Source organism: Nothobranchius furzeri, chromosome 3 (genome assembly GCF_043380555.1).
Source record: "Nothobranchius furzeri strain GRZ-AD chromosome 3, NfurGRZ-RIMD1, whole genome shotgun sequence".
In the NCBI taxonomy this organism is placed as follows: domain Eukaryota; kingdom Metazoa; phylum Chordata; class Actinopteri; order Cyprinodontiformes; family Nothobranchiidae; genus Nothobranchius; species Nothobranchius furzeri.
In genome coordinates this window covers 85960877-86021824 of record NC_091743.1, presented here as the reverse complement: position 1 = coordinate 86021824, position 60948 = coordinate 85960877, and the positions used below count along the sequence as shown (strand labels likewise).

At 42.3% G+C, this 60948-nt stretch overlaps 2 protein-coding genes across 2 annotated transcripts in view; one reads left to right on the top strand and one right to left on the bottom strand.

The window, feature by feature from the left end:
• Positions 1-499: 499 nt before the first annotated feature.
• Positions 500-39657, top strand: LOC107384690 (collagen alpha-2(V) chain). The gene is made up of 55 exons (XM_015958064.3): positions 500-722; positions 7567-7785; positions 10777-10998; positions 11646-11662; positions 11743-11775; positions 11883-11915; positions 14513-14566; positions 14680-14772; positions 14860-14934; positions 18170-18214; positions 18334-18387; positions 18461-18514; positions 18589-18642; positions 18731-18784; positions 18866-18919; positions 19023-19067; positions 19160-19213; positions 19290-19334; positions 19694-19747; positions 23299-23397; positions 23478-23522; positions 23611-23709; positions 26064-26117; positions 26206-26313; positions 26410-26463; positions 26546-26644; positions 28002-28055; positions 28141-28239; positions 28415-28468; positions 28540-28593; positions 28673-28726; positions 29690-29743; positions 29828-29872; positions 29952-30050; positions 30127-30234; positions 30334-30387; positions 30472-30525; positions 30722-30775; positions 30885-30938; positions 31028-31135; positions 31246-31299; positions 31391-31444; positions 34769-34930; positions 35006-35113; positions 35187-35294; positions 35421-35474; positions 35749-35856; positions 35948-36001; positions 36102-36209; positions 37939-37992; positions 38065-38172; positions 38255-38600; positions 38684-38874; positions 38952-39194; positions 39283-39657. Exons 1-55 carry the CDS (start codon positions 629-631, stop codon positions 39427-39429), a joined length of 4755 nt encoding a protein of 1584 aa, XP_015813550.3. The 5' UTR covers positions 500-628; the 3' UTR covers positions 39430-39657.
• Positions 39658-60617: 20960 nt separating this feature from the next.
• calcrlb (calcitonin receptor-like b) overlaps positions 60618-60948 on the bottom strand; it is a 13280-nt gene continuing 12949 nt past the window's right edge. Inside the window, exon 13 of the mRNA XM_015958063.3 lies at positions 60618-60948. This exon is cut by the window's right edge and continues 104 nt beyond it. Coding sequence (XP_015813549.2) covers positions 60846-60948 — 103 coding nt within the window. The 3' untranslated portion in view covers positions 60618-60845.

The following is a 60948-nucleotide window of genomic DNA, read 5'->3' as shown; positions in this document are numbered from 1 at the left end:
GAAAATCTCAACCCACCCTTCTTTGAGACACGAAACAAAGAAAAACAATCAGTGTATCAAATTCTGAGATAAAATCACCAAAATGAGATGTCACCAACACCACTGAGTCCTATAATGCGCCGATAAAACTCTTTCATCCTTTCGTCTGGTTTTCCCGTCTCGGGGTCTGATAGCAAACCTAGGGTTTATTAACAGATGATGTCATGTAGTCGTTCTTTGACTTCAAAGGTTCAGAAGCATGCCTTAAACATGCAAAAAGCAAAAAATAGATTGGTATTTTATAGAAGCATCGTCCATCCCTTCCTTTTATCATCAGAGGAAATTTCATGCAGCCTTTAATTAGTCCCATCTTTCAAGGCAACTACAGAAGCCTGAGGAGGAGGCTGGCCTTGAAATAAAAGCAGAAATGATGAGAGAGCAGACGAGAGGGAGAGGGAGGAAGGCTGAAAAGAGCAGGGAGGTCCCGTTGTGGGGGGGATGGGTGGGTGGGTTGTTTCAGTCGCAGTAATTGCTCGTCCAGGAGCCCATTGCACTCAGGGACATTTAAATCCTGCAGCCTGAGTGCTGTAGCTCAGGGCCGGACTCTCTTGAACTTCCTCCTCTGCTTGGGGACGCATGACATGCAGACATGGACCCCTCGATTTGCTCTAGGATTACCGTGTGTCTGGTCCTCACCTTGGCTCAGGTGATCGCCGTGACGTGCCAAGAGGAAACCAGAAGTGGTGAGTGACTGATCCTGAACATGTCTCCTAAATCTGTCCGTTATAAGGGTTTCGGCATTGATTTATGATTATGGAAGAACATCTGTTTTTGTGGGCTTTTATTTTGAAAGAAACGTTTGCACATAAACATTTATGCTTACTGTTTCACCTTTGTGTCTTTATAAATGTAAATGTACTTGTATACATCATTATAACTGAGCATGTATGCTTTCAAACATGGTGGTTTGTAAAGAAAAGTTATAATCACAACTAAAGTTGGTCCGGGGTGGGTTATTACGCTCTAACTCTATACCATCTTCTAGTTAATGGAGCTGCTATAAACTAATGAAAGGTAATTAGCCTACGTGATGTCAGAACACATGTGAATAAAAAACTGTTACATTAAAAGAACACCAACCTTAAGTTATCTGTTGTTTAGGTAAATGGGTTCCTAAAATTTAAATGAAAGATACTCAAAATCTCAAGTTTCATGTTTAGGTTTCTAAAATTAAAAAAGAGTTCCTCCTTTAAAGGCCTTAGCTAACTCTGAGAGCGTGCATGGCCGGCGGGTCTATTTTAGTGCAGAGTTGAGGCTGAATGAAGGGGTTCGACCCAGCAGAGCTATAATGATGTGGCCTTGTGGACGGGATGGACAAAAGCAGACCACTAATTTTGGTCAAACTTGGGGCCAGAGGCAGACGAGACACACCCAAAGTGAGAGGATGCTGGATACGAAATATGCTCTGTTTGCTTTTATCCAACATCACCTCAACTGGAACGTTCATGGTGCAAAGGAAGAGTAAAATCATTATTTAAAGACCTGTGCACCAGATATTTTAGGTCTGAATCCATATTCATGGAGATCGAGGTTGTCTTTTCCTGCTGCAGCCTGTCCACCGTGTCACGTCCAAAATTGCTACTATTTAATGTCATTGTACAAATAACATCATATAATATAAAGTGTTGAGTTCTAATACTGCTTTGGAACATCTCAACCATAAGTTTGTGCTTGGAGATATGTGTACACCTGTTTTGTCATTTCAGGTGTTTTCTGAATTTTCTTTTAAAGATGTATCCTCACATATTTTATTTGTTTATATAAAGCTATAACAAGACACAGACATACATCTACAGGTTAATTAGATTAAAAAAAACTTTTTGTTTTTGGGCGTTCAGTTAATTTTCAGGACAATATACAAAACAAAATGTAGTAAAACACATTTACACTTCCATCACTCAATGATTTTTCATGTTTAAATTTTTTATTTCTGATTAAACAAAGTTTTATCATAATGTGTTAATTTTACCCAGGACAGAGGGGAGCATGATTCTCATTAAAGAAGCTAACAAGATATTATTATTTTGTGGTGTTTGCTTGGCTAACACAAAAAAATCCCTTTCCTCCTTGTTTAGCAGCTAAGCTAAGAGGCTGTTAGCTTCTTTGTTTTAATTATGATGTTAGCGCTTAAGAGACAGGCTAATGAAACACGTGTAGCTAATATAACAGTGAGTTAGATACTGGCAGTATGCTAACAGGCAATGAACAACACTTTTAGTTTGTCTTTTAAAAAACAAATACTGTTGTGGCTAACACGCTACAACTCCACCATCTAGTTAACTTCATAGCCCACAGTGAATCAGGCAGCTGGTTTAACATTTTTTGCTAGGCTAACAGGCTATCAAGAGCAGTCTCCAATTTAGCTTAATTTTGGCACATTGATTTTAATTTAACTTTTAGATAAAGATATATTTATGATAAGGAAAGAATGTTCCAGAATCTCAGATTTTTAAAGACTATTATACTTTTTTCCTGTTTGAATGGTTTTAGTTAGCATCTAGTCATCTTGAAAAAAACAGAAATATACAAAGATATGCAAGTTTCAGAAGAAAAACATATAATATAATATAAAATATAATATAATATAATATAATATAATATAATATAAAGCAGTGAATGTCTTAGCACTATAAGTGTATGGACAGTTCAGCAGAAAGGCGTGATAATTGCTTCTGCTGTTTGTAAACTGAAATCAAATCCGCATTAATTCAGATCTACTGTCAAACAGAGGAAAACTTTTACCCAAATTATTGAACATTTAAGGTCTCAAAGGCTACATTTAGACTTTGGATGTTAATAACAGCAAACAAAGGGGTTTCTGCATGGACCTGCAGCAGGTTTCTCCGGGTGTGGCATCATCGCTCTGACGCCAAACCACAGCTTTTATCCAACATATAATCCAACTGCTGTGGTTTTCCCTGAAATAACTGCAGCTTTTGAAAACTTGCCCGTTTCTTGGGGAGAGGCTCAACCACATAATTAGCAGTTAGCAGCATCTCAAAATGAGCAGATTTAAAAGCCGTTATGGCAGGTGGTTGTGTTGCTTTATGCTTTTGTTTGCACTTTCGTAAGAGTTTGAGGACATATTCCTTGAGGGTTTTTCATGAGGATGAAAATTGGGGTTATTTGAGCAGTGATTAACACGTCTGTTTCATTTTCAAAACCAAACCATGAAGGATGGATGAAAGTGAAGTTTGGCTGTGAGATTTGATTAATGTTCCTGCATAAAGCAACAATCTTCATCATGTAGATGATTGTGTGCACACATTTAAAGACCACAGTCTAGTCACTGACTGGCAGATAAAAAGCCCTGCAGGTTTGGGGTAATGTGCTTCATCAGCCAGGAGGACGGATTGTTTATAATTATAGTTCGCCACTTTTTCATGTTCCTCAGGAGTTTTGGGTCAAAATGTCTGAAAAAATGTAGGATTATGGTTTAACAGTTACACATTCTCAAGATTTTTTATTGTATTTTATGCTTTTACTTTCATTTAAAAAAAACTTGTGGTTGTGTTTAAACTGCGGTCCAATCAACCTCAGTTTGAAAATTTACAGATGAGTTCTGAATGGATGAGTTAATGGCTAGTGATAGAAAACAGGTTTCTACATTTGTGTAAACACAAATTATTATATCAGTTTTACATTACACTCATTAGCATGAGGTGACGGTAGCACAGGAGTTAAGTGCTTGCTCCGTAATCAGAAGGTTGCAGGTTCGAGCTGTCGTTGTGTCCTTGGGCAAGACACTTAACTCACCTTGCCTGCTGGTGGTCGTCGGAGGAACCGTGACGCCTGTGTACGGCAGACTCACCTCTGTCAGTGCGCCCCAGGGCAGCTGTGGCTACAATGTAGCTCATCACCACCAGGGTGTGAATGTGCGTGTGACTGACTGATTTTGTTGTAAAGCGCAATATCAAATACAGGCCATTTACCACAAGGCTGCATTGCACGCTAGTTGCTGTTTCAGTTATTTTAGCTTAGAAAACAAAATAAAAATAAATAAGCTTGTAAATTTTATAAAAATAGCATTTGCATGAGCCAAAATACTTTTATGTCAGGAAGGTGCGAGTGTCTTAAATACAGTCATGGTGCTTTCAAACATTAAATAAATACAAATAACAGTTTAAGATAATTTTGTATTTGAACATAAAGCAGTAAAGTAAAAGCTAAATGAAACAGCGGGAATCGACATTTGGGAAAAAATTAATTTTTTTCATTGTTGTTTTATTGTTGAGGTTGTCCCATTTGTATCCATGAAGGGGCAGAACTGAAACCATTCTCCAGACAAACCACTAGGGGGTGCCTGTAGGTCAATCAGAGTGTATTATTACACTATTTTGTCCATTGATTAGCAGTGTTGTCATTATTTAAAGCTATTAGAGAAAAGCTGGGATTTAAACAAAGCGAAGCTAGGTTTTAAATGCAAACATGGTCACGGAATATCTATGGTATCTTCCCTGATACTCCTCCACCGGAACCGGAAACCCGCAATGTCAGAGGAACTTGTCGCTTGGACGTTAACCCTTGTTATCCAAATTTGCTTTTGCGGCTTTAAAGCACGTTCAAAGGGCTTATATATACAGGTATGGGTTTTTATGTCAAACAACAAAATCTTTGGGATTTTATTTATTCAAATGATCAATTTTTAAAATCAGAACTTAAAAGTAAACATGTACTTATTTGCAGAACGATTTCTAGCTTCACCCTTCAATTTTACATTTCTGTTGGTGTATTTGGTTTGTGTGGCATATTTCATAAATAAAAGTCTTAACCCTCCCACTGTCTTTATGGCTGTGACCGCGTGAGGAAAGTTGACCATTGAGCAGGATTGATGGTTTATCCCTTGTGGTCCACGTGGCAGGGGTGAGGTGGTGCTCACTCCTCACCCCTGCCACATGGACCCAAGGGATAAACCATCAACGCTGCTCAGTGGTCAACTTTCTTCGCGGGGTCACGCCCATTAGAACAGTGGGAGGGTTAATATGTGCATTTGAAGCTTGGACATAAATATTAAACAATCCAGAGGTACTGTGTCAGAATTGATTAATAAGATTTTTTTTCAAAAGGTAAAGAAGGTTTATTTACTCAAGTAACATCCTCCTGAATCAACATTTATGTTGTTTTTCACTAAAGAACCCGAGTAATGTTTCTATAATAACAAAGGTAGGTAGTGCAATCTAGTGGCCAGTAAGAGAAAATGCACAATTCATGTGGTTATTTTTAATGTTTCAGTCGCATTTCAGGTTTTATGTGTTTGTTCAGAATAAATGAGTGCTGTAGTTTATTGGAAAGGTTTATTACCTGTTTTTTTTCAGACGGCGCCTGGCCGAGGCTTTCAGGAAAAGGGAAGTCTACTTGAGATATGGAAGCCAGAGCTGTGTCGAACATGCTTCAACACACCTGATTTTAATCTGCAGGTTATTAACAGACTTCTGTGGGCTGCTGAACAGGTTATTAAACTGTTGAATCAGGTGTGTTGATGCAGGGAAACAAATAAAACAAGCCTGTTAGTGGCTCCCCAGGAAGAGGAAAGGATACTGTATTAAACTAATGGTTAAAATAAAGAGGGTGTGCAGTAAGGAGCACTCAGATGATGTGATTGAGATGACTCTCAGGTACCTCAACACCAAACAGCTAATTTTTAGAATATTTAAATCCACCTTATTATTCGGGGCAAATCATTTTTAAAATCCTCTTGAAAAGTTCAAATAAACTGCTATGACAAACAAAATCTCACCATGCAAAAAATAAAATAAAAAATAATCAACTAGCTAAATCCGGTTTCTCACCGGATGTTACTCTAATCCTCTTATCTACATGAACAGGGCCTCCAAAAGGTACCGTGAACATCTGCTTTTAACTGGTCTATGGGCTAATGAGATCTGATGCCAGCTGCTGTCCCTCGTTGCAAAGATTTCTGCCCAGAGAGACAAGAAGTCCACTCCCTCGATCAAATACAGAACCCAGATTCCTTTCAGCTGTGTTTACGGGGCATGGGGACGGTGTTTCGTGATAATTCTATGTTGAGTTTTTCTTTGACTGATGGGCAAGAGCTTACTAGAGGATTAGCTCACTTCTCTCTGTGTGTGTGTGTGTGTGTGTGTGTGTGTGTGTGTGTGTGTGTGTGTGTGTGTGCGCGTGTGTGTGTGTGTGTGTGTGTGTGTGTGTGTGTGTGTGTGTGTGTGTGTGTGTGTGTGTGTGTGTGTGTGTGTGTTTGTAACCCGATAAGGTGTATTCCTTTGGAAATCACTTCCTTGCTCTGTTTTTATATCCTTTTGTCTTCAGTAAAGATCTGAAGACATGTTATTGGAAGCATTATTGTAACCTCTTTGCAGATTTCTTCTGATTTTCTGTTTTGTCACAGGATCAAATGATAATGTCATTCACTAAGGGAATAAAGCTACTCAAACAAGCCTGATCCTTTTTCGAAAAGTTAAAGTGGGATGGTTTGGTGCTGTTTTGTTGCTTCAGGAGCTAGACCACCTGAAGAAACCATGAATTCTGGTCTCTAAGCAGAACATTCAGAACCTTTGACCTCCCCAAAGGTTCTGAAGGTTCCAAAAACTCTCCCACAGTCATGAGAGAGACTCATTACCACCTAGGGAGTTACAGCTAGGTGTTAAATTTAGGGGTGAATTAGATTTTCACCAAGGACCAGGTTGGTTTCAATAGATTTGCTCTTCATAGAAGTGTCAGATATTTTTCATTTCCTCAGGTTATCCGTGTCTCATATTGGAGTTTATTTGTTGATCTGAACACATTTGAATAATCTGAATTGTGGTAAATACCTTTTCATGGTGCTGGCCACAGATACATTCAATCATTTTGGTGTTCTTTGTATTTTCTCTTCAGATTCAATGCAGCTAATTTTATCTGATCAAACCTCCTGTTGCTGTAATTTTAACTTACTGATTTTATGGTGATCTGCTGATTTTAGTCTGGTTTTTCTGCACCAGCTTTTTGAACATTTTACAGGGTAGCAGAGGAGTTAAGTGCCCGTTTCGTAACCATAGCAGGTTCACATCTTGCTCAGTCTGTTGCAGACATTGGGACCTTGGGCAAGGCACTTGACCCTCCTTCTCTGCTGGTGGTGGGTGGAGGTGGGCAGTCTCGCTTTCTGTCAGCTTGCCCCAAGGCAGCTGCGTCTGCAATAGCTTAGAACCATCAGTGTGTGTGTCTGAGTATATATGTCTATGGTCTGAGTAGGAGAATGACTGTTGTGTTGTAAAGCCCCTTGGGAGGGGGGGGGGGGGGGTCTAGGACTCTAGAAAGGACTATATATATGTATATATATATATATATATATATATATATATATATATATATATATATATATATATATATATATAGTAACGTCCAATTACTCCTACAAAAAAAATAAACACACACACACACACACACACACACACACACACACACACACACACACACACACACACACACACACACAGGCCAATACCATTCTATTTTACACATTTCTTTAAAGTAAATCTTGAATCAACTGAATAACAATCTTTTTTCTTGAAGATATCTGCACAGAAAATGGGAACGTCTACGCCAACAAGGACTTGTGGAACCCGGAGCCATGTCGGGTGTGCATGTGTGATATGGGATCCATCGTGTGTGAGGACATGGTCTGTGAAGACCTTGGTGATTGTCAGAAAACGGTGATCCCAGAGGGGGAATGTTGTCCCGTGTGTCTTGGTGCAGCTTCTACACTTACACCAAGCACGGACCCACAGACAGGTACATTTACTTCTACCTATACACAGAGGTTCACATACTTTACAATTGAGATAGTCAAGTCACGTGGAACTACACAAGGCCACCGTAAAAGCTCAAACATAGTCAAGGGGGTGGTGGAGATAGTGGCAGTTTGTGCCAAAACATCCACAATGTTTGAGCTTTCTTGATGGCCTTAGTGGTCCTTGACAAGTGGGACTGGAACCAGCTTCTGTTGTGCATGTGCGCTTCCTGCCTCTTGGCTTGGGGACACTCACATCCACAGTGGAACCATCATGAATCCCGATGTAGCACTGGTGCGCAAAGGAACGTATGGCAAAGAAAATGGCTGTATGCATCTTTTTTGACAGGCAATGTTTAGTTTGGTTCAAGTTGTTCTTCTTCAAATAGAAAGTCAAGAATTAAAGTAAATAATTTTATAGATAGAAGAGTAAATCCTGGAATCAGGAGGAGGTGGAGGTTTTCCATGCCAGTGGTGTGTCCAGGCCTTTTTAAATGGGGTGGCCCAGGTGGGGGACTTATTTATGCACATGTAGCACCAATGGTCATATTTCTTTTTTTAAGGGTATTAAAGGTATGGTGGAGGATGTTTCTGAATTTCATTAAAGAACCGCCCTCTCCACGTTTTGAAAAAATGTGCATGAGAGAGAACACCCAGTTATCCTCGTGAACGCTCTGTTTATGAGTAGCTGATGGCCTTGCAGCTAACTTCTTCTACACTGTAGCATAACTTGAATAAATTAACAAAGAACAACTTAACTGGATTGAGTAACAATAACGTTTCTATATTATTCTATTCATCTTTATGGCACCTTAAAGTGTGTCTGATAAACAGACATATAGATATATTTTAAATGTTTGTGGATCTGTAGGAAAAACAACCACGAACTAGCAATTTTGTTATATTTTAGAAATAAAGAACTGGTGGGCGAGGTGCATTGTGGGTAGTTATGTTTTTAGTTATTTTGTTCTACTTGGGGGTGTTTGTGCATGTTTATTGTGGGGGATTTGTGTTGTTCTTAGTTATTACTTTGTTCATTGTTGCAAATGTGGTGTTACTTGTTGTGTCAAGTTTGCACCGCTAAGTGAGGCGGTTGGTCAAGGGAATAACCATGCTGTGCCGTTCCACTGTTATTGACAATTTGGTGGTGGTGGTCGTTGTTGTCTTCCTCCTCTTATCCGGGTCCGGGTCGCGGGGCAGCATCCCAACTAGGGAGCTCCAGACCGTCCTCTCCCTGGCCACCTCCACCAGCTCCTCCGGCAGGACCCCAAGGCGTTCCCGGACCAGATTGGAGATGTAACCTCTCCAACGTGTCCTGGGTCGACCCGGGGGCCTTCTGCCGGCAGGACATGCCCGAAACAACTCCCCAGGGAGGCGTCCAGGAGGCATCCTGACCAGATGCCCAAACCACGTCAACTGGCTCCTTTCGATCCGGAGGAGCAGCGGTTCTACTCCGAGTCCCTCCCGAATGTCCGAGCTCCTCACCCCATCTCTAAGGCTGAGCCCGGCCACCCTACGGAGGAAACTCATTTCGGCCGCTTGTATCCGCGATCTCGTTCTTTCGGTCATTACCCAAAGCTCATGACCATAGGTGAGGATTGGGAAGTAGGTCGACCGGTAAATCGAGAGCCTGGCTTTCTGGCTCAGCTCCCTCTTCACCACGACAGATCGGCTCAGCGTCCGCATCACTGCAGACGCCGAAACAATCCGCCTGTCGATCTCCCGACCCCTCCTACCCTCACTCGTGAACAAGACCCCGAGATACTTAAACTCCTCCACTTGAGGTAGGACCTCTCCCCCGACCCAGAGTTGGCAAGCCACCCTTTTCCGGTCGAGAACCATGGTCTCAGATTTGGAGGTGCTGATCCTCATCCCAGCTGCTTCACATTCGGCCGCGAACCTACCCAGCAAGAGCTGAAGGTCAGAGCTGGATGAAGCTAGGAGGACCACATCATCCACAAAAAGCAGAGACGAGATTCTCCTGCCACCAAACTCGACACACTCCACACCACGGCTGCGCCTAGAAATTCTGTCCATAAAGGTAATGAACAGAACCCGTGAGAAAGGGCCACCCTGGCAGAGTCCAACCCTCACCGGGAACAGGTCCGACTTACTACCGGCTATGCGGACCAAACTCACGCTCCTCTGGTAAAGGGACTGAATGGCCCTTAACAGAAAGCCACCCACCCCATACTCCTGGAGCGTCCCCCAAAGGGTGCCCCTGGGGAGTCGGTCATAAGCCTTCTCCAAATCCACAAAAAACATGTGGATTGGTTGGGCAAACTCCCATGCCCCCTCCATCACCCTTGCAAGGGCATAGAGCTGGTCCACAGTTCAACAATTTGGTGGTTCACATAAAAATCTCTGGACTTGACTTTATGCATTCCACTCTCACAGACCGTCAGCAGCTATGGGTGTGTGAGGCATTCAGTGTTGGTGTTAGGTTCCATCTTCACCTGCTAGCCACATAGCGTTCTGAAGCAAATTTAACTTATCTGGGCTAACAGTGTAGGGTAGTGTAAGTTTTCAAGTATTTTATTCTTGATATGGATAATTACTATAAAGAACGTGACGTAGATAATACTCAGAAAAATATGCGTACTTAAGTTAAAAGAAATTCACTTTACTTAAAAATGTTTTGTGGAGGTTAGCAAGCCAAATTGTTGGTGCATCACCGCCACCAACTGGAGTGGACTGGGACTGGGACCAGGATTCTAAACACCGTTTATCTCAATATGAAAACTCAAAACTCATTAGGGTGGCCAATCAGATTTCAAGTGTGGCATGTGCTACCCCAGGCCACTCCCTGGACACACCCCTTTTGCATGCATATCCCAAAGAAGTCCCGCAGATGCAGGGATTGTACATTTGGTTTTTGGTCTGGACACCTCTAAATTCTAATCATTTAATTTTGAAAACCTATATTATTTTCAATTGAAAAACAGTTGTACAATTTTTCTTGTTTAGTAATTAATCTGAAATGTGCGTTGCAGCTGTGGATGATAATGAGAAAAGCTGCGAAGCTGATGGGGAAGTCTACCAACACAACGACATCTGGAAACCCTTGCCATGTCGCGTGTGTGTCTGTGACAACGGTGTTGCTATCTGTGACGAGATTCAGTGTGAAACTTTGGCAAATTGCGAGAAGGTCGTGACCCTTGAGGGAGAGTGCTGCCCCGTGTGTGACAACTTTGCCAGCGCCGGCGGCAGGATAGGTGAGACCACTTTACCTGCTGCAAACCTAAAAAATACAACATCTGGTTGTGTTTTACAGAGGACCTTTCACTGAGAAATCATTTTTATTCATTATTTTTTTTAATGATGAGTTACTCAGATTTTTTCATGCGGGCTGAACATGAAAATAGTCTCCTACATCTATCTCCTGCATTAGCTTTAAAAAAACAGGCGGTGAAAAGATTTGAAAATCCTGACAGATCTATGTCACTTAACATTCACAGACTCACCCAACCTCACTCATGACAAGGAAAGCGGTTGTTGGTTTATTGTCCAGGAATCAGCAGAGTGTGTCTCAGCTAGAATAAGCTAATTGTTAGCATTAGCAACTCCACAACACTGCAAAATCTCCTTCAGGCTTGAGTTATTTGTGACGAGATGTACAAATGTCCTGAAATAAGACTCCAAATCCTGTCGTCTGAAGCTACTTTCTCTTCAAACTGAATTCTCCATGCAGGAAGAGTCGCACCGGAGCTTTTATACCCAGAGTACAACTTACAAAGCCTACTGTAGACCACTGCAAATGCATTAAAAATATGAGTGAAGGGCCCCTTTAAGACTTATTTTGAATATCAGCTTGTTGAAAACTGACTAATGGGTTTCTTTTTTTCCCCTTGTTTTATTCAAGAAATTATGGGTTTCCAGGTAAGCTTTAGATTCACAAACACAAATTTTTTAATTTAAAGTCATCAGTCATATGAAAGACCTATGTGTGTTCTTTAAAGGGAGAGAAGGGTGAACCAGGTGAAATCCCTTATGTAAGTATGAAATATCAATAACACAGGTTTGCATCTTTGTGGTGTCTTGTGATTGCACTTGTATTGTAATGAAGAAATAAACAATGATGCCATTGTTCCCTCCCTAGGTGGTGGGGCTGCCAGGACTTCCAGGACCAGCGGTGGGTAATGAGACGCTGTCTGAAATACAAATGATCTAAGAGGTTTTACCTTCAATTTAAGTATCCTGGGACAAATGTAACCTGCTGGTGGGGAAAAGATCACATGGATGGTTACTTTGGGATGTTAGTCTCTGGATGTCTACGGTGATTTGATGCTGTAAAGGCCAGTTTTACCACGTTTTTTGGCCAAGTATTTAAGGATGAATCAAAGTCTGACTTTCACCACAGGAAGATACAGGTTGGCTTCTTTTTTTCATGTTTTTACACTGACATGCGAACGCCTCCTGGCAGTAAAGAAGAACACAGGTAGGTTTGGCTCAGGGGCGTGTCCAGGGAGTGGCCTGGGGTAGCACATGCCATCCTTAAAATCTGATTGGCCACCCCCAGGTGCCATCCTACTAAGTTCCAGTTTAAATTGACTTTACATTGTCGACAAAAGGCGTGAGTTGTAAACTCCAAAAATAGTGTGTGGTTGCACGCACCTTTAACATTGCCTTCTAGCCCAGGCCTACAGAACATTTCTGTAGTATTAATATTATTGATTATTTTTTCATATTCACATAAATAGTATTTAGAGTCCCACTCAACTCCAGTTGGTGGCAATAATGCAACAAGAAGTGACTTGCTAACTGCTACAAAACTAGAAGATGAATAGAAAAAAAATGGTGATTGCGCAATGTGAAACTCCAAAATTCACTAGAAAGTAAATAAATAGATAGACGATCTGTGTAAATAAATAAATAAGCATAACCATTGGTGCCACCCATGCATAAACAAGTGCCCCACATGGGCCACCCCATTTTAAAAGTCCTGGACACGGCTCTGGTTTGGCTTCCCTTTAAAGGCCAAGGTCACTGAGACACTTTTTAATAATTGTTATTTTTTAAAATATGGTCGTTTACTCTGGGTTACACTACAAATGTGTTAAAAACAAGTGAATTTGGTCTTTAAAATAAATAAATTCCTGTTTTAAATACCTCGGATGTTTTGGGAAGAGTAAATGTGAGTGCTTTGAGGACACAAAGATGCTAAACCCTAAACGCTAAATGGCTTTTATGAATTTGGACCTCATGCTGAAAATTTTTTCCCATCATTACTATTAAGGAAATAATCTGTTACGCTACATTCACTTTTTCTCCTTTCTAGTGAGAGATAGAGTCCACCAAGGCTGCCCTTTGTCTGTTCATAACCCTTATGGACAGGATATCTAGGAGCAGCCAAGGTGTTGAGAGGATCCATTTTGGTGGCCTGAGGATCGGGTCTCTGCTTTTTGCAGATGATGTGGTCCTGTTGGCTTCATCAGAAAGTGGTTTCTGGCTCTCACTGGAGCAGTTCACAGCCGAGTGAGAAGCAGCTGGGACGAGAATAAGCTCCTCTAAATCTGAGACCATGGTCTCAAGTCTGAAAAGGGCAGACTGACTTTTCCAGTTCAGGGATGAGGTCCTGCCCCAAGTAGAAGAATTCAAGTACCTCTGGGTCTTGTTCACGAGTGAGGGAAAGATGGATCGCGAGACTGATAGGCAGATTGGTGCTGCATCTGCAGTGATGTGGACATTGTACCGATCTGTTGTGGTGAAAAGAGGGAGGAGCCTACATTTCAACTCTCACCTATGGTCATGAGCTTTGGGTAGTGACCGAAAGAACGAGATCGCGGACACAAGCCGCCGAAACAAGTTTTCTCTGCAGGGTGCCTGGGCTCTCCCTTAGAGACAAGGTGAGAAGCTCCATCATCCAGGAGGGGCTCGGAGTAGATCTGCTGCTCCTCCACATCGAGAGGAACCAGTTGAGGTGGCTCGGGCATCTAGTTTGGATGCCTCCAGGACGCCTCCCTGGTAATATTTTCTGGGCACGTCCAACTGGGAGGAGACCTAAAGGAAGACCCAGGACACAGTGGAGGGACTATGTCTCTCAGCTGGCCAGGGAACGTCTTGGGATTCCCCTGGAGGAGCTGGCCCAAGTGGCTGGGGAGAGGGAAGTCTGAGCCTCCCTGCTTAGACTACTGCCCCCGCGACCCGACTCCGGATAAGCGTCCGAAAATGGATGGATGGATAACCTGTTACATAATTTTTTTTTTATTTCTACACTTTTATTTTTTATGTTGGCTTAATCATGACAGAAAACCCTATCCCAAATTTGTTCATTCATGCATTTTCCTCTGCTTATCCGGGTCCGGGTCGTGGGGGTAGCATCTCAAGTAGGGCATCCCAGACAGCCTGCTCCCTAGCCCCCTCCATCAGCTCCTACGGTAGGATCCCTAGGCATTCCTGGGCCAAATTGGAGGTATACTTGCTCCAACGTGTCCTGGGTCGACCTGGTGGCCTCCTGCCAGCAGAACATGCCCGATACACCACCCCAGGAAGGCGTCCAGGCCGCAACATGACTAGATGCCCAAACCACCTCAGCTAGCTCCTCTCAATACGCTCTACTCCAAGTCCCTCCTGAATGTCCAAGCTCTTCTTCTCACGACTAAGCCCGGCCACCCTCTGGAGGACTAATTTCAGCTGCTTGAATCCAAAATCGTGTTCTACTCCAAACTGATTCTGTTATTCAGAAGACAACCTTTGAATTCTTCCGCTCATGTTTCATGTTTATATCAGGGCCCTCCAGGAGGTCAAGGACGGACCGGACCAAGAGGTTTTAAGGGCAGACGCGTGAGTGGATCGGCTCTAAAATGAAATGGCTCTGATTTTGGTGCAACACATTTCAGTTTGTTTCCCAAATCTGGGGTTTCTCTAATTTTCACATTTCACTTAATGACCTGTAGGGATTCCAGGGACCTCCAGGGTTTGATGGTGAGCCTGGTGTGCCAGGTAACCCAGGAGAACCAGGACCGCCTGGAGAACATGCTGCTCCTGGGGTGAGCTGTTCTCCACATCAATTTATAACTTTCTGTTTGAGATATGAATCAGTTTAGAAATAAGCTTTGTTTTATTTTGTTTTTAAGGGAAACTTGGCATTACACATGTCTTCAGGGTTCAACGAGAAGTCGAGTGTGTCTAGAATGGTAACAGCAGAAAGGGTGAGTGTTGAGCACATGTATGAGATGCCAATTCTGAAAATAAATGTTGAGGTAATAACTAAATATTCAGCTAAAATGAAGATTCAGATCGCTATAAAACAAAGTATTCTGGGATTCAGTGAAGAGATCCCCTATTTTAAGGTCTTGGAGTCCATTTGAAGGTAAGAGTGAGACCATTCAATCATAGATCATTTACCAATTGGCAGGGAGAACCAAGATGGGAAATTTGATAAATGATCCATGTTTAAAGGGACATTATGGAAGTTTGACAGCCAAAACATGTATAGAAATAATACATTTCTTCTTCATACATTCTCCTGCAATGCCCTGGTCCTGTAGAATGAGCCCTGGCATTTTTACTGTGATTGCCTGTTTTTCTGTAAAATCACAGAAAAAGAGAGATGCTCGGGTCGAGCAGGCTGCTTCATGCGTGTTCACGCTCAGGCATAGCCCGTAGCATTTGCTATCAGTAGCTTTAGCAGCAGAGAGAGAGGCAGTGCCACTTTGTCGCTGTTCCTAACGCCTAGTGACAAAGCTAGCTAAATTTCTGAGGACCCTTAGCTACTTTCTGTAGAACTTTCTTCTAGATATTTCCTGCAAATTAGCAACAAAATAGCCATTTTCGCTCCGAACCGTTCTTTGAAAGTTGTTTCACCTGTCATCAAGGATATAAATGTTACAGATACAAAAGACATCACTGGCGCTTTAGCTCATCCAGTAAGACATCAAACTCTCGTGCAGAAGACCTGGGTTTGATTCTGGATGTGAACATAGTTCATTTAGAGTTTCTTTTTTACATTAATGCTGGGACGTAATTTTGGGGGGGGACGGGTGGGACATGTCCCCCCCACTTTTTCAAAAGGCAGTTTTGGTCCCCTGCACTTTTTTCCGTCCAAAAACAATGTTACGCTCCATTAAATGGATTTGGTTGAGCACTAGGACCGAAACGGAAACCGGTTTACTATTAGACCCGCCCAAAAGCTAATCTATTGGCTCTGCTGATACTTGCTAACGTATTATTGGCTGTTGCTGCTGTCACTCAAGTTGGAAACAGTCAGAACGTGCTCACGTTGTTTTGCTAGTTTGGAGCCGCTAGGGAATACCGGTACTGAGTCACATCGTCAACTAGACGCTGTGTAATATCAGCTCAGCTCAGCTTCCATTACATAACATTTGAATAAGTGTTCATTTGTGAGTCTTTGGTAGTTAGGCACAGCCAGGAGGCAGCATGTCAAGAAAACGAAAAGTGGATATAAGAGACTTCTTTCAAAGTCAAAACGTAAGTTGGAACATGTGACACCCCTGCATTAAGCTCAGACTCACCTCCTCCTTCACAAACATACTCAAAACTAACTTTTACAAACTCATCTCCTCCACATAACTGACTCCTCAGACACAATTTATTCGTATTATTATAATTATTATTATTTTTATTATTACTATTATCATCATAATTATTATTACTAGTAGTAGTAGTAGAAGTGTAACTTCAAAACTTTTATCATTTAACTTTATTGTAAACTTATCTATTGCAATGTATATGTTCACATTAAAAAGCTCTGAAAAATGAACAGTATCATCATCGTCAACAGATTTTTTAGAGCTTAATGTCAAAGATGTACACTTTTCATTAGATTTATCTTATTTTTTCCTTTTATTTTTTGTGTGTTGAAATGCAACAACTGTTTAAACACTTTTAAGGGAAAAAACATATTTAATATGTTTTTATACACTCAAATGTTAGGGTGATGATCATGTGTAAAACATTAGTTCAGCATGTCCTCTAACACAGCAAATGAACAAACGGCCAGATCTCAGGAGGGACCGTTTATGTATAAATAATTTTTATACTTTTGACTAGGCCTGGGAATGTAACAAATTTTGCTGGACGATATTTTGTCCAACAAATTGTTGATGATAAACGATATCATTGTCAACATTATCTAGACCAAAATAACCACTAATATAATGTTAATATATCATAATAATGCAAGTACACCCTTTAAAATGCAACAAATAAACCTTCATTTAACATTGAAATGTCCAGAACCAGAACTTCTAAATGAATAAAAATAACAAACAAAAATTGAATAAAAAAGGAATCTCACTCCCTGTTAGAAAATGTTGCACCAAAAACAACAAAAAAGACCCAAAACAATAAATACAATGGCCTATCCATTGTCAACAGCCAAAACTGCACTTAAATAATGATAATAAATAAAAATAATAATACAGTTGTACATTTTTTAACTTTGATATATATATATGAGGATGGAAAAATTATTGAGATGGGCACGTGACGTGTCAAGGGGTATTTACATAACACCCCCCACCCCAAATCCGCACAAGCCTGCTGTGTCCCCCCCACTTCTGAAATCAAAATTTCGTCCCTGCATTAATGATATATTTTTTTACAGTAAGATGCCCACATTTTTATTTGAGACTCGCTGAATGGCATTGAATTCACAGATAAAAAAGATGTGGGTTCAACTTTCATTTTGGAACAAATTTTCAAGCAAGGGAAGGGAATGATCTGAGCATGCAGGAGGACTGACCCATCTTAAACCTTTGTCGGCTGTGCTGAAGAGAAAGGTACAGAACCAAATTATTTAATTAATTAGCTGCACGTTCTCCTGTCCTCTGTCCTCCGGGCCACACACACACACACACACACACACACACACACACACACACACACACACACACACACACACACACACACGCACGCACACACACAAACGGGACTGTCTCAGCTGTTATTTTCGTTAAGGAGTGTGCACGTACAGCATGCGCGCCTCGTGCACAAGCCTACTATCGAAGCTGCCGTTACACTTTTGGCCTGAGGGGGCAATCGCGAGCATAAAAATTCAAAAGTCCATAAAGTCCCTTTAACCAAAGATTTTGGATAGGGGACCATTTTACAAGTTAGGCTACTTTTCTTTTACAGGCATTTGAATTTTCCTGTTAGCCAAGTGTTTAGTTTAGACATGTTGCCTTTATTGTTCAGATTTACGTAAAATTTTATTCATAATATCCATTTTCACATTATTGTTTTGAATTTTTGTTTTTGTCATTTTATAAAGAAATTAGACAAAATCGTGACAAAAATTTTCACACCAAGGGATTAAAAGTGAAAAAATAAAGCTTCACTTTTGGCCATCATTAAAAAAAAGTTACCTAATGCTGAAAAGCTCATCCAGTTTTATCTACTCACTATGAAATGATGCTGTGACAGGGAGAAGCAGGACCAAGAGGACTTCAAGGCCCCCCGGGCCCCCCAGTAGGTTTTTCCTTTCAACTTTAAACAACATTTAGATTTTTTTTCTTGTAGAATCTGATATAAAAATGTTATAAATTAGAAATGTTTGTATCTGAAAAAAAGGGTCTTATGTGTCACAGGGTGCAACTGGTGGTCAAGGAATTCCTGGAGAGGCTGGAGATCCAGGACCAATGGTAGGATGAACTTTGTCTTATGGGGATTGATACTGAGCTAATCCTGATGAACTTCAATGGAATTGTTTTGTAGGGTGAGCCAGGTCATCGAGGGCCTGATGGACCACCAGGAAAACCAGGACCTGATGTGAGTCAGATTCACAACATGTCATTGGATTTATCAGAGAAAAGTGTTTAAAATCCAAATTGGTCTCTGGCTAGGGAGAACCTGGACCTGCAGGTGCACCAGGAGAAGTAGGATTTCCAGGATCAGTGGTAACTACCATAACATAACCAAAATTAGCTTTTAATTAAATGTGTTAGAAAAGCTGAAGTGAAATGGTGGGATTTGTTTTAAACACAGGGTGCAAGAGGATTCCCGGGGCTCCCAGGTCTTCCAGGACGGAAAGGCCCCAAAGTAAAGCTTCATTTTTAAAGTTCAGCTTTTGATTTATGTAAATTATTGTAACCAAGATTTAAATTCTAACTTCCCCAACAGGGAAGTGTTGGTCTTGATGGACCCAAAGGCGAGCTCGGAGCAGTCGGAACCAAGGTACAAAACAGCTTCCTGGTCCTGGAATTCTTGAGATTGTAGGGAATAGTAGGAAGCCGTTAGATTTTTCCAAATTCAACAAATGTGTTTTTGTGTTTTTTAGGGAACTTCTGGTACTCCGGGTACCATGGGTCCCCCCGGCCCGCTGGTAGGCAACAAGAACAGTGATAAATAATCCCGTTCACAATCCACAGCATCGAGTTCAGCCTCATGGACGCTAAAACCCATCTTCTGTTTCAGGGACCGGCTGGTTTGCAAGGAGAAAGAGGCAGGATTGGACCAACCGGTCCTTTGGTATGAATCAAATTCAACAGTTTGGTTTTTTTGTGTGTCAAAAAGTGACAATTGAAGGTTTGTGCTTCTGTTTCAGGGTAAACGTGGTACACCAGGACATGTTGGCAAACCTGGACCTCTGGTAGGAAAATAATTTACATTTGAAAACACCTCTCAACGTTTGTATTTTTAATCTTTAGAAGTAGTTAGAATAACTTAAAAAAACAGCAAAGAGTAAATTATTTTGGATTATTTCAGCCTCTTTAAAGATTACTTTACAAAGTTCGTCACATTATTTTACTTGCTGTGATGTTTCAGCATCACTTAACCCTCACTTTCCCGGTTCTTCTCCATAGCTCACTGGCGTGCATGCTTTACATGTTTTCCTGCCTGAACACACCTAGTTTATGTTGATGACTCATACACAGGATGTTGCATGCTGCTGAGGATTGACTGAACCAGTCACACTTTACACTCTAAATACTGTTTTTTAAACTGCAGGGTCCCATAGGAATCCCAGGAATGCCTGGATTTCCCGGTAGTCCGGGATTAAAGGTAAAAATAGTTACATGCTATGTCATGACAATGATTTTGACTGTTATCTTTTTTCTTATTTAGATAATAAAGTCAAAATTGTTAGAATTTCACTTTTGTAAATCTAAATTTGAAGGTTTTTCTGTTTTCATATCTAAAATTGTAAATATCCCTCTAATTATGCATTTTACAGTTATTTTTGAATGTTGTAACTATGAAGTGTGTAGCGTGGTTAAGCTACATACTAGGATTTAACACTGTTTGCTATCAGTTTGGTTAGATCCTGAGAAAAGATCAAACAAGTTAACAAATGAAGCTTCCATCATATATCAATATCTAGGATATTAATATATTCGATAGAAGTTCATACACCAACGAGCTTGGTCTATATTTAATCCAGAGATTAATGTTTAATTTAAGATAATTAATTTTTTTTTCATTTCAGAGAAGAGTCAGGTTTTTAAAAAGTTAAGAATTTATTACTAACACTTTTAAAAATGACAATTTGAAATGACAATTTGAAACAGCTTGATATTAAAACTTGTTATTAAAACAAACCTGTGTCTGGATGGAAAGCTAAAGTGGAATGCGAGGTTTGGATGCGTGAATGAATCTCAGAAGGTTTCTTTCAAAGAGAGAAAGCTCAGTGTTATGAAGTAAAGACATGTGAGGTGGTTTACCTTTACCTTAGATTCACCCTCTGCATGGTATGTACACGTACAAATGACCTTCTGTTTACTGATCACACATTACTGATTATCATGACTAATAATTATTATTAATCCAAAGAATAATAAGTCATTTCAGTAATTTAAATACATTTATACTGAACCAAGATGATTATTTATGATTATTGTAATAAACAGTAAAACAGTTGATTAAATTATTATTTTAAAATTATTATTTTAAAATCTTGAAGTGTCCATCATCTTGGGACGGAAAAGCAGCCAGATAAAAATGATGTTATGCAGACTTCACGGCTCCTGATGGGTAATCTGTGGAGCAAAAGTTACGGCACGACCCAGCTCGACCCAGCTGGGAAAGTGTGACCTTTGGGTCACAAATATAAGGCCATTCATGACGCTACAAGTGCAAAGTTGTGATTATTAGGATTTTAAGAGTGATGATTAAAAATCTAAGTTAGCAAGACTCGGGGGTATGGGAGCTGATTTCTGCTACCGGCCAGAGGCACATTATCGCTGATTGACGTGTGTGAGAAGTATCAAAAACTCAGCTGAAAAAAAAAAGTTACGATTTCCAAGGCTGGATTTCACTAAATATGTTTTCAAAAAAGTGTTGCAAAAGAATGTTAAAAATGTATTTTGCTAATTAGACAAACGTGGACTAAATTGTTGATACTCTTCGTTCAATGAAAGAAAAACCTTCAATGGTGTGTGTGTGTGTGTGTGTGTGTGTGTGTGTGTGTGTGTGTGTGTGTGTGTGTGTGTGTGCACGCTCACGCACGCGCTCGTGTACATGCCTGGGCCTACAAGTCGTAAAATGTGGCTTAAGTTCATCATGTTACCATCTCACCAACTGCACCAGTTTTCTTACGACAGTGTCAGAGTTTAATCATCATCATCATCCTCACGCTTTTCTCTACAAATCACAATGTTAGCGTAGAAAATGACAAAAGCAATTCTCAGACCCTGTTTTGTGTGTAAGCTAGCTCAATAAGTGAAATCCCTGGTGTTTATCCCCTCCAGCGATTGAACAGTTTAGTTCATTGTTCAGTGTCCCTGAACTAACTCAGCTGACTCGGCACAAAATGCTAACATAGCTAGCTAATACAGCTAGCACAGCTCTGCTGATCAAAAACAGCATGGGTTGCGTTTTGGATGCTGGTATGCTAGTCCAGCATCGGAGGCTAGTTGGATCCTGGACCAGCATTGTATGCTTATCCAGTGATTCCCCTAGAAATGTTTCCAGCTGTGGCGCGGGTGTGTCATGAGTGCGTTTCGCTGCTGTGCGTTGTTTGTTTATTTATTTAGCAGACGCTTTTATCCAAAGCGACTTACAATTTATAACCTATAGGGCATGTTGTGATCCGTGGGGGCAACCGGAGTACCCGGAGGAAACCCACGCATGCATGGGGAGAACACGCAACTCCACGCAGAAGGGCCGCAGCCAAGTTTCGAACCTGCAACCTTTGTGCTGTGAGGCAACAGTGCTAACCACTGCGCCACCATGTAGCATTGTCCATTGGGGGGGTCGTTGCTCGTGGACCGTTTAGCTGCCATGTGTTGTCTGACCGCGGAGCTCTTTCTTTCCGTGGGACTGTGTGTGAGTGTGTGTGAGGATCTCGTAGGCGTGGGGCTAGATTTTCATCTGTGGCGCAGCACCACGCCTGCGCCTATGTAAGGGAAACACTGTTATCTTTCAAACTGTCTCCCCATGCTATCAGAATCAGAATCAAAATAGGTTTATTGCCATTGTCAGTGAACAAACAATTCACAAACTAGGAACCTGCTTCGGTACTAATGTGCTACATATAACATGAATAATAAGATTAAAAATAGAATGAATAAAATATAATAAAAAAAACTATAATAAAACTTTCAGCTATAAAAAATGGCAGGTAATGGTAACATGGCCGATAACGTGACGTTGTGTCGAGTACAGAAGACGAGCATGGTTGTGTGTTTATAAGCTGTTCACAAGTCTAACGGCGGATGGAAAGAAGCTGTTCTTATGGCGGGAGGTTCTGGTCCGGATGGACCGTAACCTCCTGCCTGAGGGAAGCGTCTCAAAAAGTCTGTGACCCGGGTGCGAAGGGTCAGCTGTTATCCGACCTGCACGCCCCCGAGTTCTGGAGACGTACAGGTCCTGGAGAGATGGAAGGCTGCAGCCAATCACCTTCTCAGCGGAGCACACAATGCGCTGCAGTCTGTTTGTCCCTCACTGTGGCTCCAGCGCACCACACAGCGATGGAGGAGGTGAGGATGGACTCAATGATGGCCGTGTAAAACTGCACCATCATCTGGGCCGGCAGCTTGGCCTTTTTCAACTGCCGCAGAAAGTACATCCTCTGCTGGGCCTTTTTGATCAGGGAGCTGATGGATGGCTCCCACCTAAGGTATCAGACAATGAACGTGGCGTACTCACCGCTACGGATGTCAGTGAAGGAGGCCGTCATACACTGTTGAAGAATCAAACACATCCTTTTTCTAAATAAAGGACTCAAGTGCCTCTATCTGCTCTTGACTCAAAGAAAAGCCTAAATCGTCCAAAGTGGATGCCAAAGCCATTTTAAATGAGCCACCGCCATCTTTGTTGTTTTGCTCAGTTGCATCAACCCCCACCTAACTGATAAAACTGCTCGGGCCTGCTGAGGCTCCAACAGAGCGTGGCTAGGCTGACATGCAGAACAAAATCCTTTAGTTGCTACTGTCTGTCTAGATTTCTAGGATAACAACATACTACTTAATTACCATCACAGGAGTAAATTAATTTGCACAGCTGAAAAAGTTGACCCTATTTGTGGAACTTCTGACCTCCTGAACTTTTTCTAGTTCTTGAGGTTCTACAGGAAAATGTGTTGAACTTGATCCTGAATCTGTTGACTGACGTAGGGTGAAGCAGGACCAACAGGTGGGAGAGGAAGCCAAGGTCAGCAAGGCCCCAGGGGGGATGGCGGACATGCAGGACCACCGGGACCCACAGGGCAGCAGGTGTGCTAATATATATGCTTTTTCTTAGCTTTTTTATAGGCTAAAATTAAATGAATAATTATATATTAAAATGTGAATAGGGTGCTTCCGGGCCCGATGGAGCACCTGGCGCTCGTGGCTCACCTGTAAGTCAGAACATTTGCTTTTCAAGCAAACATCATGCGCTCAATTAAGTTCGGTACTATTTTAACACGTAATGTTCTTATTTTAAAGGGCATTGCAGGTGTTCAGGGTCCACCGGGGTTGGTGGGTCCAGCTGGCCCTCCTGGCCCCCAGGGAACCACGGGAGCAGCAGGACCAAAAGGCCAATTGGTATTTGAATTGAAATAAAAAATTTTGTTTCAGTTTGTGGTGTGTGAGCAGCAATGAAGTAACTTTGAAGGGCAATCCTGTCCCATTACACCTGAAGCAAGATCAGTGTCTGGATCCTCCAGCAATGGCATTTGTGTCTGATCCTGTTTGAGGGTTTCATGGGGTGGATCTTAAGGAGATGAGGGTGTCTGGTGTGAAAAACTGAGGGTTTTATAGAATAGAATAGAATAGAATAGAATAGTCACGTTCAGAACTTGGAAGACCCGTGATGACACCAAACACAGCAAAAGGTTCCATAAAAAGTCTTTATCAAATGTGGCAATACCGAAGAGGGCGAGGCAGGAGACAGAGTTGGAGAGGAGGCGTGGGTCAAAACCAGATCGGGACAAGCAGGTACGGGGAGCAGGCTGGAGACGGGGTAGAAGACAGGCGAGGGTCGTGGTGGCAGGCAGAGCTCAAGGCAGGGGTCAGGCGTGAAAACGAGGTCCGGAGGCTGAGATCAGGCAAGGAGAGAGGCTGGAAGATCTACTGGCAGAGAGCGTTCAATAATCTGGCACTGGTTGGGGAGCAGGCTGGGAGTTAAATAGCAGAGGGAGCAGGTGTGTGAGATGAGCTGATTACAGGAACAGGTGAGATGAATGAAGTTGATGAGGTGCAGGCTGAGGTTGCTGTGGAAACAGGTCATGGCAGCAGAGGCAGAGGAGGATGAAAGACAAGGAGTCATGACAAGAATAGAATATAATTTATTGATTCCACAGTGGACAAATTCACTTGTTACAGCTGCACTGACACTTAAGAGAATAAGATGCATGTATGTACTCATAGGTAGTAAGATATTATTGTAACCTTAGACCACTAAAAACTACAAATAAAACTGAAGAATGTGGGTTCCAGAACTATGCAGCATACTGTAAAGGACTCAGTCATACTAATGTACATCCGGTATTGCACAAGTATTGAACACAAACTGAATATTGCATTGATGTGGCTGCGTACCAGGATAACGCCGGTACCAGTTAAACTGAGGAGTTATACACTCTTACTGCAGAGGGGATGAATGACCTGACCTGCGGTAGAATAATGTTTTACATCTGGGATGTCTCAGTCTGCTGAAGGTCATCTTCCTCAGTATCCTCCCTTAGCTCCATGTTGGCAATGATGTTGTCATATATGAGGTCTGGTTTTTTATCTATAAAGGATGGATGGAATTCTCCCTTCCAGGCCAGGAATAAGACCTGTTCCTGAGTTATGGAAGAAGAAGAAGAAGAAATAATTTCTGTAGCGTCTCTCAAGATGAAAATCACGAGGCACTTCACAAAAGCAAAACCTGTAAAAATATAAAAATGCATTTAGAAAATGTTTAAAAATATATTTAAAATGAGCAAAAATAGGCAATTGTGATTTAAAAAAATGTTAAGAAAGAGAGAGAGTGAACAGGAAAGAGGGAAATCAGTGGATCCTGAGGAAGGTGGAATTGGTGGGGAGAGCAGAATAAAGAGAGAGTGGTGAAGAAGGTCATACAAAAAAAGAAGGATCATGGATCCAAGCAGCTGAAGTGGTCTTTCTCTGTAGGTTGGCTGGGATTGAAGTAGAGCTACTGCTCTTTGTCAATGAAAGCAGTGAGCTGAGGTTCGGGCATCTAAATAGATTGCTTCCTGGTCAACTTCATCTGGAGGTTTTCCAAGCAGAAGGAGGAGACTGTAATGAATAAAGGGCAATTTAAAAAAACTAGTACCATATGCACCTTAATTAATAGCTACAAGACCCTGGGAGAGATTACTAATCTTCTCTATTCTGGCAATGCCTTGGGATCACCCAGGAGAAGGTGGAGAGTGTCTCTGGGGAGAAGGAAGTCTGGGTTTCCCTTGGTGATTTGTTAAAGGGAGACTTTGCAGTTTTGACTTGCTTTTAACACCCTACTGTCCGGTTAGTAGAACCAAAGGTGAAGCTTTTCTCCTCGCTGTGCGTTCGTCTTTTTAACTCCTTGATCTAACAGCTGAAATGTCTCCCAGTCTTCATTAGTGTCTACAGGAGTGATTCATCACTAAATCTAACAAATCAGCTGTGTTCACGATCTAAAACATGCAGGAAATGTGCTGGAAGCAGTCTGCAGTGCTAGCATGTCAGCTCCACTTTATTATGTCCAACAGGAGGTAGCCCGCCACTCTGAAGTTGCAAGTGCGATATTCTGGCCACATAGGGTGATGGGGGTCCTAGTAAAAAGAGTAATTTTAGCACATATTGGGTCCAGAAAATGATTTAAATTTATGAAAAAGTTGAAAAGTACAATTGATTCTTGAAAATAATAGGTGTTTCAATTTCAATTTGTGATTTTACCTTTCTACTCAAAACAGGGTGAAGGTGGAATTCCTGGACTAAAAGGAGAACCTGGCCTCAAAGGAGAGAGAGTAAGGACAAAAATCATCATCAAATAAAAGTTAAGTCTTTGTAGGACTCTATGTTTATGTCTAAAATGAACTGACTGATTGGTGTTAGGGTGAACATGGTCTGCCGGGCCAAATAGGTCCTTTGGGAGAAGATGGAAAGCGTGGACCCAGAGGTGATGCTGGATCCATCGGGCCTCCAGGACCACCAGGAGAGGCAGTGCGTAGCCTGATGATAAAAAATTTCATATATATATATATATATATATATATATATATAACACTTTTCATGTTATTTATTTTAATTTTATTTTAGGGGTCACCAGGAAACAGAGGCTTCCCCGGTGCCGATGGCTTACCAGGCCAGAAGGTCATTTGCAAAAAGTTTTTACCATTAAATTGACTGCAAATCTGTTTGAGTGTTGTTCAATTTTTGATTCATTAATTGAAAGGGTGCTCAAGGAGAAAGAGGGCTGCCAGGATCTCCTGGTGGTAAAGCTTTACCTGGAGACCCAGGACGCAATGGAGAGCCAGGTTTAACAGGAGCACGGGTAAGACAGACACAACTCTGCACACTAAATTGGATATGTTTTGGGAGGTATTTTTATGCCTTTAAGTTTACTAACCTCAGCGTCCCTATGATGCTACCTGAAGCTAGAAAATCTGTGTACAGTATCCGGAAAACTCAACAGTCAAGTTATGGCTCTTTATGGTATTCATTCAAAGTCTGGATATTCCCTGTCCATCCTGGAACATGTGCCCTGTCAATCATTGTTGCTATCCTCTCGTCCAACAATGACATTAGCAGTAGATCAGGCTAGCGTTAGCAGTAGCTCGAGCTAGTGTTGTTCTATGATTAGCATTACCTCTACCGGCATTTATATATAGCAGACACTGAAGTGGGTTGTGAAGGATGTGTTTATGATGTGTTAAAGCAGCTTTTCTCAAACTGGAACGTTTCTACACGCCATTACAACATTACTCACTTGCATAGGAACGCAGGTCGGAGATGGCACAGACTTCTTGGTATGCTACATGAGACGTGTTTGAGTTGTACGAATTGTTAAAGGCGGTGTTAATTTCCTTGACATAATATTTTCATTATTTTGTGACGAATGAATATTTGCAAACTAAAACAAGATTTAAATTTGTGTGTCTGTTAAAGACTAAATTACAACAAATATTGATCGACATTTTGTTGATGAATGAAAGACGACAACGAAAACTGAGGGTAACAAAAATCCAATCAGAAAACGGAATTTTAGTCAAAAGACTAAAACTAAATTCAGATTTTTTTGGTCAAAATTAACATTGGTTAAAGGTTATTGTTGGACTCAAAAACTCTTTAAACTAGGGATGCTACAATACCACTTTTTTCCCAAACCGATACGATACCAGTACTTGGATGTGAGTACTCGCCGATACCGATTACCGACACCGATACTTCTACCACACAAAAAATGCTATGAATTGGAATACAGATTGTATTGTCTTCTCTGCTTTCAACAGGAAAGAACTGTGAGGTAGATAAAAAATAAATTATATGAATAGAAATAATCACAAAACTAAAATATTAGGTGAACAGAAATGACAAGTTACAGTGAAGCCACTTTCAAGCAACTGCATTGGTATCGGTTCCTGGTATCGGTCAACTTTTACCGATACTGATGCTGGTATCAGTATTGGTATCGGCACCGATGCCGATACCAGTATCGGTGCATCCCTACTTTAAACATGTCTCATCTTTAAACTAACGTCATGTTTTCTGGGAAATTCACAAAAACTATTACCACCCATTGAACTTTTGAGAATAAAACAGGAACAAAGGAAACTTTACATAAAAATAAATGTTAGATTCCATGAGTTTTATTTTCCACTTTGACATTAAATGATCCTCTTATACAACAGGGTCTCACTGGACCTATTGGGGCTCAGGGAGCAGAAGGAAGACAAGGACCAATGGTACACATGATTTTTACCCTATACAGACTGAACCGTGATGCGTTTTTCAGATGAAATATTTAATATAGGACTTCATGTGTTTTAGGGCTCAGCAGGAGATGATGGTAAACCAGGCCCAGCTGGTCCCGTTGGGAACAGAGGCGCTGCTGGAACCATGGGCCTACCTGGACCAAAGGGCTTCACAGTCAGTATGAAGAGGGTTTGAGAATGTAGACATTTTTAGAAATGTCTTATTTTAGGATGAAAAATTCAGTCAAATTTAAATTTTCCATTGTTCCAATTTGTTTTACATTCCTAATTTAGATGAAATAATCATAAAAATGCTCGAAAAGATCTTAATCTTTTTTGTTTATTTACAGGGTGATGCTGGGAAGGCTGGAGAGGCTGGGAGTCCCGGAGCTCCAGGTCAAAGGGTGAGCTCTGTTTGAATATCAATCCCATACAAATCTGACCTTTTGTGACATCAGTCAATTTTGTCTTTTAGGGACTAAATGGAAAAGATGGAGAGACAGGTGCTGCTGGGTCAACAGGTCCAGCTGTAAGTATCTGCTGCTATAATCACATTTTATCGATTAAAACTGTTAGAATTAGATTGTTTTATTCTTTTTGCCTTTGAGGGTCCTGCTGGAAAAAGAGGAGAGCAGGGACCTCAAGGAGTGAGCGGTTTCCAGGTAAACTGTTAGTACTTAGAGGCTTCAATTCAAATTAGATTGTTTAAAACTTTATTTTAAAACGTGCGGTTCGAGGGCCACAGTGATTATTAAATATTAAAGATTTTCTTATTTTACGTGGTTTATAATCACTACTTGGTCAGTTCATTGATTTGTTTGATTAACTTTAGTTGAATGTTTGATTTAAATCCTGTGCAGTGCACAGTCCTAAAGGTGTGGAACACTGAAAAACCATTGTTAAAATCCCATTTCTGATTATAATCTGTCACTCTGAGTTTTTCATGCAGGCTGAACATGAAAATAGTCTCCTACAGCTACCTCCTGCATTAGCTTCTGCTAGAAAATAGATGGTGAAACTCTAGGATTAGAAAACCCTGACAGATCTACGTCACACTGTCACTTAACATTCATGAACTCGCCCATCTTGACTCATGGAAGATGGGGAAGGTTGTTATTGGTTTAGCGTCCAGGAAACAGCAGAGGACGTTTCAGCTAGTAGAAGTTAACCATTAGCATTAGCAACTCCACCACACAGCAGAACTCCTCCAGGCTTGTGCTATTAGTTGAGATAATACATCATCATTGCAGAGAAAACAGAGCCAGTGGTAGAGTCGTGTTGCTGTTATCCAATCCGAGGCAAGATGTCCAAATATCAGGAAATAATATTCCAAAACCTGCCGTCTGGAGCTCAGCTCTGATGTGGCTCACTTCTAGTACGTGGAATATGTGCACGGGTGTTTTTTTGTCCCGAGCGTATGATTCACAAGTCATTCATTCCTACTAGAGACCACAGCAAATGTATTGATTAAATGTGCGTTCATCACCTTTAAAGATTTCTCCGCGTGTCTTTGACATTAATTGCAACAGAAAATTGGAATTGCCATTTGAAAAATGAAAAATATTTGTGTGAGCCAGCTTGTTATATTTTATATCTTCAAATAAAAGTTTGGTTGGTGTTTATAGGGTTTACCTGGACCACCAGGCCCACCTGGAGAGGGGGGGAAACCAGGTGATGAGGTGAAATAACAACAATTGATTTGTTTAAAATGAAATTGCATTTATGAGAATGGACATTATTATGTTATTTTTGTGTTATTGCAGGGTCTTGCTGGAGAGGTTGGTGGTGTTGGAACAACAGGTCCAAGAGTAAGTCCACTGATCTGGCTGTTATTCCGGTATCAGTAAAGAACAGCTTCACAGCTTTAGTTACTGGCCGTCCTTCTAGGGAGAAAGAGGTCCACCAGGAGAAAGAGGTGAAACAGGTCCCAACGGGCTACAGGGACCCAAAGGAAGCCCAGGAGCACCAGGAACCGATGGACCAAAGGTACCTCTGGGATTAAAACATAATATAGAATGGGATATTTCCAGTGATAACTCCTGGTAAATGTGACACATCTCAGGGTAACCCAGGTCCTAAGGGTGCAGCTGGAGAGCCAGGTGGTTCAGGACTTCAGGGAGTTGCAGGGGAGAGAGGCACACCAGGACCCTCGGGTCCAAAGGGAGATCCTGTGAGCTGAAGAGCATAATGAGATCCAAGAGACAAATAGCAACATGAGGAACTTTCCTGGGAACGCTGGTTAATTTTCATGTTAATTTTCTTCTCACAGGGTTCTGTTGGCGAGAAAGGAATGGAAGGAAAAGCAGGAGCTGATGGTGCGAGGGTGGGTCTCCTCAAAACTTCCCGAAATAACGATCGAAAGCTCAAAATGTAATTTAACCAATGTTTTTTATATCCTACTATGAAGGGACTTCCTGGTCCCGTTGGACCTGCTGGTCCCAGTGGACCAAACGGAGAAAAGGTGAGCTCAATGTTGACATTTTATGGCTCACTGTATCTTCACAGTAAAATGTGATTATTCAGCATTACATAACTGACTAAAATCTATCAGTAGACTTACAGATCACTGTAAAGATCTCAGAACGAGCAAAAACAAACAGTTGTCTCAAAATAACACATCAAATGTTGTAAAAACTTCTGGACCTTCGTCCCTCCAGGGTGAAACAGGCCCTCCAGGACCAACAGGACGTCGAGGCACAAGAGGAATCCCCGTCAGTTAAACATCTTTATCCATCTACTAACACCCAGCCGACAGAATATTAAAATTCCTCTTAATGTCCTTGCTGACGCGTGAATGACTGTGTGTGGTGACATTGACAGGGTTCTACTGGTGATCCTGGTCCAATAGGAGCTGCTGGGTTTGCTGGACCTCCTGTAAGCGGACACTAAAAGTAAAAACAAAATAAAGCAATTTGTTAGGTGAGAGAGTCATTTCCTGTCTGGTTCTGGTTTACTTTTATCAGGGTTTGGATGGTCAGCCTGGGGTCAAAGGTGAAACGGGAGAGCCTGGCCAGAATGGAGAAGCAGGAGCTCCTGGACCACAGGGGATGGCTGGGAAACCTGGAGAACAGGTATAGAGCACCCTTGTGTTGTCTGAAATGATCATAGAAGAGTGTAATAATCCCAGGTCAGATTAACCAGAGCAAAATGTGATTATTAATGATGGTCGGGGTGTTTGCAGGGGCCTGTTGGTGTGACGGGGCTGAAAGGAGGCAGAGGAACACAAGGTCAAGCTGTGAGTGAGGATCCACATTTACACCAAGTCATCCAGATCCCTTTGATTTTTAATGGAATAAAATCTTATTGGAAATTCCATCTTTATGCAGGGATCTCCTGGTTTTCCTGGTCTTCCTGGAGGAGTTGGTCCTCCTGGGTCAATTGTGAGTTAAAACTCTCAACAGTTTTGAGATTAAGAAATTTTAATCAATAATTTGTTCTCATGGGATTTTAGTACTAATGTTCATAAACTGAAATTCTTCACTCAACATTCAAACAATTTTTGTTTTGTTTTTTTGGTTTTAAAGGGCCATTATGGAAGTTTGGCAGCCAAAACATGTAAATAAATAATAAATGTCTTCTTCATACATTCTCCTGCAATGCCCTGGTCTTGTAGCCTGGCAAGCCAGACTAAATAAATGTATTATTTACTTTGCAAAGCAAGAATTTGGTCTAGTTCACTAGGCTTCTGGTCCTGTAGAATGAGCCCCGGCATTTTTACTGTGATTGCCTGTTTTTCTGTAAAATCACAGAAAAAGAGAGATGCTCGGGTCGAGCAGGCTGCTTCATGCGCGTTCACGCTCAGGCATAGCCCGTAGCGTTTGCTATCCGTAGCTTTAGCAGCAGAGAGAGAGGCAGTGCCACTTTGTCGCTGTTCCTAACGCCTAGTGACAAAGCTAGCTACATTTCTGAGGACCCTTAGCTACTTTCTGTAGAACTTTCTTCTAGATATTTCCTGCAAATTAGCAACTAAATAGCCATTTTCACTCCGAACCGTTCTTTGGTTTGACGTTGTTTCAGCTGTCATCAAGGATATAAAAGTTACAGATACTATGAATGTTACTAGAGTGTAGCTCACCTTGTAAGACGACAGACTCTTGTGCAGAAGACCTGGGTTTGATTCTGAATGTGAACATAGTTTATTTAGAGTTTCTTTTTTACATGAATGGTATTTTTTTTACAGTAAGATGCCCAAATTTCTTTTTGTGAGACTCGCCGAACGGCATTGAATTCACAGATAAAAAGATGTGGGTTCAACTTTCATTTTGGAACAATTTTTCAAGCAAGGGAAGGGAATGATCTGAGCATGCAGGAGGACTGACCCATCATAAACCTTTGTCGGCTGTGCTGAAGAGAAAGGTACAGAATCAAAATATTTAATTAATTAGCTGCGCGTTCTCCTGTCCTCTGCCCTCCGGGACACACACACACACACACACACACACACACACACACACACACACACACACACACACACACACAAGGGACTGTCTCAGCTGTTATTTTCGTTGTGGAGTGTGCACGTACAGCATGTGTGCCTCGTGCACGAGCCTACTATTGAAGCTGCAGTTACGCTTTTGGCCTGACGGGGCAATTGCGAGCATAAAAATTCAAAACTCCGTAAAGTCCCTTTAAGCTATTTTGTGATATTGTAAACAAATTTGATATCAGCTTGTTTTGGCTAGAAATGTTGATAATAAAGGCACACTTGGCAGTTTCTGCTTGCTTTTAGCACCCCCTGGTGTCCATTTAGTAGAACCAAAAGCAAAACCTATCTCCTTGCTGTGCGTTCATCTTTTTAACACCCTAATCTAACAGCTGAAATGTATCCCGACCTTCATTAGTGTCTACAGGAGTGATTATCACTAAATTAAACAAATCAGCTGTGTTCATGATCTAAAACATGCAGGAAACGTGCTGGAAGCAGACTGCGTCAGGCATCTCACTGGACCCCAGCGCTAACTTTTTTAAGTCCAGGAGGTGACAGCCCACCACTTTGAAGTTGAAAGTCTGATATTCTGACCACAAAATGCGGTGGGGTCTGAGTGATTTTTCATAAACCCTGTAAAGGGTCATTTTAGCACATACTGGCAGAAGAAAATTATTTTAAAATATGGAAAGTTGTCTGTGCCTGTCATGGTGGCAACCCCAAACCCACTGGTGGACACTGGCGATTTTGCAAGCTGTCAAGCTGAAGAAAGAGTCCTATCAGGTCTTTTTGGCCTGTGGGACTCCAGAGGCAGCTGATGGGTATCAGCAGTCCAAGCAGAATGCGGCTCAGGTGTTTTTTGCCTCTGCAACCACCTGAGCCATGTTACGCTTCTTTCGCATCTTAGCAGGCTCAAACATGCAGGACTTTCTCAGGCATCCGTGGCATGGTTTAGAAGTTATATCTTAGGCCATACGCACACAGTGATAACAGAGGGTTATCAGTCTGCTCCTCTACCTCCATCTATGGGCGTTCCTCAAGGGGTGATACTGGGCCCAACCTTATTCAAAATCTATATTAATAACATTGTTCATACTGTTGACAATTCTCATTTACATTTATATGCAGATGACACCATTTCATATTCTTGTAGGTCTTCTTTGAACACAGCTTTGCAGCACAACTTTGTCTTCAACATGCTTTCTCCAACCTTCATCTTCATTTAAACACAAGTAAAACAAAGTTCACGATCTTCAACCATAACCTACCTCAATCAACTTTCCACCCTAGTATTGTTTCCCTAGATGGTACAGAACTACAGCTTGTCAGTTCTTATAAATATCTGGGTATCTGGCTTGATAGCACACTTTCATTTGTCATTCATGTTAACTCATTACTTTCTAAAGTCAATTCAAGAACTGAGTTTCTATAGCAACAGGTCATCCTTTACTTGTTCCGCAAAGCAAGCCTTGGTCTAAATGACAATCCTTCCCGTCTTAGATCACGGTGACATCATTTATAGGACTGCTTCCAAAAAACTTCTTCACAAACTCGATGTCATTTATCACTCAGCAACCCGTTTGGTCACTGGTGCCCCTTACACTACTCATCATTGTGATCTGTACTCACTCGTTAACTGGCCATCACTCCATTCCTGCAGGTTGTTACATCGGTATCAGTTCATATACAAATCAATCATCGGCAAAACCCCGTCATATCTTCACTCATTACTCATCACTTCCTACAACCAGCGCGATTTATGTTCCAGTAACTTCATCTTGGTTATTCCCAAAGCTTGCACCTGCTTTGGTTGCTCCTCATTTCAGTTTACTGCTTCCAATGACCGGAATAAGCTGCAAGAATCACTAAAGCTCACTACCTACATTCCATTATCTACCTTCAATAATCCAGTACAATCAATAGTGATCAACGTGCTTCTGAGTACTTAAAGACTGTTTTAAGTCTGTTTTGATTGCTTGTACATATTGTAAATGAGAACAGTCTGTTGTCTTTATGTCTGTTTTAACTTATTTTTATCTTGTATGTTTTAATCTTATCATTTTTCTTTGGTGGAAAGCTAACTGTGTGTCTGTTGCTGCTGCCTTTTGGCCAGATCGTCGTTGTAAATGAGAGAGTTCTCAATCGACTCATCTGGATAAATAAAAGTTAAATAAAAAGAAATTAATTAATTAAAATAAGTCTAACCTTTTACAGTGTGTGTAGTTTAATGCCATTATTTTGCATCAGAAGCTAAAAGGTTTGTGACTCATTGTTCTAGGGTGCTACGGGGGCAGACGGACCTATAGGTGCACCAGGAAAGAAGGGTCCTGCCGGAATACGAGGTGAGAACGGAGCTCTGGGACGTCAAGGTGAGAGTGGACCACCGGGTCCAGCAGGCAGCCCCGGAGAAAAGGGAGAATCTGGAGAGGATGGGCCCCCGGTAAGAAGATGAGGAGGAATTCTTGTTCGGCTGTAGAGATTTCAAGTTTTTAATGTGCTCTTGTTTCAATGCCAGGGTCCCGATGGTCCTCCAGGACCTGCTGGTGCCTCAGGTCAGAGAGGAGTTGTGGGTCAGCCTGGAGTAAGAGGGGAGAGAGGTTTAGAGGGTCTGCTTGGTCCAGCTGTAAGTATCCCTGTTGATGTTTACTGGTCATCTAACAGCGTGCTGGTTTCTACTAAGCTTAGTTGTCCCTCAGGGTCAACCTGGAAAACCTGGAACTTCTGGAGCTCAAGGCTCAAAGGGTCCAGCTGGTGGGGTAGGTTTACCAGGACCCACCGGACCAAGAGGAGACGCTGGACCAGAGGTTTGTCCTGTGTTTAGAAGAGTTCATTGTGATTGGCTCATAAAGACCACTGCTAACTTGGTTTTTTACTGTATTTTTTAAATAAATAAATGATTGATTTTTACTTTCTTTGGAATCATTCTTCAGGGTATTGCTGGAGCAGAGGGAGCTCCTGGTAAAGATGGTCTCGTAGGAGAAAGGGTGAGAGTGAAAATGTTTGGGGTTGTTTTCTGCATTAGCCACTCAACAGCATCTTAAACTCCTCACTGATAGAACAAGGGATCCCCTTTACACATTATTTGACCCTTATGCCCTTTAGAGCCACAGTTAGCAATGCTGCACAGAAAGGTAGAAGACCCCAAGAGGTTTATGTATATCTGTTGCCGGCCTATCAGACATAAGCCAAGAATCTCGGCCTACTTTCAGCTCCTTCTGGTCCTGATCTTTAAAGTGAGTCACTGTGATGTCTTTGTAGGGAGATAAGGGAAACCCAGGTCCAGAGGGGCTGCCAGGTGACCTGGGGTCTCCAGGGAATGAGGGTCCAGTGGGACTAACAGGAGGTCCTGGACAAAGAGGTGAAACTGTAAGTGTCTAACTCCTTATGATAATTTCTTCTATGTAAGCGTATTACACAAAAATTCACCTGTTAAGTGTTGTTGCTGTTGTTTATTTAGGGCACAAGAGGTCCTCTGGGACCCCAAGGACCTTCTGGGGTCCGGGGTAAAGTGGTAAGAGCCTTGTTCACCTCAGAGTGCCAAAAAATAGTGTACAATTAAGAAATAAATGATTTGATTTGTTTAAATATTTTTGTCTCGTAATCTCTTCAAGGGCCCTCAAGGACCCCAGGGAGAGAAAGGTGGTGCTGGAGCCCAAGGAGAGCAGGGTCAGAAGGGTCACAGAGGATTTACAGGACTCCAGGGTCTACCAGGAACAACTGTAAGGAAATTATTTTGAAATACCTGTACCCGGCCTGTATTTATAAAGCACCTTCTAGAGTCCTAGAGCCCCGAAAGGTGCTTTACAACACCGCAATCAGTCACACCTTCACACGATGATGATGTAGGGTTGTCACGGTGTGAAAATTTAACCTCACTGTTATTGTGACCAAAATTACCACGGTTTTCGGTATTATCGCGGTATTTTTTTAAACGTGCTACATTTTCACACAATTAAATAAACCCTGTATGTCAGGAAATATTGTCCTCAGTTTGTGTCTAAATTTTGCCTAAAATGTGTTATTTTATATTTATGTTGTTTATTTGTTTACATATTTCCCCTTTAGTCTTTAAAATACCAATATTTGCCCATAACTTCTTATTTTTTGTCTGTTTGATGTCATAATTTAAAACTATTAGTTCAGATGATACTCAGTACTCAAATAGCCTTCTAATCAGATACTTTTTTACCCTTACTTGAGTAATAAACCCTATATCAGCAAAATATTGTCCTCGGTTTGTGTCCTTCCAGTGAGCTTTGCAGATGTGGGAAAATGTCATCAGGCAGTAATCATTGTTAAATTCTTAATTATTCTCGGAGAGAGACCAACTCTTATCGGCCCCTGGGAGCCCCGTAATGCATAGCGTCATTTCAACATGGCGGTGTCCGCGACATGGTTTATATGCAGGTAGCGGCGCTGCGGCTGCTTTATATAGCGACTCGTTGCATTCTCCCTCAACCCAAATCCTCGGATCACGCATTTTAGCTAAAACGCTAACGTTAGCTTGCCTTGCGTTGACTGTAGAGTTGTGGGTGATGGTCACGCAGATGTGTCATGAGATTTGAAGCGTTGCTGCCTTTCACAGACACTTTTTCTGCACGTGCTGCAAACAGGATAGCCGTCTTCTATCAGATGTCCCTCGGCATTCTTCAAATATCCAAAAAATGCCCGTACTTCCCACTTTGTCTTCTTTGAGGGATAGTAAATGTCCTGAGCGCTGCCGTCTCCTCCTTTGGCCATTATTTCAGCTTTAGCTTCAAGAAAGTTTTGGTTGTAAACAACAAAGTGCGCATGTGCCGCCAGCAACTTCAGCAGATGATACGGTGGCTGGTAAGGGTCACCGCGCCTACACCGCAGCCACGGTAACCCACCAAGATAATATATGTTTTAAAAAACAAGACGGTTATTATTATTGTCAACTTTTTTACCGGGTTTTACCGCTACACCGGTTACCGTGACAACCCTATGATGATGATGAGCTACATTGTAGCTACAGCAGGAGCACACTGACAGAAGCAAGGCTGTCGTACAAGGGAATTGGTGCCGCTGACCACCACCAGCAGGCGAGAAGGGTGAAGGGTTTAACCCAAGGACACAGCGACTGTGGCAGACTGAGTGGGGTGTGAACCTGCAACCCACCAGTTACGAGGCAGGAACGTAACTCCAGCTCCATGACTGGGGAGGCAGTGACTAGGGCACTGACTTGCACGTACAAATATACCATTCAACAGTACACTGGCATGCTAACAGAAGAATGTTTGGGGTCAGGTTACGGAGATGAAGTCTAATCGACTGTGAACATTTTTTTGTGAGCCGTTTCTTTTAAACATGTAACTAAACCCAGAGAAGCTTCTGAACCTAACTTATTGAAAAACTTGCTGATATTATTGTTCTTTAAGGAGACAAATTGTGGTTTTAAATGCTGAAGGTACTTGAATCTTCTTTCAGGGCTCCACGGGAGACCCAGGAGATCGAGGAATAGTTGGGCCAGCTGGACAAAGGGTAAACTCAATGAGACAAACACGTTAGCGATAAAGGTCTGCATGGTAAAGCTCCAGCTGATTTCCTACACAGGGACCTCCAGGGGTCACTGGTCCACCAGGGCAGGGGGGAAATATTGGCCATCCTGGAGCAGCGGGAGCTCCTGGAAGCAGAGGAACCATCGGAGAAATTGGAGCTCAGGTGATGAGAAGAATCACACCTTCAGGGTTTATCCTCCTGTGGTGTTTTAGCTATTTTTATTTATTTATTTTTGCTTTATCAGGGTCCACCTGGAGAAGCTGGACCTCCTGGCCCTCCAGGACCACCAGGACCTCCTACCACAGCAGTGGAGGAGCTTTTTTCAGTTGATTATCAGGAGAACAGTGATGTTCAGGAAGCGGTGGACCTTGGAGAGTACGATGCTGCTGCTGATCTTCCTCCTCCTCCAGAGTTCAATAGAGATGAAGCCCAGCCCAATAAAAACATCCTGCAAGCTGAAACAGGCGTCCGGGCGACTCTAAAGACCCTCAGCGGCCACCTCCACAACCTTCGCAGTCCTGACGGCAGCAAGACGAATCCTGCAAAGACCTGCCAGGACATCAGACAGTGTTACCCTCAGAAGAAGAGTGGTCAGGACCTCTGCTCTGTTCTTGAATGATCTCATGCATATCTCGTGACGTGATGAGATGTTTCACTTCTGCCTCTCATACAGGACAATACTGGTTAGATCCAAACCAAGGAAGCACCAAAGATGCCATCAGAGTCTTCTGCAACATGGAAACCGGAGAAACCTGCATTTCAGCAAATCCGGCCAGCATTCCCCGTAAATCCTGGTGGACCAAACCCAGTCCCAGTCCCAACAAGCCCATCTGGTTTGGAGCAGATATGAACAGTGGATCTAAAGTAAGGACATCGTGTCTAAACCATGTAGAGCATTAGGTTTTATAATGTAAACCTGCTGATTTTCCTCTTTTTATCAGTTCCTCTATGGCAACAAGGAGGAGCAGCCCAACGTGGTGGCCGTTCAGCTGAAGCTCCTGCAGCTTTTATCAAAAGAGTCGCACCAGAACATCACCTACCACTGCAAGAACAGCGTGGCCTTCAAAGACGAGAAAGGCAGCAGCCTGAAGAGGGCTCTGGTCCTCCGAGGCGCCAACGGCCAAGAAATCAGAGCTCAGGGCAACCCCAGGCTGAGATACACCGTCGTGGAGGACGGCTGCTCGGTAAGTCTTCCAAAAAAAATTCCAAATTGGATTTTATTTTTTTTAACTGCGAGATGCTTCATTTGGTTATTTTTCTAAATGTCCACAGAAATCCAACGGAGAATGGAGCAGGATGGTGATTGAGTACAGGACTCAAACCTCCACCAGGCTTCCTGTGGTGGACTTGGCCCCCATGGATGTCCTAAAAGCTGACCAGGAGTTTGGTCTGGACATCGGGCCCGTGTGCTTCTCTTAAACGACACAAGATGGACACGTGTGATGTTCCATGAGAACACTAGAGGGACAGCGATGTTTATTCACCTTATCGGTGTGGAGGCTTGGTCGGACGGTAACCGGAGAGGAGTTATGGTGAATAAAAGCGTAACAGTGACTTATTGATGTACAGAAAGGTGTGGGTGGAGTATGAGTTGATGAATAAATGACTGTAGCTCGTAATTTTAACTGAATAAATAATGAAACTCAAGCTTGAATCTAAATTATTAACTTCCCAGCAGGAAGTCATGTAGTCGTTCAACAGAAAAAACATCAGTTTATCCTTTTATATCTGTAAATGCAACACATTTGTAAATTGCAATTATTTGTTCTTTGTTGACCGTGGATGTGGAATAAAAGAATGACCTTGGAAGCTTTTTCTCCTGCATCAACATGCTTTCATGCTTTTATGCCACTAGGGGGAGACAAAGTTCTTAGTTCAATGAAGATGTGGTCACCTGATGCAACAGGTGGGGAAAAAAAATCATCCAGTGGACAAAACCAGAGAGCTGAAAGTGAGAAAAAAATTTTTATATTTAGTTTATATTACAACAAATTAAATCCACTGACTTTATGAATCCCGCCACTTGGCTCGAGAATATGGGTGTGTGACTGAAGCGAACAAAGAATTTGTTTTAAAAGGAGAGAAAGAGGGAAAGAGAAGGCGTTTTTACAGGAAGAAAATGGGTCAAAGTTCAGGCAGCACATGTTTCTGGGTTGACCTCCCCGCTCCTCTTGCGCTGAAAGACGTGACACTCTCACCGTTTCCTGCAGCCTCAACTTGCTGCACATCTGCGGTGATCATTTTTAGCCGGAGTTTCTATTTTCATTTTGACTACATAAAAATCCAACAGTGAAAGAGCGGCTGAATGAATCTAATCTGCAGTTTTTAAAACACGATATGATTATGAAAGCTGCTGCATTGGAGCTAACTTTGAATTGGATTTTGAAGAAGCAGAGTTTGATTTGTCTAATTTCAAGAGCCAGAAAAAAAAGGCTTTTCTCTTGTTTCCAACATCAAATAAAAATGTAATCAAATTCGTAATTTATTCCTCCTAAGTTTTAAAATTTTTGTTTAGCTGTCTGACCTTGTGCTGTGAGTTAATTTGTTCTCAGAGTGAAATTTTGTGTCTCAAAGAAATAATTGGCCTTTGAGCTTCAGGCCCAGTCCCAACACTCGCACTGCGCCCTACGGTCTTCTGTGAAGTGCACTTGGAGAAAGTGCGCTGTAAGGCTTTGAGTGCGTGGTACAGAAGTGTGCAAATATTTTGTCAAAAGCAAAGTAAATGGTTTATTATACTATTTTACTACTTTTTAAACTGTTTTATTAAAGGGGCATTATGGAAGTTTGACAGCCAAAACATGTGTAGAAATAATAAATGTTCTCCTGCAATGCCCTGGTCCTGTAGAATGAGCCCTGGCATTTTTACTGTGATTGCCTGTTTTTCGGTAAAATCACAGAAAAAGAGAGATGCTCGGGTCGAGCAGGCTGCTTCATGCGCGTTCACGCTCAGGCATCGCCCGTAGCATTTGCTATCCGTAGCTTTAGCAGCAGAGAGGGAGGCAGTGCCACTTTGTCGCTGTTCCTAACGCCTAGTGACAAAGCTAGCTACATTTCTGAGGACCCTTAGCTACTTTCTGTAGAACTTTCTTCTAGATGTTTCCGGCTGCAAATTAGCAACAAAATAGCCATTTTTGCTCCGAACCGTTCTTTGAACGTTTTTTCAGCTGTCATCAAGGATATAAATGTTACAGATGCTGTGAATGTTACTAGAGTGTAGCTCACCTAGTAAGATGTCGGACTCTCGTGCAAAAGACCTGGGTTTGATTCTGGATGTGAACATAGTTTATTTAGAGTTTCTTTATTACATTAATGGTATATTTTTTTACAGTAAGATGCCCAAATTTGTATTTGAGACTCGCCGAACGGCATTGAATTCACAGATAAAAAAGATGTGGGTTCAACTTTCATTTTGGAACAATTTTTCAAGCAAGGGAAGGGAATGATCTGAGCATGCAGGAGGACTGACCCATCATAAACCTTTGTCAGCTGTGCTGAAGAGAAAGGTACAGAACCAAATTATTTAATTAATTAGCTGCGTGTTCTCCTGTCCTCTGTCCCCCCCCCCCCCCCCCCCCCCCCCGCCCACACACACAAGGGACTGTCTCAGCTGTTATTTTCGTTAAGGAGTGTGCACATACAGTATGTGCGCCTCGTGCACGAGCCTACTATTGAAGCTGCCGTTACGCTTTTGGCCTGAGGGGGCAATCGCGAGCAAAAAATTCAAAATTCCGTAAAGTCCCTTTGATTCAATGTAGGATTTTTTGTTTTTGTTGCCATTGTTTTTACCTTCTGAGCCACCATACAACCTGGGTGACCATCCCAGCAAAACTTCAAATTCACACCTACAGATGGCTGCCATAGCTAATTAACTATCAAAACACAAAAAAGGCTCTGTCTTGGTTGGCTTTACTGATCTCGAGCTAAAAATCAAAGTGGTAGCAGCTGAAAGTCCGTTACAATACAGCTTATAATTCATTTTGTGTGAAATCCTCACAAAATTCCCAATATTTGTCATTTTTTTAACTTCTGCTTCAATATTATTTTGACCCCTAAGTGGATTTTAGTCTGTTGCCATGTACCCCCAGATAAGTGGGCAAAAATTTTGCCATTCTCCTAATCTGAGAATAATCTGTTTGCTTTAGCTTAGCATAAACAATGAAAGTGAATGGTAACAGCTAGCATTTCATGTGAAAAATGTCATGAAAGTTACTCAATAACGATCCAGGTTTTTTTCCTTGTGGTCCTCTGGCGTGACTTGCTCCTCGTAAACCAGATATTGATTCATTTTCCTCGCGGGAATTGTTGGAGGAATTGGCAGCACGTTTAATGGAATTCTGTGGAACATTGTGTTGTTGTGTGTTTTCAAAACCACTTGCTACACAAGCAAGCACCCTTTTCCTGAATTCATTTGGATTGTTTTGCTACTGCTACAGTCTGTCTAGATTTCTTGGCTAAAGGAAACCCTGAACTCCACACATCATTGTTGTCATTATTTAACTATTGACGGCGCCATAGTCTCCCCCTCCCCTCAGGTCAAGAGTCTGGGTGTCATCCTCGACAGCTCACTTTCTTTTCAAGCTCACATTGATAACATAATTCGGTCAGCATACTTCCATCTTCGTTCCATAAACCATCTCCGCCCCTCCCTTACCCCTCACACTGCCGGCATTCTCGTCCGCAGCCTCGTCACCTCCCGTCTCGACTATTGCAATTCACTTCTTTATGGTCTCCCCAACAAACTCCTTCATAAATTGCAACTGGTCCAGAATTCAGCAGCCCGTATTATCACCAGAACCCCTTCCTTTCACCACATCACCCCGGTTCTCCAGCAGCTTCACTGGCTCCCAGTTAAATTCAGGTCCATCTTCAAAATTCTCCTCCATACCTTCAAAGCAATCCACAACCTCTCTCCTCCATATATCTCAGACCTTATAAGTATTAACACCCCCTCCCGTTCTCTCAGATCTTCTTCCTCCGTCCATCTTGCTGTTCCTTCTGCCCGTCTCGCTACCATGGGGAGCAGAGCTTTCAGCCGCTCTGCTCCCCGTCTCTGGAACTCACTCCCCCCAGACATCAGGAACATCGACAGTTTTACCCTTTTCAAAACCAAACTCAAAACACACATGTTTAAATCTGCCTATGACCTCTGATTTTATTGAACTGTTTCTCTCTTTGTTTTTCTTCTTTGCATTTTATTGTGGTTTTATTGCTGTTTTAATGTATTTTCTGAACATATTTTCTGTCAAGTGACCTTGGGTGTTCTGAAAGGCGCTTTTAAATAAAATGTATTATTATTATTATCATTATCAGACATCAACTGAAAGAAGTTTTGCATTAAAAGTCCAATGTAGTCAGTCCTCCTACAGGAGGAGGAGCTGTGTCTTGTTTGTGAAAACTGATTTAGATGTTAAAATCCCCTCCTGTTTGTATGCTTGAATTCCTTTGCGTCAAAGTTTGGGCAGAATTCTGCAGTAGCCTCGGTTGGTTCTGCTTAACATCTTTGTGCAAGTTTTGCCCAAGCGAGACCCTGAGATGATTTCGCAGTGACGCCCAGATTCTGCCTGCTGTGTCTCTTGTGCACAGAGGAGCCTCCATGAGATTTCCCAGCTACTCCTTTTCCTTCCTGTGCACCCTGCAACCCAACCTCACAGACGCCCCTCTAAAAACACTTAAAGACTTCATGAGAACAGATCTCACTGATGGCCGGGATTACTCTCACTGGCATGGAACTCCACTGAGCAGGTTCTCATATTATGGGATGGCGTCTCTTAAAGACCTCCTCCCTAAAGATGCAATCTGCTTTGTTTGGATAGTGATGAAAGTTGTATGGATTTCCAGCCTTATCTCTGCCTGTGAAAGAGTTCTCTCTCAATTCTCCTAACAGCTTTTTGTTTCTCTCCTTGTAATTGTCTGATGGAGTTTTTACCTTCAAATCTCATGGTTGTAGCATCTATATTTGAACTTTGTTTATGTCTTCACATGTAAAAACAGACAAAAAAGTACACAAGCTTCTATTTTCTTGGTGGATGTTCTATTTTAACTCCAGAAGTTGCACTTTAAAAACTTAGTGTTTCCTACTCTGAACTGAGAAAGCTCAAAAAATCTACAAAAGCAAAAAAGGAAAACGGATAACTTTGGGATGAAATGGAAGTTTTTGTAATTCTTGCAAAGAGTTGTGACTCAAATAGTCAAAGCATAATGTTAAGGTCAGCAGTTATATCAGAAAGTATCACAAGTAGGCCAGAATTCCTTTTTCAAGCTTTATTCAAACCTGCGTCACATGTAGCAGAATCAGGCATCCATCTTAACTCCTTCCTTCATTTCTTCTCTCTCTTTCACTCACTTACTTCCTAGGCTGCCCCCTAGTGGTGGACACAACACATAAATGAACACAAAATAATAACAATAGGGAGCCTAAAGCCTAGTTCGTGCCTCTGCGTCAGCTCCACGAGGGAGAGACACGCATGGACGGAGATGTTTTGCTCTCTGACTTCTCCGTCTCCTGGGGAGTCTTGAAAAGCAATTCCCTGCCAGGACAACAGAGGGCGTAGTGCTGTTCTATGGTATTCCGTCATGTATCCAGTCTATTGTGTTTACATTGTGTTTTTGTATTCAAGAAACTTTTTAACGTGGACAAAATTGTCCCTCCTTTTCCTCCACCTCTTTATGCGCTCACCACCTCTAAACCCACGTTTTCCGTCATTTCCATCCACAAATAAAATGTTTGCTGTGTGTCTTTTTACTCCTCCAGTCATCCATTTCTACTCTTAGAATATTTTTTGGGCATCCGAAACCTTTGTAGTGTTTTTCTGCACAAACAGAACCAGTGCTAGTGCTAGAGCTAGTGTTCAGCTGGTTCTTTCTAAGAACTAGTTCCTTTTCCACAGACCAAGATGGCTGAATAATCATTCCCTTTCCTTGCAAAGCATGCCGTTCTCAACCTTTGCTTTACAACATATGATCACGTATAAATGTATATAGTGAGTACTCTAACTTAACTAGAACTAGAACCAGCATGGTTGAAAACTTTATTAGAGGTATAGATATTTTTGTAGAAAAATTCCCAGAGTATTTGTCATTGTTTTGGATTGTTGCAATAATAAAGCAATTTGCAGAAAATAAGTACATTTCTCTTATAAAAGCAGCATAAAATTTTTTTTGATGAGGTAGTTGTATTTATAAACTGATTAATAGCTGGTTATCTATGAAAGTCGTGCATTCATAAGGAAGATTTGTAATCAGCTGACAGCTCTAATTAATACACTAAAATAACTACAATGAGAATTCAGAATTATTCAATGGAGATATAACATTTATATCAATTCATGTCTGTCTTTTCACATTTTTTTTAACAATTACACCAATAAAAGATTTATTTTTTTCTTTGGTAACATTTTGCAATAAGGGTCCATTTATTAATGTAAATTGTTAAGCATTAATAAACAATGGACCTATTTACAGCTGGACGTTACACATTACTGTTATTGTTACCTATTAAGTGTCCTTAAGGTTAGGACAAATGGCTACACAGGGGTTAAGCACAAAGTTAAAGAGTTGTTAATACTTTATTTATTATTTATTAATAATTATTAATGCTTAATAAAGCACAGAGTAACGTTAACAATGAGACTCTTATTGTAAAGCGTTAACTTTTATGTTCAGTTTTCCAAAAAGTAATATTGTAAATTTTGGAGAGGTCGTATTCTGAAGGCTTCTGTGATATGAACAAAGAGGAACTCATGAGAAAATAACCTCATGCATCCAAAAATAATAGGTGACTATTACATACAAAACAACCCTCTCACCATCATCATCATCAGCATCACCACACACACACCCCTCCCCCATCAGCTGGAGCCGAAGCTGATCAAAGGGGAAACCGGCCTCTTCAACGTCCCACCTTTTCCCAGATCCTGGGAGGAGTCGTGCCTGCTGGCAGCGAGGAGAACAATGGCAGGAAACTGGGAGAGGAGCGAGGGAGTTCCTGTTGGCAGGACGATGCCGAAGACGAGAGCGATCATGACGAGCTCCAGTCGAGTGGAGGCTGGAACGCCGCTCTGGTTCTGGAGGAACTGAGCTCTTTAAGACTAGAATAAGGCTCATTGTTTCAGATGTTTTCAAGAGCTTTTGTGACACGTGTGTGTGTGTGTGTGTGTGTGTGTGTGTGTGTGTGTGTGTGCGTGTGTGCGTGCGTGCGTGCGTGTGACGTGTGTGTGTGTGCGTGCGTGTGTGCGTGTGACGTGTGTGTGTGTGTGTGTGTGTGTGTGTGTGTGTGTGTGTGTGTGTGTGTGTGTGTGTGTGTGTGTGTGTGGAGAGAGGGGGTTCTGGGGCGTCTTCTGCAAAATGAGTGTGCAAATCAAACAAACCACCTCATGGTCATTGATGACTTTTATTGTTGTCTCAAAGCAATTTAAAGTGGTCATTGGTCATTGAGATCAGTGCTGTTTGACTCTGGAAATCCATCCTGATGGTTTTTAGGAAAAGTACACACAGTATCCTCCCCCACCCATCTAAGAAAACACTTGGGTCAATACCACCTCATTTTCAGCAAAAAGTACATTTACAGGCACGCCTAGCCTGTAGGTGGTAGTAGATCCCCAAATTGTTGGCTTATTTGCCAAAAAACGTTCCTTGGCCGTGGAATAACTAGGCGGTGGACATTCTATTCATCCATCCATTGTCTGAACCTGCTTGTCCACGTAGGGTCGTGGGGGTGTGGTGGGGTGGGGGGTGTGGGGTGTGGTGGGGGGTGGGGGCTGGTGCCTATCTCCAGAGGTCAACGGGCAATCAGGCGGGGTACACCCTGGACAGAGAGCCAGTCCATCACAGGGCAACACAGAGACACACAGGACTAACAACCATGCACACACACACACACACCTAGGGACAATTTAGACAGACCAATTAACCTAACAGTCATGTTTTTGGACTGTGGGAGGAAGCCGGAGTACCCGGAGAGAACCCACGCATGCACAGGGAGAACATGCAAACTCCATGCAGGAAGATCCCAGGCCGGGAAGCAAACCCAGGACCTTCTTGCTGCAAGGCAACAGCTCGAACCACTGCGCCACTGCGCAGCCCGTGGTGGACATTAACCATCCTCAATGTTGTCTCCCTGTGGTCTTCTACAAAAAGCAATAACTGAACTTGTACAAACAAGTGAGTGTAAACACAGGTCGCACATGCGAGCATTTTCGTCATGGACAGTGACCGTGTGAAACCCAAAACCTTGGTCATTTATGTCCGCAGGCAACTGCTGGCAGATCCCCCACTTGGTTGGAGCTTTTTGAAAGAATTGATTTTGATGTTGTTTATCTTCATTTTCATGTGGATGACACTTGCCTGTGTGCTGGATAGGATTTGTGACATTCACACATCGTCTTTGTGCTATTCAATCAAAGCGTTTCCCAAATTCCTCGTAATAGGTTCGTCAAATCTGACGGTTTCCAATCTAACTGCATTTATCTCACTTCTCTCAAAATGGTCAGATTTTATCCTTGCATTCATCAGTTCCTGGAAAACCTCAATAGGGAATTAAAAAAGTTCATTTTTTCTTCGTTATAAATCAAATTACTCAGTTTTCTTTTTTTTGAGACAAAAGTTTTGCGGGTTTAAAGATGTTCATCGCATACCTGCTGCAGGTGTGCAATAAACATCTTTAAACCCATTTGTCTTAAAAAAAGAAAACGGAGTAATTTGACTCAATAGGGAAGTTATCAGGAAGCAGATTCTCAAACCATCTCAGTTGACTTCTTATGATGAAATGGAGCAGCGGCTCCAAGGCCGAGCCATGCAGAGTAGTCTAGCTGCTACTGTCTGATTTCTCCTTGTTAGCATCCCTGATCTCAATCCATCCTGCAGTCACTCCAGAAACGTGAAAAGGTGATTAACAGGCTTCTGCAGCGCCTGATGAGCTGCTGCACAGGTGATTCAAACACTGAATCAAGTGTTTTAGAGCAGAGAAACTACTAAAATGTGCTGGACACCGACACTTCGGGGCCAGGATCGGACGTTCCTGCTTACGAATGAGTCCAAAGTAAAGTTTTGATCAACCCTCAGAAAGAGCATGAGAAATTCTGAACGCTTGGAAGAAAAATAACAAGTGGATCAAGTCTTTTGCGCAGGACTGAGCACGTGGACATTGTTCCATCAAGGTTCTCTGAAGTGGATGGTGAGTCCTGTAGGATGAATTATGTTAGGGATCTTCCTGCCATGCCCTTTGCTGGCTCAGACTCTGGAAATGTGATGCGTACACACGTTCGATCACGATGATCCTCCTAAAACCACAAAGTAGAAACTTGAATGATGACATCAGTTCGAGGAGTTTCTCAGATAATTCGTGACCCTGCAGCGGTTGGAGAGGCCGGCGCAGCGAGCAGGCAGATCTCCTGGTCCACCCTAAACCCTTACATCGTTCGCTCTCCTCCACACCCTCCAGCACAGCCAAGAACTCATTCCATTGTTCTCATGAGTGTGAGATTCCCATGCTGGAGTGGCCAGAGCGCTGTGAGCCAGATATTGAAGAACATGTGTTACCATTGTTTGTTTTATACCAGAAGACTTGTGCTTCACTGGGATTACTGGGAACCGTCGTCTTCGTCTTGAGTCACTCTTCCTCGAAAAGTAAAACCAGAAGTTATTTACTGCTTCCAGTTTTCACATCAGGCCAATGATTCCAGAAGTGAAGCTCCAGCTTCTTGTCACATTCCCAACATTCCATCTCTGCTGCTAATGGGAAGTTCAGGTTCGGAGCATCTTGTGCATCCCCCCCCCACCCCCCAAGTTATGTACTTGGAAAACTGGGAGTTTCCTTATTCTGGGAGGGAAAGTGAACCGACTCATAAACTCAAATGTGACATTTTTATCTAAGATCCAACTTCTTCTCCTTATATTGCTGAGAATTCCAAGGAGTTTTCACGAACGCCCAAGAAATGTAAAGCAAGGAAACTGCATGCGTTGGGTTTTTCTAGTGAATTACTGTAACAAAATAAAGAAGCACAATAACGCAAAAGGAAAACTGATTAAATTAAACTTTAATCAATGCTTTTGAAGGGTTCTTAGAGCCATTCAGTAATAACTATGCATCAGTGACTCAGAGCAAAGACATTTAGAATACCAAACTTCTACCATCCAAAACAGCTCAAAGTCTAAGGTTTTTAAAGCTATTTGAGTCACTACTGAAATAAACCAAGACATTTTTTAAATAATTATTCAGTTTGTCAATTGACTGTTTCTGTCACCACATCTAAATGCGGAGGACAGCTTTGTTAGATACTATCACACAATAGCAGAAATATACTTCATGTCCTCCAGGACTGACAGCTGAGACCAGTGTTGCTACCACTATAAAATGGGTCAGATCCACATTTCACTGCTGTGTTTGCATTATTAGTTTGTGTACTTTTACTCTAGCATTCAGGTTATCTGGTTATTTTAAAGGGGATATTTTATGCAAAACTCCCTTTTGGCATCCATTTGTTCTGCGTCTATAAACGCCTCAACTAATAGCAGCCAATCAGAGGATGGGTAGTTGTGACCAGCAACAGCTACTTCTCTTACAGTTGCCCTTTTTACAAGACACACCGTGCCGGCAAATTGGCGTAATATTACCACAATGGTGTGTCTTATAAACGTGCCATGCCGGTGTCGGTACAAGATCTGCTCGGGTGTAAAATTGGCTCGGGGTCCTTCGACTGCAGATGACGTCAAAGTACGGCAAACCCACTCGGACAAAATACACTACACATCTATACTGGTGGAAAGAAGTTAGCAGTTTCGTTATTAAAATAATGTTTCTTAAGACGTAAGTTTGTGTTTATAATGGTATTTGTAAAATAAAACACTATATTGTATTCATAATGTTGAACTCCTCTTTGAGCACATCCCTTGAAGGATCATAGGCACTAGCAACACCTGTGAAATTGTATTTGCAGGAAAGAAGTGTGTCCCTTTATTGAAGTATTTTGTGTTTAGAGTTTTTGACGTCTTGTCCATGCGTAGTTCAGTTACGCTCATAGCTGCTAGCCAAAACTCTGGAGTTAAAAGTTTTCTGGCTTTACTAAAATACCTGTCTCTACTTATTTGATTGATGGTAGTTTTACTTTCTATAAGACTCCAAATGTAACCATTTGACACGTTTCTAATTCATAATTTGTAATAATGTAATCGGTGATATTAGCATTAGCATTCCTATGGGCTTTTCCATGTATATTAGCATTACGCTAACCACTTGCTGCCAAATTGCAGCCTTTGCGATTAGAAAATCTCCTTTTGTCACATCGCAATTTAATTGCACATGCAGTTAATCGTTCAGCCCTAATATACATGCAGCTCTATGCTAAAAGTGTATTTTCAAAGAGGTAATGATGGATTTCTTTGTAAAAGTTGTCCATCTTTCCCAACAGAAAGATTTGCCTGGACCAACGTATCGTGACAACAACGTAACGTGATTACGTCATTCCGTAAGGTTCATGTTCAGCCAATCAACTACTTTGACGTCATCGGCAGTCGACGGACCCCGAGCCAATTTTGCACCCGAGCAGATCCTGTACCGACACCGGCATGGCGTTGCGCACATTTTATTGCATTTGTTCCGCCTCGCTTGGAAGTAATATTGCGGTTATTGTCTGTCTTATAAACGGCTGTTGAATCATGGCGCAACAGAGGGAGGTGTCATGGTGACATATTGAAAATGAAAGTAAACACGGGCAATAAGTTTTTCTTTTTGAACAAAATCAGCTGAGATGGCATACTGGAGTGCCACAGCGCTCCGTGAGCTGAACTCAGATCATCAGTGAGTGCACAGGGACTGATGGGAACAGACGCCTTTAGGAGCAGCTTGTTTAAAAAAACTTAACGATCGCGGCTTCAATCGAAATAAAATCAAGTTATGTCCAAGATAAACGGAAGTCCGCAGCAGCGCAGAGACCGCCCCCATACCTCCTTTATGCCACCATCGCCGAATCTTTTTAAAAAAGGACACGATTGCGCCTCATTACCGCCACGGTCTGACCACTTATAAACAATTTCTGATGCCACCACGGCGTAGCGGCAAACTGACGCATTGTTTAGTAGAAACGGCTGGTGACAGAGGCTGTTTCTTGTCTGAACTTATGAAACGTCACCAACGTTGGCCCAAGTACTGTTCCAGTCCTAAGTACGTTTCATGGAATGTACTCTCAAAGTTTCCAGATGTGTTCTTGCATCTTCTGCGGACGTGGGCCAGCCAGATATCCCATAATGCAGTGTGTCGCAAAACGTTTGAAAAGTTGTCTGTTATTGTTTGTAATTGTGTGTGTAGTCTGTAAAATTTGCCGTGTGTTTTTGTTATTTCTGACACTTCAAGATGTCGTAAAATGTTATTTAGCTAACCCAGTATCAAAGTAAAACCAGCGTTGCCTTAACTCATTCGCTGCCAGCCATTTCCTGATCAGTAAAGCCCTTCGCTGCCAGCGTTTCTCACCGTTTTTACTGTTTTTTTAAGAATCACTGAACGTTAAGCGCTAGGATGATGTCGACGCCAAAACAAAGAAGACTCACCTCTCACATCAGGAAGAATCCGCGCGTTTCGACCTTTATCCGTTCTTTCATAATCCGTTGTTGAATTGCGATCGCATAAGCTTTGCCTCGCTTTTTTTTCAGCAGCGGCCCAAAAGGATCTTCTAACATTAGGACGGGCAATCCTGGTCCTCGAGGGCCACTATCCCACATGTTTTACTGTTTTCCCTGTTTCAACACACCTGATTTCAATCAACAGGAGATTAGCTGGCTTTTGCAGCTTGATGAGCTGCTGAATCAACTGTGTTGGAACTGGGAAATAACAAAAAGATGGAGGATACCGGCCCTCGAGGACTGGAGTTGCCCACCCCAGAATCTAACACATGAATTTTCTGCTTCCTGATCATGTGACGTGTGGCGTATGCGGATGAAGGTCGGCTTCAGAGCTGAGATGTTTCTTCTCACGGTGCGGGGTCTCGTTCCAACGCCCACACAGTGAAAACATGCAAATCTTTAGTCGTCATTGGCAGTGAATGAGTTAAATAGCTCTGCAAAACATACATTTTGTCAATCAGCCGTTATAGCTGACCGGTGTATTATCACCGGTCGTGAAGCATCACATTTTGGACGCATCCCAGAAGCATAAGTACAGGTTGCTTATATTTCAAGTCTATGCTTCCACAACACCTCAAACTCCACAGTTCAGATTGGGTCAGACAGGAAGGCAAACACAAAAGCAGTGTAAAACATCCAAAAACTTTCAAAATAAAAGTCTACTGCAGATTTCCAGTTGCTTCACCTGTTAAAAAGTCACTTCCTGTGAAACGTCTGTAGCTGAAGAAAACGGAACAGCAAATAAACCCCAGACCTTTTTGGATACACACTGCTGTCTTTCCCTTGCTTTTGAGCTCACACTTGGTTTTGTAATTGTCCTGTGATTTCATGACCTCATGGGACCTGCTGTGTGACACATCTTCTCTCCCATTTTGCATCTGAAGCGCTCCCGGCTGGAAGGGAGCTTGCAGGAAAAATGCGTCTTACGTTACATGTCGCTTATACATCTAGTCGTCATCCAGCAGGTTTTACTGTTTTCCCTGTTTCTTGTGGACAGTGGAGATGTCCACAAGAAGTGGAGATGATTGTGGACTTCAGGAAAGTCACAGCCCCATCTCTCCCCCTCGTCCTGACGGACACCCCCGTCACCACTGTGGACTCCTTCCGCTTCCTCGGAACCACCATCACACATGACCTTAGGTGGGAGCCATCCATCAGCTCCCTGCTCAAAAAGGCCCAGCAGAGGATGTACTTTCTGCGGCAGTTGAAAAAGGCCAAGCTGCCGGCCCAGATGATGGTGCAGTTTTACACGGCCATCATTGAGTCCATCCTCACCTCCTCCATCGCTGTGTGGTGCGCTGGAGCCACAGTGAGGGACAAACATAGACTGCAGCGCATTGTGTGCTCCGCTGAGAAGGTGATTGGCTGCAGCCTTCCATCTCTCCATGACCTGTACGTCTCCAGAACTCGGGGGCGTGCAGGTCGGATAGCAGCTGATCCTTCGCACCCGGGTCACAGACTTTTTGAGCCGCTTCCCTCAGGCAGGAGGTTACGGTCCATCCGGACCAGAACCTCCCGCCATAAGAACAGCTTCTTTCCATCCGCCGTTAGACTTGTGAACAGCTTATAAACACACAACCATGCTCGTCTTCTGTACTCGACACAACGTCACGTTATCGGCCATGTTACCATTACCTGCCATTTTTTATAGCTGAAAGATTTATTCTAGTTTTTTTTATTATATTTTATTCTATTTTTGAATTTTATTATTCATGTTATATGTAGCACATTAGTACCGAAGCAAGTTCCTAGTTTGTGAATTGTTTGTTCACTGACAATGGCAATAAACCTATTCTGATTCTGATTCTAGATATTTCCCTGCTCCAACACACCTTATTTTAATCAGTAGGTGATTAAACATGCTTCTGCAGAGCTCAATTACCTGCTGAATAGGTGATTCACCCATTCAATAGAGCTCCGGACGTCACATGACTCTCAGAGAGTAGACGTCATGTTGGCAGGCAACAAAGGTAAACAAAATGAAGGGAATCGGCTTGGATTTTACTTCGTCGGAGTTTACTTCACACTTTGAAACCGAAGAAATTGTTTTATATAGTCAGAAATTAAATAGACTAAACATCTCCGACCCTTACCGTGCCCCTGGGATACTTTTTAAAAACGCCAGAAGCTGTCAGAGCGGACTTCTTACCGGATCTGGCCAGGGAACGCCTTGGGATTACCCCGGAGGAGCTGGCCCAAGTGGCTGGGGAGAGGGAAGTCTGGGCCTCTCGACTCAGGCTACTGCCCCCGCAACCCGACTCCGGATAAGTGGATGAAAATGGATGGATGGACAAATAACATAGATTTACATGTAAGTAGTTTAAATAGAGTGCTGTGCTGTTTGAATGTATAAACTGAACGCCAAGAGAAATCGCTAGTCTGATTTTTTTCTGTGAATAAAATAAATATGTCAGGCAGGAGCGTCTCAGGATCTGTCTGAGATCTGTCTCGGTGAGACAGATAATAGCAATCTAAAGTGCTTTTTATGTGTGATCTGACAATTGATCAACCATTGCTTAAAAATTAAATACAGCTTAGCCGGTTGATTGCTGTGATCATAAAACACGTAAACGGCAGCAATAAGTAATAAGACGGAAAAAGCCACGCCAAAATAAGTTTAGGAAGCCCACTAAGAATCGTAATAAAAGCATTTAAAATAAATACCATACACAGTTGAGGAAACGTTGGTTTAAGTACCTGATATGAAGCGGTCGCTGCATAAGCGAAAACCTTTACTCTTGGGATCCCAGTTTCATTTTAGCCCGGTCACTAGCGCGTTTTATTACAATGATCCAAGGTTTGCGGCGCTCCGGATCTTGGGGAATCCTGTAGATGGCTCATTCCATATGTCGTCCGCGTCTGTTCTGCATCCTGGGGCACAACAGGAATCTACCATATTTCCCGTTTGATTGAGTTTTCTGACAATAACAAATAGTCCAGCTGCGGGCTTCTGCCTGCCAATATGGCGCCGTTTCGATTTGAACCGTTGCATGCCGGGAGCAGTGACGTCAACTCCCGGAGCTCTATTAGGTGTTTGTTGCAGGGAAACAACTAAAACATACTGGTTAACAACACTCAAGAACCAGGGTTTCCTAACTCTGATGTAAACCCTATTTCCTTTAAACGAGGCCTTTCCGGATGCTGTCTACAATGGGTAAGATCATGTTTATAACTTTTAAAAAGCAACACAATTCAAATGTTTCACTCCAGTGCCAGAGTTGTTTCCCAGACCACGGATCAGGCGGCTGATGAGCAGTTAGGGCGGCCCTGTTTCACAGCCACGTCCGGTGGAAACCGTCCTTGAGAAATTCACAGAAAATCGACCGATTTCTGGAAACCCGCTGGGATCTGGAACATCGGCTGAATGTTTTAGGTTTTGTTGGAGGCAAGCGGAAGTAAATGCAGTAAACAAGTGTTAGTCATGAGGCAGAGGATGTGATTGCAACCAGCACACAAGAGCTGACGGCTCAAGGGCTCAATAGGAGAGTATTCTTAGAAACAGGAAGCCTGCAACTTGTCCACCAGTCTGACTTTGAGAGTAAATGCAGCCTGTGGAAATCATGATACGTAAACACAAACACCGATCCTCACATCTTTGAATTTTCTTCCATTCAAATTTATACACCAGCTGTTATACAGATGTTTAGTAAAGTCATTTATGCTGGAATGGTGTGTGTGTGTGTGTGCGTGCGTGTGTGTGTGTGTGCGTGCGTGTGTGTGTGTGTGTGTTAAATGTTCTACATGATGCTCCATCCAGAAACCGCAGACACCAGACTCCTATGTGGATTGAGATCATGGCTATGAAAGGCATGCGAGAGAATCGTAAAGATCGTTTTTACGTGCCAAACAGTCACGCACGGAGCACATGTGGTTCTGATCAGAGCTCTGAAGGAAGAAGCGGCGCGTCGAGAGGGCAGATGCAGCACTTCTACCTGTTTCCATACATGTTCTGGAACCCACGGCAGACAGCAGCCCGCCCCGTTTCGTCTGGAAACAATATTCATTACAGCGACAAACACTTTTAAGGTCAGAGGTGAAAATTCAACCCTCAACAAGAAAATGGAGTCATAGATTTTCTCCAGTTTGTCAGGAAACGGACCAGAGAACAGAGGGGAAGCTGTGTTCAGATCACTTTTATTATTTACAACATTATTGCTTCAGTAGAAACAAGCACGGGTGAAGGTCCAGAGATTCTAATGCAAAGCCAAATTTAAATCATTTCATTAAAAAAGCTGTTGTAGCTCAACAGAGACTGAATATGAACGTCTACGCTACTCCAGATAGATTTATTCCCTGTTTACGACACCAATGCCTTCCATGGTTAATTTCTAAAAAAAAAAACAAGTCCATTTGTTTGGCTTTCATCCAATTTAGAATGCTCTTATGGTGCGATCGATTTACCTCGGAAGTCGGAACTGGAAATGACATCACACTCGGGTTAACCGTTTTCTGGTTACCGCAGTCGGAGAAGTCAGGATTCCAATATGGCGAGGCACACCTCCCAAGTAGCCACTGTTTGTAGATCCCTCTTAAGAACAGTTTTAAGCTCTACGTGCAACATGCAAACAAAACTTTTAGTATGTACAGCTTAGGGTTGCAAGCACTACATGTAATGTTGGTTTTAAATGTACTCTTATAAGTGTGCTTTGTACAATAAACACATTTCACCCAAAACTTGCTGTTGTTGATACAGAGAGCTGCCATTTTGGATGTCGAGATCGGAGTTCTGAAGTTTTTCTGAGTTTCCGACTGGGAGGTCTGATTTTGGGGGACGTTACATTTGATTTTTCCTACTTGGAAGTTGGGAGTTCCGAGTGTCAAGGACGAATTGAACGCACCATTAAACATGCAATTTTTCTGACTGCTGGAAGAAACCGGAATACCTAGAGAAAACTGACACATGCATGGGGAGAACATGCTAACTCTGCGCAGGAAGGATGTAGCCATGCTTGAACTTGCAACCGTCTTACAACTGCGCCTCCATGCAGCCAAAAAAAATAACCTACCACCACAATGCAGCCACTGGGTAGCAAGAGTCCACATAAGCAACATATCAAAATGCAGAGAAGAACACTGCCAGCTTTGCTAAAGGCTCATTTACATTTTGCTTTGATCCCTTTCACCAACACATTCTCACTCCCAGCGCGTCAAAAACAAACGCGTGGTCAGCCACGCCCCGCGTCAGACCCCTGATGCCAAAACTGCCCTTTTCTGTCACTTATGTGTGAAAATGGGGTTTTTCCCTTTTCTGACTGCAGATCCCAATGCAGCGTTAAGCCTGATGCGTGCTTCTCCGTCTGCGTCAGTGTGGAGACACGCAACGTCCTTGCGGGCCTGCTGGAGAGCTCCGCAAGGACGGAGTCGAGCTCTCTTTTCTAAACATCCGTCAGTCGAAACGGACAACGTAAGCTTGTGATTGGTCAGGACACTGCTGTTGTCTACAGCGCCACCATTGCGCCCTCAAAAACGTAAAGAGAGCCGAGGATAACTAGCGGCAGACACAGAGAAGCTTGAAGAATACCTCGCGAAAAAACTCTAAAAACATGAACGTTTAATTCCCCCGTGACTGGAGGAGTGAAAAGATGCGCAGCAAGAGTTTTATCTGTGGACGGAAATGACAGGAAACGTGGGTTTAAAGGTGGAGGAGGATGCGAGACAAATATGTCCGTGTTAAAAAGTCTCTTATATACAAAAACCACAATATAAACACACTGTCTAGGACCAGATTCATGACAGGATACCACAGAACAGCGCTACGCCCTCTGTTGTCCTGGCGGGGAATTGCTTTGCAACACTCTCCAGGAGACGGAGAAGTATGAGAGCAAAACGCTCCCGTCAATCCGTGCGTGTCTGTCCCTTGCGGAGCTGACGGAGAAGCATGAACCAGGCTTTAAACTGACGCAATGGGATGTCCGCAGCCAGGGCACCAAACAAGCTCATTGTACCTCACCCTAACCTTATCCTCTTATTTAACCTTCCCCTCACCCCTATCCTAACCTTAACCATCTTGCTAGTGAACACGTTAGTGATGTGTCGGTCGCTCTAAAAGCCGGCTCTATGAAGTGAACGGAGGGAGCCGCCTCGTCATTGGTCGGGTTTGGATCGAGCCAACGCGAGGGGGAGGTTTCAACTACCAAGGTGGAGGTTAAAAGCAGAGGGTATTTGTAACCTCCCCCTTGCCAGATGGTATGTTCTAACGTTCCCCTTGGGCGGCAAATACGAAATTTCACAGTCAGAATGCATGGGAAACAAACGCTTGATCACAGTGAGAGTAATATTTTAGGTAGCAAGAGGGTTAAGGTTAGGATGAGGGTGAGGGGAAGGTTATAAATAGCAAAACGTCAAGGTTTAGGTGCGGTTAAATGAGCTGGTTCGGTGCCGCATCAGCGGATACTGTATCCCATCGCGTCAGTTTTACGCTGCATTGGGTTCTGCAGTCAGAAAAGGGAAAAAACCCTTTTCGCACATAAGCAGTGTTGCCAACTCCCCCTGATAGAAAGTAGCTAAAGTCGACCCAGAAAGTCACCCAGATGTCGCCAGATGACGTCAAATACAAATTTGCCTATTTATGACGTCATTACGCCAGATTGGCTTTCATTTTCCCAATAGCATGTAAAAGATACACATATATATATATATATATATATATATATATATATATATATATATATATATATATATATATATATATAAATATATATATATATATATATAGATATATAGATAGATATATAGATATATATATATATGTACTGAAGATTTTAAAAACTTGTTGGTCTTTTTAGGACTAAAAGGGAGGAAAATAACAAAAACTATGTTATGTGTTAAAGTTATTAATTAGTATGATTAAAATGGCCCAAATTGCTTTGACACGTAAAATAAATTCCAAAAGTATCAATAAAGTGACATTAAGACCGATATGGTGTGGTGATCCAAACAGTTCTGTTGTAGAATATATCTCAGACCTCCTGCTCTCCTCATTCTCACAGACATTTTCCTAAAAAGCTTTTGTTTTTACACCTCATAGTTTCTCAACTTCTCTGTTGTGTTTTCTCTCCATCGTGATAATAACGGCGCACCGAGCAAAAGTGAGCGGGTGTCTCATAGTATAACCATCCCTGTGTCACTGAGGGAAATTCAGATGAGCCACAGAGCTGCGTGTGTAAACGGGACGGTAGTTAAAACTCCCGTTGACTTTATTTGCCAAATGCAGGAAAAGCCAAAGTGTCTGACGGCTGCAGAACCAGAGATCACAGGTTGATGCCTGCGCCGTCTCTAGTAGAAGTGTGAGCCTACAGCAGCAGTAGACGTCACTCGGCGGTCTCCAGCTCTGCAACTACACCTTTGTCTTCGGCCCGGCCGAAAACGGTTTACGACTGGTCAGTCGTCGTGCACATGTGCAGATTATCATTCTCTTTCCTAACTCCCTGAAGAACGGTTCAGAGTGCAAATGTTTTCTTTGTTGCTAATCTGTAGGGAATATCTACAAGAAAGTTCTACAGAAAGTAGCAACGGGTCCTGAGAAATGTCGCTAGGTTTGTCACTAGGCGCTTTTTGGAAAAAAAAGTCGTTGAGGGGGGTCAAAAAGTCGTCAGGAATATTGGCAACACTGCACATAAGTGACGAAAAAGGGCATTTTTGGCGTCGGGGGTCTGACGCAAAGGGTGGCTGACCAAGCGTTTGTTTTTGACGCGCTCAGCTTCAGGTGAGATAATACCTGAACATTTCCACAGAATCTCACTTGAAAGGATCTGAAATACCTTTTAAATGTTCTAGGGCACCTAAAAAACTTACAGTTTAAGTACCAATTAAAAGTTTTAACACACCTACCAAATTATTTTAACCTAAATATTTGTGTTTAAAGACCAAGTTCGCTCATATTTTCAACACATTTGCAGTGGTCTTCTACAGAAGAGTAGAGCTGCCACCCAAGCAAAATAAAATTAGAGCGACATCACGTTATAATGTCATAACTTTATTGCTCTAATTTTATTTTGTTTGGGTAGCACCTCACTTCTTAAGTCTCTAGTATAAACAGAAGACGGCAGGATTTAGAGTCTATTTTTCTGATATTCGGACATCTTGTCTCTGATTGGCTGACAGCAACAAATCTCTACCATTGAATCTGTTTGCTTTGCAACTTGGATGTTTTATCTCCACAAAAAACACAAGTCTGAAGGAGTTCCGCTGTATGGTGGAGTTGCTAATGCTAATGGTTAGCTTCCACTAGCCGAGACGTGCTCTGCTCTCTCCTGGGCTCTAAATAAACAACAGCATTCCCCACAGTATGGACGTAATTTTTTTTTTGGGGGGGGGGGGGGGACATGTCCCCCCCACTTTTTCCAAAGTCAAGTTTTGACCCCTGCACTTTTTACCATCCAAAAACAATATTACACTATATTAAATTGACACTGGTGGAGCTCTAGGACCAAGCAGAAAACAACCATTTGTATTGAAGCCTGTTTCCCATTAGAGCATACTGTAAAGATACCCCCCCCCCCACACACACACACACACTTCTAAAGTGAAAATTACGTCCATGCCCCACAGTGATCCAAGATGGTGAGGCCATGCTAACTGTGACACGCAACTGGCATGCTTTTTAAATCAGAGTGTTTTCCTGTCTGTTTTCTACCAGCAGCTAATATAGGAGTTAGTGGTGGGAAACATTCTACATGTTAAACTCAGATTGACAAATCACATTTTAAAAAGAACCAGTAAACAACTGTTTATGAGTGAACTTGGTCTTTAAATGTAAATCATCTGTACTTATACATGCTAGGCTGGCAATGCAGGCATCCTGAAACATATCAATCAACTGATGGTTAGGCTTGGGGTAGGAGAAGCTAAAAATAGACGTAAAATTACTTTGGATATAAAAACTTCTTGAACTATCGTTAACGTAATGTATGTTGGGTTCGAGAAAAAAAAATCACATTACTGGCAAGTGTCCACACAGTCTGGAATATAAGCTCGTTTTTGATATTTTTGCGCATTATTAGGTAATAAAATTGTATTTTCAAAAGATAGTTCTGGAATAGAATATTCCTCGTGTCCAACAAAAACTCCGTAAAAATACAAACTAAAAAGATACTTTACCTGACTTTTCAAAATAGTCAGCATCTTGGGGGTAAAAATCCCCCTAAAAGGAAGTCTGTTTTTTTTTGTAACACTCCTAGAAGATGGAGATCTCAGAGGAGAGAACAAGAGCGGGAACGCCGCGCTCACACAAAAGGGCTGTCCGATCTGAATATGTCGGAGTACGTTCTGCCGTTTGAGTGCTCCGTGTGGCTCTCGATGCTGTAGCATCGGTGGACCTCGGTGAGC

Coding starts and splice junctions, on each gene's coding strand:
- LOC107384690 (XM_015958064.3), top strand. CDS start 629: ATGGACCCCTCGATTTGCTCTAGGATTACCGTGTGTCTGGTCCTCACC. Junction 26,645..28,001: donor CAGGTTTAACAGGAGCACGG/GTAAGACAGACA, acceptor CTTATACAACAG/GGTCTCACTGGACCTATTGG. Junction 31,136..31,245: donor CTGGGAAACCTGGAGAACAG/GTATAGAGCACC, acceptor GGGTGTTTGCAG/GGGCCTGTTGGTGTGACGGG.